Source organism: Sebastes fasciatus, chromosome 6 (genome assembly GCF_043250625.1).
Source record: "Sebastes fasciatus isolate fSebFas1 chromosome 6, fSebFas1.pri, whole genome shotgun sequence".
Classification (NCBI taxonomy): Eukaryota; Metazoa; Chordata; class Actinopteri; order Perciformes; family Sebastidae; genus Sebastes; species Sebastes fasciatus.
In genome coordinates, this window is record NC_133800.1 from 31,203,847 (window position 1) to 31,275,935 (window position 72,089).

Sequence of the window (72,089 nt, forward strand, 5' to 3'; positions counted from 1 at the left end):
AGCTGCTGGGTGGAATATAACTACATTTACTTAAGTACATAAGTATAAGTTTGAGGTACTTGTACTTTACTTGGATATATCCATTTCAAGCTACTTTCTTAAAGCTTTAGTTACTAGTGACTTTGCAGTTCTAGATTATTAATTCAAAATACGAATCAACTAATAAGTTATGATAAAGTAATTAAAATTATCTCCACCTTTACCAGCTGCAACATTAAAGTAATACACACTAATGCATCACTAATTATAATCCAGTAACATTATATAATAGTCTATATGTGATTCTAAAATGGGCCATTCTGTATAATAAGCCCTTCCATACATACGTTACTTTTTTTGGGGTACTTTAAGTATCAGAATCTATCTAGAATATATGTATATATAAATATCATATCATAAAAAAAGCCCCATTGACCAACAATAAAATCAAATGTCTATATACAAGTCAAGTGTTCTGTTTTGATGCTGATACTTTTGTATTTTTACTTAAGTAAAAGTTTGAATACAGGAATTGTACCTGAGTTCTTCTACACTGTAGTATTGCTACTTTTATGCAACTAAAAGATATGAATACTTCTTCCACCTCTGGTGATGGTTCACCTTAAATTGGAAAAGATTAAATACACTACTCAGGTCTCGATTAATAAACCACATAATAAAGTAAGGTCACTTACTCTCTATAGACCATTTCACAGTTGTAAACTTTAACATTCCTAATGGTTCCAGTTTATTTCCTTTAGCAGTGTAGGTGAATGGCATCGGCTGACAGGAAGTAAACATGGACCCAATCTGTTGCCTTGCAATGCAATTCCATTGAAACGGTCTACACTAAAAAAAATCTATAGCTGTAATCTAATGCCTGTAACTGATAACAACAATATTGTACAATCATTGTAGAGTACCCTTTTTGTCAATGTCAAGATTATTAGCTGCACTTCACTGGCTGCCTGTCAAATTTAGAATTGATTTTAAGATTTTATTAACTTTTAAAGCTCTACATGGTTTAGCACCAAGCTACCTCACTGAGTTCCTTACTCCCTACGTGCCACCTTGTAACCTGAGGTCCTCTGACATGGCTTTACTGGTTGTACCCAGGTCTAGGTTGGTGACTAAGAGAGACAGGGCCTTTGCCATCAATGCCCCCATAGACTCTGGAACAGCCTACCTCATGACCTCAGGTTAGCTAGCTCAATAACCAATTTTAAATCTCTTTTAAAAACCCATTTTTATAAAAAGGCATCGTAATACCATTGGTTACAGTGTATATACAAATAAAGATTATTATTCTTATTATTCTTATTATTCATATTATTCTTATTATTCTTATTATTCTTATTATGGCTGATTATTTTTTTTCTGCTTTTTTCACTTGTATGTAAACATTTGAAAACCCAATAATAACAGTTAAATGTATATATTGTTGTTTTATCGTCACTGGGGTGAGCATTAAAAGAGTTCTATCATTATTTTAAATCTGCTCTCCCTGGATTATGATGTACATTATAGAGATGTACAGTATGCTATAGAGAGAGTTGGCCAACAGGCTGGATACGTCATGGCGTTGTCTTGTAATAATGTTACAGCTGTGGCCTTGTGTAGGTTGAGAAAGTGAACATGGCTGTGAGGTACAATGTAGAATAACAAGGTAGGCCCAGCTAGGCGTGGGTGAAAAATCTGTTTAGTGAGAGTCAGTTGCCACCCAAACACAAACACCTGCTGAATGGAGCAGAGTCATGTCTCAACAAGGGTTTATACAACTCAAAAGAGAAATTATTTCTCACACATCACACACGCCATAGGCGCTCCTAAATAATCATTACATTTCATAAGGGATTTTAATTATTTTAAACTTTGAAGCCATTTATTTCAAAGTGAAAATTATAATTATTCTATATATTTTAATGAAACAGGTGTTTTCCCACACTGAGTCTGGTTTAATTACCCTCCTTCCTTCCCCTCTCTCTCTCTCTCTCTCTCTCCCTCTCCCACCCACTGTTGTTGACTGGCTGTGCCGGTTACGTAACACATTTATGCTTTACGCACGTGGCCACAGCAATAATAGCTGGCAATATTTGTGACGGATTAAACATTACCATCGACCCAGTGATCGTAACCTTCACACGCAAACCACCTTTTACCTCTGAGCAGTAGAATAATGGCCATGTCAGGAGGGGGAGAAATCTAGTCAAATAAATAATTATTTTTTTATTTATACCAAAATGAGTCACCAAGACGCGGATTCCTGTGCTTCCTGTACGACTCATAAACTCATAAAAATAATCCTCAATGAATGAAAGGAGACTAATGTGGAGGGAACTGAACAATGTGTTTGATTTTAATCTGAAGGAACACACAGTACTGTGTGTTTTGGTTGCTCTTGCGCAAAAAAAATGCATTAAATGGTCTTTATTTTCATTTCTATTTGACATTGACAAAAATTAACATGCAAGACAATTTAAAGCAATGATAAATATCCCTACTGTTAAAAGAAAATGTTGGAAAGATGTGTATATATTCTGAATAATCTGATTTATGGATAAATGTCTGGACATTCTTATGCGTTTTTAACCAGTTTGTTCATGCGTAATATCCCCAAACACATTAATGGTAATATTAAAGGGCCCATATTGTAAAAAGTAAGATTTTCATGTCTTTTATATTATAAAGCAGGTTTAAGTGCTTTATAAATACTGTGAAAGTATCGAAGCGCTCAATATACAGAGAAATACACACATCCTGTATTCAGAAATTGTGCGTTTGAAACAAGCCGTTAGGATTTCTGTCCATTTGTGACGTCACGAATATACAATATATTAGACCATTACACGGTTTTAAACGTAAACATTCTAAATGTGTCCAAGTTTATTCCTGGTTGCAGTGTGACAATGACATCAGCTGACAGGATGTAAACATGGACCCAAACTGTTGCCAGGCAACGCATTTCTGTTGCTATTCCGTTGCAATTCCTTTAAAATGCACTAAAACGGAGCGTTTCAGACAGAGGGTAAATACAGGTATATTCAAGCAGACAGTATGAGGAAAATACGTTTTTTTTGTAACATTACAGCATGTAAAAAGGTTCTAGTAGAACCACAAAATACAAGTATGAACCTGAAAATGAGCAAGATATGGGACCTTTAAGTGTATTTTTTCCTCTCCCCCGTACATGGTGTCACCCTGCCCTCACCAGATTGACCACTACTCCTCTCCCTCTCCCTCTCCTTCTCTCCCTCCTCTCTCTCTCTCCCCCCTCTCTCCCTCTCTCTCTCCCTCCTCTCCCTCTCTCTCTCTCCCTCCTCTCTCTCTCTCTCTCTCTCTCTCTCCCTCCTCTCTCTCTCTCTCTCTCTCTCTCTCTCTCTCTCCCCCTCTCTCTCTCTCTCCCTCCCTCTCTCACGCTATTCCCCCACTCCTCTCCTTCCACCCCTCTAGCTGTCATCCTGAGCAGCGTTGAGAGAGAGTCGACGGACGGCTCGATACCTAAACGCCCGGATGAGAGCAGCAGCAGGAGACATTCAGAGCAACATGGTCGCATGAAACCAGACCAGAGTCGAGAGGAGGACACGAGAGAGGACACGACACAGAAACACAGAACCACTGTGACTGCTGGAATCCGGGACATTTTCGACGCAGCCCACGGAGGACTCTGGTTCTGGGAAAATCCAGGCAGCGATATACTGTAGAGGCGTGGAGGCACGTTTCACTCTCTCTCTCTCTCCCTCTCTCTCTCTCTTTGGTGGTGTCCTATTTCGTCGGTAAGTACATTTTTTTCTGGCAAAAAAAACAAAAAACGCTGCCTCTGTGTGTCTTTTCCCCTCTTTTCGACGAGGGGTTTCTATGTTGTTTGGCCACTTTCTGTGCGCATTTCTTTGTGTTGAGCGTTTAAAGGAGGAGGAGGAGGAGGCCTGGTAAGTGTTCAACAACACACTAGACATGGATTCAAATCAGCTGCTGCAGCGAACACACACACGCACTGTAAACACGTGTGTTGACACTCATCGCTACAAATGTTGCGTTCCACCACCGAACGCCGAAACGTTCGAACGCTCTACATTCTGTTTCATTGTTGCAACTAAACGAGTGAATGGAAGCTGCTACACGTGTGTGTGTGTGTGTGTGTGTGTGTGTGACTCCACATCCGATACAGAACCAGTCCAGATCCTCTGTCTGGAGGTCTAGCACCGGTCTGAACCAGTAGTGGGGGCGGGGGGAACTGAGAGCACTTGGCCCCCCAGAGCACAGCTTTCAACAAGCATCTAATCACTGCGCTGTTTATCACGCGAGTTCATTTCACTCTGTTGAGCTCTGTTCCGTGCGCCGAGCACATTGGACGACAAGGCGGGTCGACAACTGGGCATGCGCACTGAGCACCGCTACTACCGCCACATTACCCAGAGAGAATAAGAAGTTGGGACCAGTTTGTTGGGATCTGGGTGACCAGATCTCAACAAACCAAATGTGGGACAAAGAGTATGTTTGTGTGGGACAATGTGGGACGCGTTACCAAAGCTGAGAGGTAGACTACAATTTAGATATAATGTCTATCTAACTTAAATAATAAACATTTCTATTCCGCCCCTTATCTTTGTAACATCTCTATGCTTTGCCTGAATGCATCCATAGATTGGAACATCTCTTATTGAGCTGCACGACATGAGCTGTGTCGCCTCATGTTGTATTCCTCCCTGTGTGAAATTGAAAAATAACTGGCAAATTTCACAAAAAGGGCTGCAAGGTGGTGCAGTGGTCAACAAGCAAGAGGGTCACCTCTTCAAACCCGGCTTGGGGTCCTTCTGTGTAGAGTTTGCATGTTCTCCCCGTGTTAGTGGGGGTTTTCTCCAGGTTCTCCGGCTTCCTCCCACATTCCAAAGACATGCAGTTTAGTTTAATTGTTGACTCTAAATTGCCCGTAGGTGTGAATGTGAGCGCTGTCTCTATGTGTCAGCTCTGTGATAGTCTGGCGACAGGGATCGGCTCCAGCCTCTGAATAGGATAATACGGATAATGAATGAATGAAATTTTACAAAAAAACTCAGAGAATCTCCATCCGCAGGCTTATAAATACGTATAAGTGATTTCACAGTCTTTGTAGAAGCTGCTCTTCCTTTTCTTTGTGGTAATTTCCATCACATTCCGTCTAAATCTGCAGAGCTTGTGACTTTGTGGTGACACTCAATCTTCTCCGTTGGGCATAGCGTAGCAAAGACGGTGAAATGTTAACCTGCACTTGACCCACGTGTGAGCAGTTTGACAGCAAACACAACACCGTGATGACAGCCTTCCCTGCTTCCTTCACAGCCATTGGATGAAAGCCAGATTTTAAAAAAGCGTCTGTCCTGCAGTGGTTTGACTTTTGAAAACTAGAGCCAATGAAAATGTGGGACATCGTCTCAATATGTGGGACAAGGGATAAAAATGCTGTGCAGTCCCTTGTAAAGTGGGACACCTGGTCCCTTTAGTTGGGACTAGTCTATCCCAAACATCTCTGAAGTGCACTTCATGCCGTTTATCGTCACATTGCTGGTGTGTCTACCTTGATATTGAACTGTGAGTGGTCTTATTGTTTCAGTAGTACAGCACATAGAAACAAACATGATCTGTTCACCTGCAGATATGTACTGTATCTGTGATGGGAAGCCAGACTATTATTGTGAGGGACAGTATGTTATTCCTGCCAGGGTGAGCCTCTTCCTTTATCACCATTAACAAGGAAAACCACAAACACTGGCACAGTCAACATAGAGGGGTGGAAAGAACAACAGGAACACACTGCTAAATAAGTACTCAGATCATTCACTAAAGTAAAAATAGATACCACACTGTAAAAAGTTCTGTATTGAAAATGTTACTGGAGTGTGTGCTCTTAAATGCACTTAAAATATCAAAGGTACTCCATGCAGAAAAATGCCCACTGTGGGTGCTACTGTTAATTATTTTGTTATTCCATTATTATTATCATAATAATGCATTAATATGTAAGAAGCATTTTACTGTTGTAGCTGGTGGAGCTAATTTAAACTACTGACTACTACTATTTACTGTTGGGTAATTTAATCTATAACAATGAATTATATTTCTTTATGTAAAATATTAATTTGTAAAGTAACTATGCTGTCAAAGGCATGTAGTGGAGTAAAAAATACAATATTACCCTCTAAAATGTAGTGGAGTAGAAGTATAAAGTAGCATAAAATGGAAGTACTCAAGTACGGTACATCAAATTTGTACTTAAAAGGTACAGTGTGTAGGATTTTGTGGCATCTAGTGGTGTGTTTGCAGATTGTAACCAACTCAGTACCACACCGCTCACTCCTCCCTTTCTAAGGCTGCGGTAATGTGAGCTGCCGAGTGCAAAACAGCGGTAACGCCGTTATATTATACACTAATGAAAACATAGTTATGAATATTATATTCAACTTCTGCTAATAGATCCCCCGACATGTTACACACTGGTACTTTAAGTACAGTACTGAAGTAAAAGTACTTAATCACATTTCACTACTGTAATGCAGACCCTACAAAATTTGCCATAGAGTAAAGAGTCAACAGTATTTATTGTATATCCATTCTTATATATATCGTCACATGTTCCCGTTATTTTGTCCACTTCATCTTATTCCAACTGGAATATGTCAAATTCAATCTTTATATAATTTTCTTTACATTTCACTCACCCCACACTAAACACATCTTATCCTACGGCCTATACAGGCAGTGGAAGTACATAGCATTCATGCAGCCAGACTGGGGTTTGTGAGTTAATGATTAATCTGCTTATTACGATAAGAAAGAGTGAGAAGAATGCCGCCGTCTGCCACTACCTCACATGCTTTTTTTCTTTTTAGTTATTTTCCCTCATAAAAGCTTTGCAGAGAGAATGTAGAGTAACATCAGTGCTTTTACACCGTGGGGGGGCTCGTAAACTGGAAGAACCACATACACTGATTGCTGTATTTTGTCTAGCCACAAAGGTTATGAGAAAGATATGAAATCGTAGTATGATAAGACAGGCTGATTAATGACTTCCCTCTTTCTACACACCTTTATGTGAACATTAGAGAGCACAGTGTGGGCTTGTGTTGACATGCTCCTATGATAAGGACCACGACGCCAGCCTCTCCCTCTCCATCCCTACATTGTTTAGAAACATACTGTACACACCCATATATGAAGAAGGAATAATGACAGTTATTTACAGCTCCTCACACGCTTCTCTTATGTTCATACCTTAGATACGCTTGTTATTTGTAGAGCTCTTGAAAGGGGAAGTTCTTGCACCCACACAGTTTAATCTGCTGTTTTGCATTTGAAGCCGCCTGATTTGCTTTCCAAGAAACATTTCAGTGAAACTTGTGTGTTGAAGAGGAGGGACTTCGCCTCTCTCTGTAGAAAGAAACGGATAGCAGCAGCAGAAACGCTGCCAGTGTGGACACCACACGCTTGAGAGCGTACCGTCATCGAGGTAGCCGTCACGTGCTGCTCATGCGTCCTGCATGTCCCGGCTGCAAGTCTCGCTGCAGTGGTGCTGACTCGTCAGACAGCTTTGGCCGAGAGGAAAAACTAATATCACCATTGTTGCCCTCCTTTTGGCTGAGCCTTAATTAAATTGTTCTATCACTACCTTGTGGAATTAAGGTGGGTTCACAGAAACATTAAGGACAGATTCAATTTATATTTTGCCTGTACTTTGACCTGCCCTTTGTGAGTGTAATCCCTCAGGGAAAAAAGAAAAAGCACTGGAGGCGGAGTGATTCACAGTAAATTGGCAGTTCCGTGGCGACAGGGTGCAGCCACAGCTTAGACCACACCGTCAATAGAGTCTCTTTTATGCTAGCCCATAAATCCCAATGCTTCATAACAGACACAGACACAGAGCAGTGTATATTTAAACAGCAGTTAAGTCAGGCAGCTTATGCTTGTGTTTTGGAAGTTGCGTGCTGGCTGTCAGTGGAGGAAGGGAGGTATGTGTACATTGTGTAATGTTTTCATGTTCAACACTGTGCTGAGAGAGCAGAGTCAGACCAGTTTTCATGGAGGTGTGCTTTTTCAGTACATGTGCAGTTTCAGTTTCTAAGAACTTCCTGCCATCCGTGACTCCACCTTTAGTTCCAGCTCAATGTTAAATTCACTTAAGGCCTCTCGCTCTGTGGCAAGAATGTCCTCCATGAGCGAGCAGGTCACACGACATTACCTCACAGCCTCCCTCTATGCAGGGTGTACCTTCTTCTTTATATGCTGTGTTTGCTTTATGAGACAAAGAGTGGGACAAGATTGATTGCAGTAGTGCTGGAAAAATGTATTCATTAATCGATATGAAAAAAAAATCAGCAACAATATAGATTTTGAATAATTGTTTAAGAAATGTAATCACACAAAAATGGCGAAATATTTACGGTTTCTGTATTTTCAAGTGTGAGGATTAGTTGCCTTTCTTTGTTTTATCTATATATAATCAGATTTACTGATATCTGTATTTTAGTGTTAGATGGATAAACTCTGTTTCTAAATAACCTCAAGCATATTCTTTTCATTCTTGCACTGTCTTGTTACTTATCATCAGATTTATCAGTCTAGCTCCATCTTTGGACTGTTTGTCAGACAGATTTTCTCTGTTTTGTTGACATTGTTCGTCATGCGAGTGGCCCTAGGAATGGCAGTGTTAGTCAGTCCATCACTTTAGTTCAGACGGAAATATCTCAACAATTATCAGATGGATTAAGATAGACATTTTGTACAGACTCGCGTGATCCCCAGAGGATGAATCCTAATGACTTCCATGATCCTCTGTCTTTTCCTCCAGCGGACTTGTGTTTGGTCTGAGGCCTCCTTTAGATTGACCTCTTAAGTTGATTGCCGTGACTCGGAGCACCTGTCTGAGTTGGTATAAATGCCAGTCAGGGGGACGGCTGTATTTCATCCTGAAGAGGGCAGAGTGCCAGAACATTGATCTTCATTAGTTTTCCCATTAGTTTTTTTTATCTCTAGCACCGCAATGAGGTTGACTTGATTTGTGGCAACTGTTGGATGGATTGCCTTGAAACTTGGTGCAGACATTCTTGTTTCCCTCAGGATGGATTGCAATAACTTACTGATCCCTTAGCTTTCCCTGTAGCGCCATCATCAGGTCACATTTTAAATTTGTCCAGTACCTACAGTACGTTTATGACCAAATACCTGCATGCTATCATGCTAAATTCAAGTGCGGCCTGCGGCAAGCTGCCATGCAATTTTTACGAAAAGCTGTCTGGGTTGTTCCCAAGTGCGGCCAAATAAAAGTTGGGAAAAGTTGAACTTTTAGCAGGGAAGTGCAGCCAGAGAGGCTCCGTAGCCAATCAGTAAACACATCCTGTGACTCCTGTGACATGTTGACCTGTGTTACAAAGTATTTCTTCCCTCCTGATTCGCATGAATACGCCACTCCGCCACAGAAAGATGTAATTATTGTAGCAAGCAGCACTTTGCAGCTGCCTGGTTTGAATTTGGCGTTAGGATTTAGCTCAAAGCACCACTGTGCCTAAGCACAGTCTCACAGAGCTGCTTGCCTGTAGACATTTAGACTAAACAATTAGCTGATTAATCAATAGATAATTGATTAGTAATTAATCAGTCGTGAAAATAATCTTTAGTTGCCCGACAGTGTAACATAAAAGCTGCTAGCTGATGGATGCATTAATGTTTTATATTATATATTTATAAGTACAGTCAGCTTTCAAAATTTAGAAGTGAATCCACATTTCCCAAGAAGACATGACCTTGAACTCGCGGACCGACATGGGACATGAGAAAAAAAGCAATGTATGGAAAATGCACAGGAGTCGGTTCTGGTTTCCATGACGGTAGGGCCCCGTGCAGGCTGGCTCCTCTGCCAGTGGGTGTGTCTGCGTCTCTCTGTGGGCGGAAAGGCAGTTGGCACCGGGGCTGGCGGTGTCACAGTCAGAGAACAGTATGTCTCTCTGATCACGGCCCACCTCGCCCTCAGAGCACAATCACGCTGTTATGTCTGAACCCTCCTTCGCCATGGCAACATCACATGATAGCACAGAACGAGTGGGAATCTTCATGCTGTGTGTGTCTGCTTGGAACAGCATTGCTTAATCCATGTTATTGCTGACAAACTAGTTAAGCATGTCATTAATCACATGGAGACGATGACGCGTCTTTTCATTTTTTTATTAAGAAATGTCAAAATGAGACACACTGGAATACACTGGACAGTAGAGATTAGGGGAGGTCGGCATGCAAGGATTGTTGTTGTTAAAGGAAACCGGGAAGAGCACACAATAAGCAAGTCAGCGATGGAGACAGTTTTTCAGATATCACAGTTCCGTGAGTCTCTTGATGATTTAATTTGAGCATTGCTTCGGGGTCAGGGCTCCATTAAAGCCTGGGAAAGTAATCCAACCCATTCCAGCTCTTAATTAGACTACTTTACAACCACTGCTCCAGTTTCGTCCCGGTATTTAACCAGATCTAAGTCTCCTGGATGCAAAATTACTCGAGGCTGCATTTATACACTTAAATATTTGTGGTTCGTACACATGTATATGTATGCAGCTGGTTTCAGGGAACTCCTGTCTCGTGGCAAGCTGACAACCGATAAAAATGCTGGAATCCCATATAGTCTGTCCTCCTGTTACCGCTGTCACGTAGCCCCGCATTCTTCTTTCACCCCAAAGTGAGCCTTAATAGCTCAAAATGCTCAGAATCTTTACCGACATGTCTTCACTGAATGTTTGCGGTATTTTTCAAGGTTTCTGCTGTCTTCTTGAGAAATATCAGCATTTACAGTTCGCATTGACTCAGTTATTTAATCACGCTGGCAGCCATAGGCTTCCCGGTACTCTTGGTTGCTTTGAAGCCCGTCACTTAAATTGGGCAGGGTGACGCATTACGAGAAAAACCTCTATTCTTTAAGTTATGGCCTTCTTAGATTCTTCCCATAACAAGGAAACTCATACCAACTTGCATGTAAACAATTAGCCATTTATTACCCTAGGTAGCGTGTGACTGCTTATGCTGGTTGCATGGTTTTTCTCTCTGACCTGTTGTGTGTTTTTGGCTGCGTTTGTGCTCTCCACTCGGGCCATGAGAGACGTTTTGTAGTGTTTCTGGTGGCCTTCTGTAAGCGGCAGGGTCCGTATCAAAGCGCTGTCACACAGAGCGTCTCTTGTTTGGGTGCTGGCCCGGTGTTAACTATGCTAATGACAGGCTTACTGCTGAACTGTGAGGCATTGTGCTTTTATTTATGGGAAGTAGAATGGACATTATTTTCCTATTCTTCTCTCTCAAGTACATTTGAACAGGAACACCCAGGGCTTGCTTGACTTTAATGAGTCATGGTTTTGCCACCGAGGCCTCGGGTCAGTTTGAGGCTTCGGAAAAAGTTTGATGGCAAAGCACTATAGGAAATATTGAGAGAAGCATGGGAAAAGTTATTCTTGGCATTTGGGCTGATCTGTCATATATTTGTGTCTGGAGGATACAAATCTGTGCTCCTCCAAAATTCTAAAAAGCTATTTTTCATTCAGGAAAGGATTGGCAATAAAACATTGACAAAAAATACTTCATATACATTTTAGGGGTGGGGAAAAAAATCAATACAGCATAGTATCACAATATTTTGCGTGGTAATATTGCATCGATACACGGACGCCAAGTATGTGATTGAAAACTGAGATGCACAGAGTGAAAACTATATCTTATTAGATAAAACAGATGTTGACAAACTGCACAATTTGCAGTTGAAAAATGTAATAAATCACATGCATATTTCAAAATGTTAAAAATCGCAATAAGATCATATCATAACTTATAATATCGTTTCGTAGGGCCTCTGGTGATTCCCACTCTTGCAGTGTGTAATGCTTCTCTCCCCGGTTGTTGCCTAAGTTTGAGTGGGAGGTTTGTTGAAAATAAGATAACGTCTTGTTTATCATGGATTTTTTTCTCTTAAGACTTCCGCTGTGCGAGAAGCTAATCTGGTAAAATGTGCACTTTCACAGAGTTTATTGGAGACAATTTAGTGATTTCAGTATGAACATAAACTTCTTATGTATACATATTTTCTCAATTAATTGTACAGACATAACCTCACAAAACAAGGCATGTGTTTTTCATGTTCTCTCCTGGGAAAAGAGGCTCAGGGGGCTCTTTTGTCCTTGTTTGTAGAAATGGTGATGTTTGAACAGGTGTGAGCTCACGTGTCCGTTTTAAACTCTCCTTGTGTGTTGAAGGGTGTGACAAGTACCGGCCATGAATGATCGACCTGGTCCACACTGTTGTGCTGGTAATGTTACCGCCTGTTTGCGTTCGATTGTACGGATGGGGCAGGGCTCCATGTAAGGATGAGCAGCTGGCTGAATGGTCACTGCACACACTCATGTGACACTGCTATTTCTAGCCAAACCATTCCTCCTCCTCCCTACTGCCTTTAGCAACAAGAGCGAGTGGTGGATATGTGACACCTCAGAAAGCAGCGAGGCTGGAAGGTCGGGGCAGTTTGTCAGAAAGAGTACTATCTGTCCAGAGAGAGCCACCTTGTGTGGGTGGGAACAAGCTATGTAGAACAATGGCATGTACTGTACGAATGTAAAGGATTCTGTTCGAGATAAGAGCGATATGAAGGTATGGAGCACATCTGTCATACCAGTTGACATGATGTCAACACATCAGGTGATAGTGTAGAATGTTTCTGGGTTGTGGCTTGGTTGCGTATTTAAAGGCACCGGGGGCGTGACGAATAAACGACACGAGAATGCAAAATACACGCCTGCAAATATTACATGTTTAGGGCTTTTATTGTGAAAGGTAAGAACAGAAGGAGTGGATCTGGTCTGCGCTGCCTTTGTCAAAGTTGAAAGGAAAAATAAAGTTCGAGGAATACCAGTTTTGTTAGTTCTTCATCATCTCCGACTCCGAAAGTGGCTATGGTGTCACGAAAAGTGCAGCTGCAGGCTACTGGTAAGCTACGCTGTGTCATCTTTCAAGTGTTTGTTGTTTTTGTTTTTTTTGGACATGCGTGACTTCGAACATTAAAATCCTTTCAATTGATTTTCAAATCAGAATTGAAATCGTGACACCCCTATTGATTACTTTGAGAAATCTAAGAAGCCTTATTGACCCCAAAACTGCTAATCGATGTGACAAGTCGAGGTGACATATTATACTTTATATGTAACATCTCCAGTGTTGACCAAACTGGTCCATAACATATTAGAAATGTAAACAATATCTCTCTTTGTTTTACTGAATGATTTGTCCAACAGTGTGACAGTTCAAATACTAATGCACTGCAAGATCATAAAGTAAAGTATGTCTTCACCTATGAGACCTTTAATTATACGGCGTTGTAGGAACACTATTGTGATCACATACTGTATGATGACTGCACTGAATCGTGTCATTACGCTTAACAAGCTGAGACTACCTAACGCAGCTTTAGAGGGCTTTTCTTTTCCTTTTTTAAAGGGGAATTAATCAGGGTGTTCAAAGTGAGTGGAGGATATGATTAGTGGTCTAATAAAGGGCTCGCCGCCCTCCTCTTTAATAATGCTAAATTGTATAATTGGTCCTCTTTAGGTCTGTGACAGTCCAAACAGAGAAATGAGCACAGTTTTGGAACGGAGTGGATGGAAAATGCACCGGCACCAAAAATACTTCAGTACTACAAGAACCCCTGGGGAAAACACTGAGAGTGGAGTGTGTGTGCAGAATAAGCAGATCCTATCTTTGGGCAAAAGAGGCTTTTCTAGGGTAATGTCAGGCCTTTAAACTGTGGGAGACAAGGATTAAATATTGTTGAAAATCTCCGCTGTGAAAAAGAACTCCTTGTGCTGAACAGGTGATGACATCTTCATAATGTTTCACACATTCCAGCTCGGTTACGGCTCCACGGTCGGTGACCCCCTCCACCTCCAGCCAGTAATGCTGAGAAGGCTTACCCAGCTTCAGTCTGAACTGTAGGCAAAAAACCTGTCAACATCATCTTTACACATACACACTCCTGTTTGTGGCTTGTGAAATATATGATCGGGTGCATTTCTTCCCCTGTTACTCAGGGCTGAAGTATTTTAATAAAACGTTACATCCAGTAAAAAGACTCCCGCTTCACTTGCAGTCAGACGATTTTAATTGTAACAATGTTTCAGCATGCAGACCTTCTAACCAGCAAATTATTTTATGTTTTTTTAAAATAACCTGACGAAGGTCTGTGTACAGAAACTTTACAATTTAAATTCTCTGTCTGCAGGTGAAGGACAGCGTGTGGGCGATTTTTTTTTGCTCAATATTGTCAACCCAAGGTCTTCTCCTACGCACCTGTTGACAAAAGTTCTGCTCTTCTACGTTTTTGTATAGAAATATGTGATTTGTAGGAGTGCAGTGAAGCTACGAAGCGAAAGTTTGAGGAGGTGAAAGAACATTTCAGGCTACAGAGTGTGTTTCTGCTCTTCCGACAGAGTGGTTTGTCTTTTTGTAACTAAATCTAGCAGGTAGCTGAGCATGGTGTAGTGACAGACAGCTGATGAACAGAGATGTCTGAATCTCTCAGTTAAACTTTCAAGCACATCATGTCCTTGTTTTAAGCCCAGCACCTTAAAGTCTCTGAAGTGAGACCTCCAGGATTTGGGAATGTGAAGCAGTGTGTCCTTGACGTTAGCTAAAGCAGCTAAAGGTGCCGTGGGTTATCAACACATTGTCTAATGTGACGCACCAGCAATTTGTAACTTATTATTACTATAAGTGTCTAAATATGCAACTTATCAACCAATATAAAGCCACTTTTGTCCTCAGCACCAAACAACTGCTTGATTTGATCTGATTTTATTAATGTATAATAAGTGGTTGCGATATCTCGGTATTGATGATAACCACGATATATATTAAAAAAGACCTCTTGATATCATGTTAATAATACACATACAATAATGTGTAATTAATCCAGCGCCTCTTAGATATAAAAATCATTTTATCTATATAGTTATGGTTATAGACTCTTTCTCCACCTCCCTATATTCGTATTTTCAGTGTAATTCATTTGCCAAAAAAGAGACAAAATGCATGATAAACAAAGTTAAAGATGAATTTGACTGATGGCACTATTATTATTGTTGTTGTTAAAATGTTCTATAGAGATTGCGATTATATTGTTATAGTGAAGTGAAAATCTGATATTGTGACCGTCCTAATGTTGAAACAGGGTAAGTTTTGTGCAGTCATATCTTGCTTGTGTGGACCACAAAGACAGGCTTGTACTGCAGTTTAATTCATAGCAAACAACAGTAATTTAAATGACAATATTGGTCTGAAAAATTGCAGTGAGATGATTTCCTCAAATGGTCATTGATGTCTATGAAGGAGGCTGAACCCACTGATGTGTTTCACCGCCGTCTGACGCTCTTACTGTTTGTTCTGCTGCAGCTTTATCTCCTCATTATCATCTTATGTGTGGCAGCGAAGAGGCAAATTGAAACTCGGAGTGGCGAAGATGCATCTAGCTGGAGACACTAAGTGATCTTCACATTCTGCTATAATGGAAATATGTTTTATACTGCGGCAATGATTGGGTCATTATAAAGACATGTCGGGGGGGGGAATATAAAATATACAAATCAAATATATTTAAAACGGTGGATTACTTTAGAGGCAGCTGTTTATCTCAGCATTTGTTCAATGAAAACAACCACAGCTTGCAGGAGGGTACAGTAAGACAAACTAAAAGAGACAGCAGTAACCTTTTGCTGTGGCAAATGCTGTACATGGCGTGTTTAGACTTTAAATGGCATTTACAGCAAACTCCATGCATTTAACATTCTAGTGGCACATTAGAAAAATCTTGTGCCCCCTCCTGGTGGGGCAAGACGGCGTCCTGGTTTGAGGCGAAGTCTCGAGGAAATGATTTATCCCAACAGGATTAGAGGTGACCCATGCAAACCCCCTCCTTCTCCCCATTTACCCTCCATCACCGGAACACCAGCAGACCACTTGTCACAATGAGTTTCCTTCAGCGTGGAGCATGCTGCGACAGCACTCAGACACAAAGGAAGTAGCACATGCTACACACAGCCTCAAACGATGCTGTAACCAAAAATATCTCTCCCTCGAGTCACTACAACAGATGTATTAAAGCTTTCTCTTTAATAGTCTGAGATGGTGGCGTTCTGTAGGCTGGCTTTTCAGTTGACGGACAAAACTAAAGAAATATTAAAAGAGAATTCATCTCACAGGTCTCCTGTTTATCAACTTTGATTACATAACAAGTACTGCATTTGTTTGAGTATTGAAGGACAAAAATATTTAGTTTTACTGGTTGTAACCTGATTTGCAAAATGAACACCTGTCTTTTAAAGCTGCAGTGGTTTAAATAAAGTTATTTTTATAAAACGGTCACTATATCCTGACAGTAGTGAGACAGGTAATCTGAAACAAATCATGTGCCTCTGTGTCCTCCGGCTCCTAATGGCATCTACAAGATTTCACAGACCGAAGGAAAACAACCAATCAGAGCTGACTTGGAGTCTGCCGTCCAGCTGCCGTCTCTGAGCAGCTGTCAATCACTCGCAAACTCCGATCAAACGTTCAAACTAGGCAGCGCTGATCAAATATGAATCAATATTCTGTTACGTTAATGTCTATTTCTCTCCTCAAATGTTTTCAGAATAATCTTGTAGTGTACTGTTTAGCTGTAAAATGAGAAAGTTTGTGACCCGGCAGCCATGTTGAGATCAGTTAAGGAAATACCAAGCACCGCCCACCAGCCGGAGCACAGCCAATAGGAACGCTCTCTCTCTGAAATGACCTGTGATTGGTCAAAGTCTCCCGTCACGGGTTAGATTTTTTAAAGCCTGAAAACAGAGCCATGAGGAGGAGCAGAAGTCTAGTTTTCTCTCAGAACACTTGAATTACAATATGCTGAAAGATTATTATGGAATTGTTGCCCAATGATTCCAAAAATATTCCGCCTACTGCAGCTTTAAGGTTGAAAAGTACAATCTGTGTGTGAGTGTGTGCAGCATGCGCTCCAAGTGTGCAACACTACTGGCAAACATGTGATAGATAACACTGGTCACAGTGTGTTCTGTGTAATTTTAGGATTAACTCATTCATGCTGCAGAAGTAGTTGTAGCAGCATGGAGCCAACTCTCCTGCCAGGGAATATTTTCACTCTGTGGACAAGTCAAGATTGTGATTTTGTTGGTGCACAGATTTGTTCTCTGTCGGGAGCCTGTCGGTAGACTCTTCAGTTTTGTATCTTCATCAATCTTTTAGGAGGAGAACTGAGCTTTTGTAGTTCTGAAATCTGTCAGATTGAATGGATCTGGCTGTTGCACAACACAATATCCTCAGTGGCTTAAAAAAAAGTTGATGTTGAATCTGGGTTCTCTGACAAATTCCCTTATGTTGCCAGAGAGGATTTAAATCTGTAAGGTTGTCACTAGTTAGTCATATATTTGTGATTCATTGCTGTACAAACATTGGAAGGACATAGCAGACATATCTTCCCTAGAGGGAATCCAACATACAGTTAATCTCCAACAGTGAAGACATGCTGTGCTGAATTCCCCAACAGCTTACTCTCTACAGTATTGTTTTCATATGGCCTCCCTATTGCATGGTATGGTAAGAGGCGAGCACACCAGAAATTGTTGTCAATTATACAGTATTGAGTGGTAAATGCGTATTGAACTGGGTCACATATTGTTCAAACTAGGGCTGTCAAGGTTAACGCGATGGCAAATTTGTTTTAATGCTACTAATTTCTATAACGTAGAGAGAGATTTACATCAGGAGATCTGACTACAAATTCAGTGCCAACTCTTTTTGATACTTTGTGATATGGACACAATTCAGGATTTACTTTCACTTTCAAGCCCTTGTAAGGGATGTTTTTTTTCTCTATCAATTGCAAACATAAAAAAAAATGTTTGATTGTTTTTTCCGGTCAGTTCATAAACTTAAAAATAAACGTCTCCCTTTGTGAGACCCCTCGATGCGATTAAGGCCTACTGCTGAAGTCGTCATGTGAAATTCCCCTGCCTGTTGTGACCGCTCCAAGTACCATTCTTGCAGCTCATATCAGCCGCGGCTAATGCTAGCAGCACATTTTCACTTAGTTTTCACCTAGAATAACAGTGGAGAGGTAATCCGCTGACTCACTGACTTGCAGGCCTAATCCGGCCAGTCTCGTGTCTTTTCTTCGCTGCGTGTTGGCGGAGGTTAAACGTATGGTTAATACAGTGTGTGTGTGTGTGTGTGTGTGTGTGTGCATAGGTATGTGTCAGTGCAGAGGCCTGGCATTCCTGCAAAGTGGTGGCAGAGCAAAGGACCCCATGTCCCCCCCCCCCACCAACGCCACTACGTGCGTACAGCAGCAGGTCTAATCAAAGCACTCCATAATGCTGTTAGCTGGGTCATGTGCTGGAAGCCTGGATTAAGAGCAGGAGGGCACAGGTCACTAGATCCAGCTTAGGAGGCCGTTCACCCTCGCTCTATTTCTCTTTCTCTTTCACTCTTCCCTTCTTTTAACCTCAAATGTGGGGACACCGCCATGCAAGGTCACAAATATCCCTCATACTATAGTTATTACTTATAGTTAGAGTGGTGCAGGGGTGACGTATTTTTGTAGGCTAACCAGGAAGTTAGCATCGCGTGGGTTCCCTCGACAAAAAGCCAGTGGGATTTTTCCACCAGGTTTTGGATTATTGCAGAAAATAAGCTCTGTGGCAAACACACGTTTATGATACTTACACGTTTTGTTCAGCAAAATAATCTCCACAAATGAACACCACTTTTATGATTGTTGAAGCGTGAATGCAATCGCCAGAAGTAAAAAGCTAACGTTAGGCTATAAACCGACTACACCACGTCGCATGAGCGTGAGTACACACAACGAGGCTGTAAAGTTTGATGAGTCGGCGTGATGACGTTTAGTAGTCTCATTTAGCCTCTTGTTAGCAACCACCTTTTTTAAGAAAAATAAAGGCTTCAGAATTCACAAGTGGGATATTTATTGATGTATTTTATATCGTAGAACAAAACCTTATTTCAGGCATCTCAATAAAAACTCATTCAAAAAGACTTCCAGACGAGGGAACCGGAAGTGCTAATATACTAACTCATTTCTGAGTTTTTGGACTCATTCTTGCACCACTCTATAGAAAAAAACATACATTTTCATTTTATACTATACTTAAATATCCACAGTTGGTTTATCAGCTTGTTTTTTTTCCTTACCTGCTGAATTACTTCCTTTTCCTGAAATATGTCCACAACAAAGACATGGTGATCCAGCAACGCAGATACTTTTAAACTCTGTTTATGTGTTTATTCTTTAACCTTTTACCACCTGCTGTTCCGCCTTTAGCACCTTAACACTATGTTGAACTTTCCCAGGCCGCTACTACATGAATATGAACATGTAACATACACTGTACATGTATAGATAGATGGATTACACTTTCAGAAAGACCTGTCTTGAAAATGAACAAAGTACAATGCACAGCAGAGCACCTGGAAATGTATTTTATATTTGTAATTAATTTAGATCTCTTTCTATCTGGGCCCTTTTCTGTTAATCAGTGTCGAAAGCCTCATTAAATCAACTTTGATTCAATATTGTAAAACAATAAAAACCTGAAAAGGAGATGATTATTTTTTATAAGCACAACTGAAACCTTAAAATGAGAGTTACAGGGACTGTGATCAATTCAAATGCAGAGCCCACTGTTCTGATTGCATGAAAGAGTCAACATTTTTACATAGATTTGATGCATATGGTGGTGTGTTCTTTATACTAAGATAGTTTTCCTAAAATTAGATTTACAAAATTGCAAAATATCGCCTTGCTTACAGTATAGCAATATATTGGATCGTAACACCTGTATCATGATACGTATCATATCGCCAGATTCTTGCGAATACACAGACCTACTTTACAGTGTTTGCACCATCTTCAGATATTTTTTTTTATTTTCCTAAATATTATTTTTGTTCTGGCTTTTTTTGCCTTTATTGGATCGGACAGAGTGCTAGACAGGAAAGGGGGAGCGGGAGGGGATGTCCAAACGCGTCTTAATTCTCAAATGGATTGCGTGATTATATGTCAGCCTTTTCAAAAAGCATTTTCTTTTCACTACAACACAAGACCGGCGTTTTGTAGATCTCCGCTGCGGAGAACACTTTCATTAAGATTTCACTGGACTGTCAGCAGCGTAGTGTAGATGGAAGTCGAAAAAACAGAGAGGACGAGATGCATTTATCCCCATTAGTGTGGCCTAAAACATCATTAGTCATGCTTGTACCTCTCTTATCTCAGAGTCTCCTGCCCTGTTTTTTCTTTCTGTGTTTTCAGCTCTCACTAATACCGGCACCCACTTTGCCCCAGTAACACATTTTAATACCACAGAGCATGCAAACAGTAGATTACCAGTCTCAGCAGTGGAGAAAGAGGTAGGTAGAGTCCAGAGCCAGGTCAACATTTCTCCGCTTCCACACCTTAAGATGAGGAGGGATCGGGTGGGGGGTGAGCAGAGGAGGAAGCACGGTGGGTGCAGGGGGCAGGCTTTGCTTATTGGGCACCGGTGCTGATTCCTGGAAGAGAACTGGAACTGTCTGGCTGAAGCTGAGTGTGGGAAGAGGAGGAGGAGGGGGGGTGAGGAAAACAGAGAGGGTCAAGGGTAAGATGACTCCTACAGTCAGGAACATGGAGGCAGAAAGAGAAGAAAGCCGGACTGCAACATCAGAAAGCCACTATTGTTGGTACGTACTGAGCCTAAGAGTGTCGGTAGTCCTGTGATGTGAAGGGGAAGCCAACAAAACAGGCCCCCCCCCTTATACTGTTGGTAATAAAGTAGTTGGCTCTGTTTTCATCTTTGAGGCACATTTTAATTTGGTCAATTAGGATCCCCGTTGTGAGCGTGGTTTATTCTCAGAGGTGACTAATAGTTTCTGCCGGCCTAAAAGCTAAAAGCTTTATTCTGGGCTCTGCATCCTTTGTGTTGCTGCTATTTTAGCCTCGGTGGTTTTTATACATTGTGTGTGTGCTCAGCTGGACCTTTTTGGAGAATCATTTCAAATCCCCTCTGTCGAAATCATATGAATTTTCATGCCTTTTTTAGATGTTCAGTCAGTAATAATATCTGTTTTCATTCTTCTATTCCTCTCATTGTATCGCTGTAAATCCGTGTCCTTTTATAGTCCCTTCTTATAAACAAACACAGTGTAAGGACGGCACAGCGTCGTGACATAAAACATTTGTACAGGCAGACACTCGGAACAGGGAGGAGTCGCTTCTGTCACTTTGCCATTTCAGGGTGAGGGAGTCAAACCCGTGCTCAGTCTCCGCTGAAACCAGAGAGAGCTGACCTTAAAAGAGTATTTAAACTTAAGGCTTACTCAACACTGGAAGCCAGAGGGGGGGCTCGATTGTTTGCTGTTGTAACGCGTCCTGCTTCAGTGTTGCTAAAGGCTCAGATACTTCTAGTCTATGGAGTGTGGCTCTGACATTTCTCTGATTTTTGTCATCCTTTGAAATTGGATTGGAGAAGGTAGCTCGCCATCCGCCATATTAATCCACAGAAGAAGACGATCGAGTGTTTTCTGTGACTTCATACACAGCCTTGTAGATCGGCGGTGCTTAAATCGATGTAGGTTGTTAACTCTGAGTGATTTATTACTATTGGCCGTTGTTAATCTTTGTCGTCGGCGGTCGGAGAGTGCCGATGACATGAAACCATTCATCAATCTATTTCATTATCAACAGTGCACTCATATTCTGAGATGTTCTTCGTGAATTTGAATTTACATGAAAGCATTAGTTCTTATCATATACTTACAATATTTAATTCAGTTTTTCCAAACATAAATGTATAAGTCAGGGCTGTCAAAGTTAACGCCATAATAACACGTTAACGCAAATCTGTTTCAACGCCACTAATTTCCTTTTTTTAACGCAACTTGCGATTTTTAGGTTGAAATGGGTTTTGAAGCTGGAGTGAAGATAATGACATCATATGAAACTAGAAAACCTCAGGAATCCATTGGTACCAACCACGTCATACTAGTTTAGTAGCTAGTATCAACCTTACACTAAATTTTGGTGAGGAAAAACTGGCATGGCCATTTTCTAGATATGTGAATGAAAATGTGTTCTATGGGTACCCACGAGTCTCCCCTTTACAGACATGCCCACTTTATGATAATCACATGCAGTTTGGGGCAAGTTATAGTCAAGTCAGCACACTGACACACTGACAGCTGTTGATGGGCTGCAGTTTGCCATGTTATGATTTGAGCATATTTCTTATGGTAAATGCAGTACCTGTGAGGGTTTCTGGACAATATCTGTCATTGTTTTGTGTTTTTAATTGATTTCCAATAATAAATATATACATACATTTGCATAAAGCAGCATATTTTCCCACTTCCATGTTGATAAGAGGATTAAATACTTGACAAATCTACCTTTAAGATACATTTTGAAAGAAATGTGTGATTCATTTGTGATTAATCACGATTAAATATTTCAATTGATTGACAGCCATAATAGGTACACATTTGACACCCAAAGTTATTAGTTTTTTAGATTATTTCTTTGGTATATTGCCTTTATTTGATAGTGACAGTGATAGTTATGAAACGGGGAGAGAGAGAGGGGGGGGATGACATGCAGCAAAGGTCCGTGGGTCGCCGCTGTTGTAAGGACTCAGCCTCGGTACATGGGGTGCCCGCTCCACCAGGTGAGCTACCGGGGCGCCCCAACACCCAAAATTACATTTGAAATAGGCACCACATGCTGTCAGTCCTTGTGTCAAACCTAAATATACTATGAAGGGAAAATAAATATTCATAAAGCCTGAAGTTAAGCGGCGATTTTGTTTCAGATAGGGGATTGTGCCCTGAGATATTTCTGCCTTGGGACTTAAGTGATGTGGAGCAGACAGCAGGAAGGATGATAACTCATCTCTATCTGGACAAATCAGCCAAAAAAAGTGCAGTGGAAACTAGTGATTTAGCTGCAGGCCCACATTAGTATTTGACGGATTGCCTGTGTGCTTGTAATGGCCGTCAGAAGCAATCGGAAGGATTACCACAGTTACTTGCTTCTTGACAACCTGACTTAGTGCTGCAATGCAGACCCACGGCGGTGGAGAGAAAATAGAATGAGTGAGAGGATTTATGGAAATGTGTGTGTGTGTGTGTGTGAGAGGACTCTTTGAAGACGGCGTTGAGAGCGACATGCTCTTCGCAGTCATGCACGCTGTTGTTGTCATTCTTAAGCGACCCCCCTCCTGCTCGTGGAGGCTGACTGATCTCAACACTGTACAGAGAGTGTGTGCACGTATGTGTGTGTTTTGGTTCTAGGAGACGGCGCCTCCCCGCTGCGAAGCAGAGAGTCGGAGGCAGCAGGTGCAGCTGACGCAGATAGGCTTTTTAGCAGGCAGGGCCAGTTGGGGGACAGAAAGGGAGAGAATGAGTGAGAGACGATAGAGCACAAAGCCACAGGAACTCAAACAAACACAAGATCAGACCTCTGAGCAGCGCTGGACAAACATATCTATCGGCCCTATTCTAGTCCGTACACGGTATGTGAGAACGAAGGGAACAGGACCTGAGCTGCAGAGTGGCACCTGACATTGCATTCAACATTAGCTTCAACGGTGGACGTGAGTAATGTTTTTATGATTTAAACAGAACAAAGAACGACTTGAGGAATTTGTGTGAGGCAAGTTTGTGGTTGAGCCAAACCGTGGTACATTTTTCAGGGATGCACCGATCCGACTTTTTCAGTCCCAGTCTCGATAGCGATACCTGGTCTTTGGGTATCGGCTGATACCGAGAACCGATCTGATACCAGTGTTTAATTAATAAGCTGTATGCCTCACTGTGTGGAAGTGACTATTCTTTTATGTTCAAGACAACATCAGGCTTGACTTAAACATTGCTTTCCTAACTTTGTAAAGCAAAAAATGTAACCAATAAATACATAGATATACATTTATTTAATTGTTCTTTATTATCCAAATGATAAATCATACAGCAGCAACTTGGTGGAAAATCTTCTAAATTACCAGGAATTGCAATTCAAGTGTAAACCTCTTTAATGCAGCAACACATTGGTTAAAACTAAAACAGGAATTAAAACTACAATGAATAATGTATATAGTATATAAACTTATAAAAATTGAGTAGAATGGATCGGCCCCATTGCACAGCAGAGATTTATATCTTTAATTCTATTTTTATTGTATTTTTTATTTCTTTTATCCAGTTTAAAGTAGTATATACTGTAGTTTGTGTGAGTGATGCACGTTTTTGTGATGTAAATTCCTTCTGTAACACCTCAATTACCCTTTGGGGATCAGTAAAGTCTATCCATCTATCCATATCGATATCTCATCCAGCTATTTGAATCGGTATCGGCCTGATATCCCATCCAGTATCGGTGCTTCCCTAACATTTTTCCAAAGTTTGAAAAACATTTATAGAGATGCCAAGTCCAGAGTATTGTGCTGCAATCATATTTTAAAACAAAAACCTGCCAGAAAGCTTCAACTCATCTGCTTCTCTTGCCGTCTCTCTCATAGACTACTTCGCTAGAAAGGCCTGTTAATGTTGGTCTGTGGGATCTTTCTTGCCATGCGTCTCGTAGCAGACGTGGCTCTGCTCTGAGCCTGCGGTGAATCTGCTCCGCACTCGACGAGCCGCTGTCTCTGCTCGCCGAACCCACAGTCGCATAAAGACATACTGTTCCTCAGCGTGTCTTTGAAAGGGACAATTGTGGCAGCGAGAGAAAAGGCAGAGAAAGTGATGGGTGGATCGCAGCCAAATGACAGTGTTGAGATAGTGTGTGCTGTCTTGTGTGACGGGCCTCTGTGTTACCAAGAAAAATGGCCCAAAGTGGCTCAGTGGCTCATTCCATCAGATGCTGTAACAAGATGATTGTGTAACTCACACTGTAGCTTTCCTCAGTCAGTATTTAGGTGCCAAAATGTGCATATTTTACTGACCGGCGTAACCAAGGGAATGCTGCTGCTCTGAATGCCCTTGATCCGTCGGCATGCTTTTCTCCGGCTGAACAACAGCGCTTCAGCTCCTCTCCCCCTTCACTTGGTTATTCTCCTCCGCCGTCATTGGCTGCCTCCTCTCCATCTGTCCATCCTCTCTGCTCACAGACAGCCAGTCAGCGGCACGCCTCGGCCTCTCCGACATCCGTCATTGGCTGGTGTGTGCTGTGAATGCGGATGCTTTCCTTTAAGAGGCCGTCTAGACTCAGCTGGCTGCGCTGCTCTCTCGCTCTCTCTTGTTAGCTCCCTCCTTCTCTCTCCTGCAACACCACCACAACCTGCTGATTTCCTTTCTCTCTCCCTCTCCTCCTGTCATCAGCTGTTCTCCTCCACTCTCTCCTCATTATTTGATTTCATGTCATATCACATGCTCACCTCCCGGTTTTCATTCTTTCTCAGCCTACCGTTTCTCTGTGTTTCTCTCCCCAATACTGTCTTTGACATTCATTCATCTCCACCACTTTCTCACCCTCCACTGATGTGAGGAGACATGAAGGTGAGTGGAGTTGATTTCCAGGCCTACTAGCCTGTCTGTTGTTTTTTTTAACTTTATAAGGCATCAGGTAGACGTGAGCATCCTGTGTCCTTGGGATTCACAGACTGCAGTTGCGTATGCTTCAGGTGTGACAATTAGCCGGTGCCGGTTGTGATGCTGCTGTGAGTCATCATCTGACGCCGCATGTATGTTTCTCTCTCTGGTCCTTTCAGCCTAGAGATGAAGGGGGTTAGCTGATGAGAGGAGGAATCAGTGCGTGGATGATAGTGCAGCCGCGTGTCAATGCAGGCTGTAGCTCGTGACACAGTGTTTTGCACCAGCTGTGGCTGTGGTGCAGTGGCATCTCAGGCAGATTAATGAGCCAGCACTGCGTGCAGCGACGGCAGCAAACTGTTAGAGAAGTGATCACCGTGAGTAGTTTCTCTTCCAGAGGTCAGTGTTGTAACAGGGATGTGCAATGTTAATATTCTCCACATCTATTGTACAACTTCCCTCTTTAAAATCTTGGCTGTGTCCTCTAGACATCCTGATTAAATATTCCAGCATAGATTAACTTGAAGACCTAATTTAGTCTTGTTTTCCCCGTGTTGTGTGTCTCATTATGTGTGTACTGTTTTGCCACCTGACACCCACAGGAAGAAAATGTGTCTGAGCATGTTCCCTCTGAGAGTACGTCGCTTTCAAGTGTTTTTTTATTTCATTTCGGGGATCTTTTTTAAAAGGGACTGCAGTTTATTTCAAGCTGAGTATGAGATGGTAATCGTACTGCACTTACAGCATATGCTTTTCTATTTTAGTGAACAAATCGCTTTGCCACACCAAGACGCTGGCCTGCCCATTGGGAGCCATTTCGGGTTCAGTGACCGAAAGAACGGGAAATAGGACCGGACAACAATTAGTGGACAACCTGCTCTACCTCCTGAGCAACAGCCACCAGAGAGTAAAGATTGTTTTCTATAAACCGTTTCAGAAATAGGCAAAATTAGAAAAATCTCATAAAGCTGATTGCAGTAAAACGTGGTGGGAATAATGGCATATGAAGTATTCATAAAGACAGTTACGCAGTATATGCTTCTAAAAAGGAAAAATTCACCCTAAATATTCTAAATTTAATTAAATCAATCTCCCATCTTCTGGAGTCCCTGGAGATGTTTCCAAAAGTGGAAGCTTAATTTTAACAACACCAAAACAACATCATAATAAGTTGTCAATTAAAATATTGTCATAAATGTCTGAAATTACCCGGCCAGTATAATCCAAAGTAGTTGATTTGTTGATTAATAGGTCATTTTGGTCTTAGTCAACTAAGATTTCTTTAGTCGATTACTCATTTTTTATGTTTTTTAATGTGGATATCTCGCTGTGTACATGCACATAGCGAGCAATCCACATTAGAAGAGGCAGAATTACTGATTTCTCCACCATTAAGAGTCCCAGTAGACCATCATGCAATGCATTCACAAGACGTACTTTAATGTTAAATAAACTCTTACTTTATTGCTACTGCTTCTTTCACCTGCATGTATAAATCACAGCTTAATTTAAAAATGTCTGGGGCTGCCTCTCTTACTCGATTAGTCGGCTAATCTGTCTTTTTGGTGGTTTTAGTCGTAGTTGTAGAGAAACTCCGTTTTACATATCTGTCGATTAAATCAACTCATCGATAAGTCGACAAAATCGTAGGAGTTTTCAGCGAAGAATTTCTTTGGTCGAGGACAGCATTTATCCAAGGTTTCAAGTTCAACTTTCTTTATTTTCATCAGATGCACAGCAATTACAACAAAGCGTCGTTTACAACAAAAATCTTAGATCTTCAAAAGCGAAATTTAAAGTAAAAGCTAATAAATAATCTAAGGCATAAAAAAGTGCAAATTTCCACACTAAAATAGATATGTTTCTTACATGAAGTAAAATCATGGATATCCCCCTGGTGTCATGAAGTTAATATCAAAGTGTGAACAACAGCAATCAACAGCCGTTAACCTCGGACAGCTCCCTCGTCCCCGGTGGTCTCAGGTTCAGCACCTTGGACAGCGGTCGGGACACACTTTGTGCAAAAACACGTTATAAAAGATTTACCTGAGCTGAAAATGGAAGCTGTAAGTTGCTGTAGACTGATGTATTGATCGTTTAAACCCTTTATTATAGCTCAACATTATCTGGTTAACTCACAATAATCTTGTTTTGAACATCCTCCAGATAGATAAAGTCAAATCTAACCTTGAAAATGAAAGAAATGTGTGCAGGGCTCTCTGACACATTATCAGTATTTTAATTCCATAGTGGCCTTTTTAACAAACTCCATTTTGTTGTGTATTAGAAGTGATAATTAACTATGAAATTCCTTTTGTGCGGTTGTGAAAGTGGTCTTGAAATATGTCTAAATGATAACAAAACATCAACTTCCCCAACTATTCAAGACATACTTTGTCCCCCAGTGAATGAGCTGTCTGCACATCATGTTATTGAGTAGAAAAGTCATTCCACCCGTCTGGTAAAGTAACCACTGCTGCCAGTTTTTCAAATTAAATTCAGTATTTTACTGTTTTCTCCTGTTTATTTGTCCGCATCCCAATGAGCAGCACAACAGCAGCATAATCATGCAGTGCATTCTCACCCAGGTAAAAAGATAACCTTCACACAGGTTGCATAACAATTTTATGCAACTCATTTTATAAATGAATTTCCCTCTTTTATAACGTTTTACTTTCAAAAGCCTTAAACCCTCAGAAGATTCAAGGTCCGATGAATCATTCATCGGAGCAGCGTGAACGCTCCCAAGTCACACAGCCGGAGATGGTGATGAGGACTCCTCTAACATACTGAAGATCACATAGCCAATCTATTAGCAACAAATCCATTTCACATGAGCGCCGTTGAGCTCGCATCACATACTGTTGTCTCTGAATGTCGGCTGTATGTACAAATCGATGTATGTAGCAGGTCACGGCAGGATTTGCTATTCAAGGTCATATCCTTCATCATCTGTGAGAATCGAGGAGCAGACATTTCGATGTGTTTTCAAAATCTCGCAGCTGAGCTAACACACCAGATGTTGAGAGCAGCAGACAGGTGTTTGTTTTGGAAGCGTGGTGCACTTTTGACGACAGTTTGGAGGATTCCTCACGGAGGAACCAGCTTTTCGCTGACAACGTCTCACAGCTTGGATATGAATACAACCTGCTTGTGTCTATATCTGGCTGGTTGTCTGGATGATGTCCATAGGTTGGTGTGGGTGTTCTGCAGATGACAGGGATGTCCGTCTCTGCAGTCACCACATTCGGAGGAGGAGCTGCTGCTCACACCCTGAGGCGTAGTTGTGTGTCATAAGAGAGCAGAGGTCAAAACAGAAGTTTGTGCAGTTCATTATTTATGTTCCATTTTGTAACGTGAACACAAGTTTACCTTTATAGTCCAGCTTTGTTGTCCTTGTGCCTAGCTGTTATTCATATTTGTGTAAGTACATTGAGAGAAACGTAAAATAAACGGAGTAAAATTCCCTGTATGAGCCCTCATACTTGGCAAATACATCTGATTCTGAAGTTTACATTATATCCGTTTGTTTGCATGGGTTTCCTGCAGCTGCTTTGTTTTTTTATTATCCCAGAAAACATATGAGTTAAAGGAATAGTTGGACATCTTGGGGAAATGTTCACTTTGCTGCCCAGAGTTAGATGAGAAGACGGATACCACTCCTCACACCTGTACGGTAAATAGAACTGTTTAGCTTATCTGAGCTTTGGACAAAGCCAGGCTAGCTGTTTCCCCCTGTTTCCAGCCATCATGCTAAGCTAAGCTAACCAGTAAAAGTGTGACGATACATCGATCTGGATCATTATATCGATTCATTGATCAACAATCCAATATGAAGACATCGATAGATATCATCAACTTTATGATACGCCTTTATTTTGAAATTCTTAACTGATAAAAAAAACATTGTTTTTATTAAAAAGAATCATTTAAATATCTGGAAGAGCTCAATAATAACATTTTCATCAAATCATGACTTAGTTGCTTTTTGTGAGTTAAGATAAATGTAACCAATTGTGTTAAATGGACATATGATATTGTCTCATATCGATCACAGGCCCCTGAATCGGATCAAAATTGCATCGTGGCAGACTTTGTGATATCAGCAAATATCATATTGTTGTCCAAAGAATAAATATGATATCATATTGTGATGAAACTTGTGATTCACACCCCTACTAACCAGCTGCTGGCTGTAGTTTCACATTTACCGTGCAGACATGAGAGTGGTATCAATCTGCTCATTTCACATCTGCCAAAATATCCACATATTACTTTCTATATATATGAATATTGCCCTTGAGGAGGCACTGCAGTTGTCCCCTGGTGGGCTGCACTGTGGATGCCGACTGCTTCTATAACCGTAAAGATGGATTTAATGCAGAGAAAATGTACCGACAGGCTTTGAGATAAGTTTAGCTTAATTATCATATTCTTCTAAATTTGGAGGTTCTTGAGGGACATAAGCTTTTATAGAATCATATCAAGAACCCTATTAATTTCCCCTACAAAGAGGAAACTATTAAAGTGAAAATTTCACAGATTATTGGGGTGAATGTCGACATGAACTATAAACGATTGGTCTCTGGGTCCTCAGGCAGTTATTTTAGTTTCACTTTATACACTGACTATATCCTGTAACGCTGACTGTTGAAGCTTGAGCACATTGTTTTTTTATTATTCCCCTTCGACTAGTTGACTTTTTACATTCTTATAGGACTGAAGAACAGTTTGAATCTCCTCTGTAGCACAACAGCAGACTATAAGAGTACTCCAAAGGTTACCACTACACTACTTCACCCTGGAGAAAATATTTTTTATGTGCACCACTGGGAGTGTCGGCATTTGAGCTCGCTGGGGTTCATGTGTTACGGCATGACGAGGTCTTCGGAACGGACCGAGCGTCAGCCGCAGCTGTCATGTTGAGTTTCCATGTTTAGAAAGTTGAAGACGTGATTAAAAAGGCCTGGTATATGAGTACACGCCCACACTCCAGTTACTCATCTTTCCTCCTCCTCACTCTTGAACGATGTACTCTCTCTGTGTTTGACCGTTTCCTCTGTGGAGTCTCTGGTTGTGCTCGGTGGAGGGTCATGTTTGACTGAGTGGTTCTCTTGTGGTGGAGGTGTTCCCCCGGATTAAACATTTACACAGCGTCTTGTGTTAGTCCTTCAAAGTCTGTCAACACATTGACTGTAAACTTTATATAGCACCTCTCTAAAGTGTTAAATAGTTGAAGTGGGAATCACCAGAGGCCCCACGATACTTAAAGCTGCAGTAGGCAGAATGTTTAGGTTTTCTGCACCTCCTCATGGCTCTGTTTTCAGGCTTTAAAAAATCGAGTACATGACGGGAGACTTTGGCCAATCACAGGTCATTTCAAAGAGAGCGTTCCTATTGGCTGTTCATTCAACAGAGGCAGCTGTCAATCTCTCGCAAACTCCGAGCAAATGGTCAAACTAGTAACTGCAATAAGATTGCAATAAGATATGCTATGCAATATTACGATTTATTACCTTTTTTCAACTACAAATTATGCAATTTTTCAACATCTGTTGTATCTAATAAGATACAGTTTTAACTCTGTTCATCTCAGTTTTCATCCACATATCTTGAGGTCAGAGGTCAGGGACCCCTTTGGAGCGTTATTTAGCGCTCTTCCCGACAAACTAACATGACATACCAAGGTATCCATCAATTCCTTAGGTCTTCTAGTTTCATATGATACCAGTATCTTTACTCTAGCTTTAGGACTGATACCGCTACAACCTCTGAAAGACAGAATAGCATCTGGGAAGAGGTTAATAGTTTATATAATAAAAGATCAATACTTGACGTCTGTGTATCGATACAATATTGCGACGCAAAATATCGCCATACTATGATGCACCGATTTTTTCCCCCACCCTTAAAAGGACAATTCAAATCATATTATGAATCGAGGTGTAAAAAATAATTAGGGTAAGTCTCAATAACCTTTAAATGCCTTCATATTGGTGCAGACGTAACACAACAGCGTATTAATGTTTCTTATAACTTGTCTACTTGTAAGGGCCGACTAAACGTGCCACGAAGCACTTTAGGAATCGATTGAATTGAATTTTAGAGCGTCAGATAGAGATCTTACCTCGGGTTTTATTATTGTGTTTGTTCATGAATTATTAACTTAGTTAAGCTTTTTGTGGCAATTGTCTTGATGGACATGAGTTCATGACTTGAGTTTATGGCCCTGGAGTGTCACTGGTCTGTGTGAAGACTGTGAATCTTTAAATCCAGGCGGGGCCACTGACCCTTCGCTCTGATCCTGCGCTCTGATCTCTCTCTGGAGGGAAGCAGCTGAAAAGAGAATTACCCCTCGGGGATCAGTGAAGTATCACACATTTTTACCCCGTCCTTTTCAGATTTGGCGAGCTCCCTTTCCCTCGATATATATATAAAAAGGAACTATCCTGGGATCTGTTGAGGAAAATGAAACAATATTTTGAACTATAAACAACAGATCAAGCTACTAGATCCTGATTTTAGGGAGTTCTTGCACAGACCTGATGAAGAGACAAATTATTATCATATTTTTCTGTGTGTGTTGTGGTTCAACACAGGATAAAGGATAAAGTAGTACGTGACCTCAACTGTTCCAGATGGAGCTTTTGGTCGGGAGGAGGGAGCCATAACTTGCCGCAGGATATTTAGAAAGGAGCGGGCTGTCCCCACGCGATGAGGAGCGCACAGCTCGGTTCATGCCGAGGGAATGTGCTGGTCCGGCCCGCAAGCTGTTTACATTTAATGCTCCCCCCATTAACAATTGGCTTAACCATAGAAGGAAATGCGCTGCCATTAACCCCCTATGAAATGACTTTGATTATGTGGCATAGACAAAAGAAAAAGAGCAGAAGGAACCCAGACCAGAAGTCATTTGTGGTGTGGAGGTTTCTCAGGGACCACCAGAGGCTTCAGTGTTGGTGGCCTCATCATCATGTTTCTAAAGCATGTTGTCATTGTTAGGATGTACATGAGCCTGGTGGAACTTTACTGGGACGTGGGAAGCCGTTTTGCTCGTTGTTCTAGTGGATCTGATGTGATCGACTTTCTATCAGATGGACTCAGCAAGTGCAGAGCCCGGCACTCTTATTACAACAGAGTAGAGCTGATTAATCGATAGTTGTTTGGTCTATATTATGGTGAAAATAGTCAATCAGTGTTTCCCAAAGCCCAAGATGACGTCCTCTGTCTTGTTTTCTCCACAACTCAAAGATATTCAGTTTACTGTCATAGAGGAGTAAAGAAATCAGAAAATATTCATATTTAAGAAGCTGGAATCAGAGAATTTAGACTTTCTTTCTTCTTAAAAAAATACTCTTATTTTGGTATGGCTACAACTTATGATTATTTGATTTATCTATTAATCGTTTCATCAACAAAAAGTCAGAAAATAGTAAAATAAAATCCCTGTTATGGCCAAAGATGTCATCAAATGTCATTGTCATTGGTTTTGTCAAACCACATTCAAAATATTTGGTAGTTTTTCTTTAAAAAAATGACTTAAACGATTATTCGATTTGCTCCAATTTGATTTTCTGTAGCTAAACTAATCGGTTCAGCTCTGTATTTTAGTATTCTCAATTGCGATCCGTTTATTTGAATTGTCTTATACAGATATATACATATAACATTGGGCAAGGACATATGATACAAGATAGCAAGTTGTAGCAAAGTCTTGAAGCCCAAAGACAAAAAAGGGACAAAAAAAATAATATATATATTATTATTTTTCTTTCTTTATTAATATATATTTTTCTTTTCTATTTTTTATATATTTTTTATGTTTTGTTTTTTATTTGTATTTTAGTATCCTCAAATCATCATTTGAAACCACTGAGTCATTCACCGGAGAATCCTGCTTATTGTCAGACTGGACTTAATAGTAAACAGTCACATCTGAAATAACTCTCTTGCCATCCCTTTATTTTTCCTGGCTACCTCTGAATGAGCCCATATCCCAGCTGTTAAGGTTGTTGTTGTTGTCCACAAGCAGCCAGCGTCCTAATTTCCATATAAATGAGATCTATAGAGATCTTCATAGAGGTGATTGAAGCCTTAAAAGTACGAGGCTATAAAGTTTTTATTTTTTGAAAAGATATAAGAGAATACAGAGAAGTTACATTTCCTCTACTAAACTATCACTTTACTTACTTTCCCCAAAAGTGCAGTTTTGTGAACTGTTCCTCATGCAGCAATAAAACATCACAGCTGATGTTCTTACTGCATTGCAGTCTTAACTTAAACCCATGCACTGAGTCTTTTTTTATTTGGTACTGCAGCAAAGCCTTTGATTTTATTTGAACTTGTTCTCCAAAGCTTGTTACAAAACTGGTGTGTACTGTACCTTTGCCTGTCACCTGAGCACCGCAGCAGTTGTGCTGAGGTCTGAAAGAGCAAAGATTAGAAGGCTAATGCAATTTGCTGTGCAAATATCCACCCGGCTGTCAGTGAAACCGTCTCTGGGTTCACGTTTCTATTCGGATATTGTGACATAAAACATTTAATATCCTTGGTAATTCTTCCTGTTATCAGTTTTGGCATCTCTGTGTCCGACGTGATAGTGATGAGATATTCTGGTGGTCTAATATAGAAACTCAGTAAATTATATATTCCTGTCAAAGGCTATCTGGATGTGTGGCAAAGGGAAAACCTGTGAAACAGAAGCAGGTTTGGCAGCGCCGTGTTGTGTTGGGGATAAAGTGTTAACAGCGTGCTCTAGCATTGCTCACATCTCGATCTCACTCTGGATGCTGTGGTCTTTTTATAGTCCCGGCGCTAACAGCAGGCCTCTGATTTGATTTCTTTGAAGTGCAGACTGTGATGTCCGATTGTGGCTATCTGAGATGTCCTCAGTTTCCCCCCCCGGAGTGCACTGCTCCCCGTTTCATCAAGTTCTGCATCGTCACCATCCATCCTGCATCCTTTAGTTTTTTGTTTTTTGGGGGGGGGGTGTCTTCATAAAGCTCTCCTCCTCCTCCTCTCTCTCGGTCCCTCCCCTCTTTTGTTTTAGGTTTTCTGAAGAAGTCCCAGCGAGGTTGTTGTCAGATGGTAGCTGCTGTTTAAAAAGAGTAATCATGACTTATGACACTAATCTGTTTCTGTGTCTCCTCTCTCTTGTTTCTGCGGCAGGTGAAGGATCGTGCAGACAGGCCGTCTCACACTAAGCTATGGAATGCCTCCTGCTCCCACCATCACTAGTCTCCAATCTTTGGACTGAGCTCCACACGCTTAGTTAGCGGCTGTACTTCTCCCCTCGAACTCTTTATAACCAGGGGACGAAGAAAAGGAGTGGACTTACCTCAAGTCCTCCGCTAAAAGCGCACAGAGCACTTCTTTTTTTAAAAAAAAAAGAATATTTAAGCTATTATTTTTTATTTTTTCTCCACTTGGATTTGTTTCCGGTGAAATCATATCAAGATGGATCTGGAACCGTATCTGTGGATGGTGATCCTCGGCTTCATCATTGCCTTCATACTTGCCTTTTCGGTCGGCGCCAACGATGTGGCCAATTCTTTCGGCACGGCGGTGGGGTCCGGCGTGGTCACGCTGAAGCAGGCCTGCATCCTGGCGTCTATCTTTGAGACGCTGGGCTCCATGCTGCTGGGGGCCAAAGTGGGCGAGACGATTCGGAAGGGCATCATTGACGTCAACCTGTACAACGAAACGGTGCCCGTGCTCATGGCGGGAGAGGTCAGCGCCATGGTCGGTAAGTTGGACTATCCATCCATTATCTGTAACCGTTTATCACCCTGGACAGGTCGGCAGATTATCACAGAGCTGACACATAGAGACAGACAACCATTCACGCTCACATTCACTCCTACAGGCAATTTAGAGTCAACCATTAACCTGCATGTCTTTGGACTGTGGGAGGAAACCGGAGAACCCGGGGAAAACCCACGCTAACACGGAGAGAACATGCAAACTCCACACGCCAACAGCCCCTAAGTTGGTCTATATTTTACAAATTTTATTAGTGGATCAACAAAAGTTTTACCAGCAACTAGTTTGACTGTAGATTAATCATTTCAGTCACTTTAAAAAGCAAAAATGCCTGAAAAAAATCTCTAATTTCAGCTTCACAGTTGTGAGGATTTGCTGCTTTTCTTTGTCATATATGATAGTAAACTGAATATCTGTGAGTTTTGGACAAAACCAGTCATTTAAAGATCCCACCTTGGGCTCTGGGAAATCATAGCAGCCATTTATCACAATTTTACAACATTTTATAGACAAAACAATTAGCCTGTCAATCAAAATAAACAGCAGGCAGATTAATCAATAATGTAAATAAACGGTGGTTGCGGCTTCAATCCACTGAGTCATGTAGTTGCTGCTTATGTCTCACTCTCGACCTGCTGCTGAAGTGTTTCTGCTTCTTTGCTGCATCATGAAGTGAAACATACTGGTGAGAAAAGGTTTCAGATGCAATAATAATAATTAGGTTTTGTTTTATAACCTTCAAGAAAGAATTGTCATTGTGATTCTAATAAAGAATAAATACATCGTTGATTGACATTAATTAGCAAATTATTGTCATTTTTTCAAGGAAAGATTAGCTGTTTAAAGGTTTTTAGATGTGAGGATATGCTGAGTTTCTCTATTTTGTCACTGTAAACTGTAAATCTTTGGGTTTTTGGACTGTTGGTAGGAAAAAACAAGACATTTAATTAAGACTCTTTGGGCTCCATAATGAATTACCAACAGATTAATCTGATAATCAAAAATAATCATTAGTTGCAGCCTTAAAACATATCAAGGGAAACCTCTGTGATTACTTCTGTGAAGAGGTGAACATCGTGGGAGTGTAATATCCCTCTAGGTATGCTTGATGTTGTTTGGGGAAATTGGTTACATGGATCGATGGATATTAGGATGGCAATAAACAAATGACTAAAAATGCCCGTGGTGGCCTCTCCTTACTGCTCGTTTTGTCTGAACAACAGTCCATAGATATTCAGTTTACAATGACATAAAACAGAGAAGCTGGAACCAGTGAAAGTTTGGCATCTTTACTTTATAAATGACTAATACGAATAATCGAATATCCAAATAGTTGCATATTCATTTTCTGATGATCCACTAGGGCTGCACGATTTTGAAAAAATATCTAATTGCGATTATTTTGACTGATATTACAATATCATTTGCGATATTAGAGGGAATGATTTATACATCATTATTCTCATTTTCACTGAGAAACATATTAAAATGATTACAGTATGATTTTTGTGGGATATGTACCAAACTGATGTTTTCTTAAGTCTGTAGAATATGATATGTAGGCCAGCACATCTCTGCAGCATTACAATATTTAATTTAAAATGGTATTTTGACACACATTTCTCCTTTAATAAATATTGCGATTTGGATCAAATTTAGATTAATTGTGCAGCCCTATGATTACCATGTATTTCTATATCTAATTTATTGTATTTCAGTTATTGTGGAGCAGACTCTGCCATTACTGTACCTCTGCTATGCACATTAATATCGTTATTTGAACATCTGTTGGTTGTTTTGTGTAAAAAGAGACAACTGTAAACAAAATTATGTCACAGAAGTCAGATTGTTTCATATCTGAGGGCAGAATATATAGCATGTCAGACTACATGTAACATTAACACATTCTCCTATAAGACTACTGATACTGATGAATCTAGATACAGACGTTACAAACAGCTCTGCGCTGCAGTGATCAGAGTCGATGCTGCAGTCGCACCAACGTTTGACGTTTTCCCGAAATAAAAAAGCTTCTGTGTTCATCTAACCTGTTTTTCTTTTTGCTCACAAACCCAAACTAAACTGCTAAATAACACATCTGCCCTTGTTTTCAAAACCACTTTTCATTATTGGATTTATGAGAGATGTCATGAAATTAGTTTTTGTCCTTGCAAAGCACCCTCCAGACAAAGAGAAAATCTATCCGTCTGTTTTCAGATAAACTTTACGATGGGAAGTTTTTCTGATGTTAATCAACGTTGCAGCATTTCAACGTTTCCAGAGAAAAGGCTCAACCATTGTCCTCACATTAACACACATTTACAGAGAAGCATTAGCAGGAACACTAGCTTTACACGTCAACATTAGATTACAGAACAGGAAACAATGGGAGCTACCGCTGAGACAATGCCACTTTAATGGCAGAGTGACTGCTGGGAAACGCTGGGTAAATAAGGCGACATTATGCACAGGGGATTCCCGTGTCGCTGAAAGTTCAGGTGTGACCGGCCGGTTACAAGAGAATGTTGAGGAAACCGTTTTCTTAACCTCAAACAGGAAGCCTTATTCACCGCCGTATTGTTTATACAGAAGTTTAAACTTCTTGATTTGCTTCTAATAAACCCAGCGGGCTCACAGTAACGGCACAATACAGTATGTCAGTGTCTAATTTAGAGCCTGACAAAGAGACTCTGAGGTCCTTTTATTATTCAAATAATAGACGCTGAGAATAAATTGACCTGTGGGAACAGATTGTGTTACAGTAACAGCCCATATGGGATTCTTGTCTTGATAAATCAATAATGTCTTGATAAATGAACCATTATTCTTCATGGTGTTTGTCATCATGAGCGCCTGTTTACAGATTCATTTCAGCAGCAGGCTTTCTCAAAATATGCCTTCATCGACGAGGTATAACCCCCCGTTATGAGCACAGCAATTTTAGATTCAAGATCTTTTAATAATGATGTTTATAGTATACATATGCGTGTATAACTAAAGCAATAATTTGGTTTGCGACATGCTGTCCTAATCTAGTTTTTAAAAAGTCTTCAATCCAGTGAACGATCAGTAGAGCAATCTCACTATGATGCAATTCATTTATGTTTAATTAAATGTGGAAGATGTCTGAGATTTGTGTCTCTTGTTTCGATCACAGGGTCAGCTGTCTGGCAGCTGATCGCCTCCTTCCTCAAGCTGCCCATCTCCGGGACTCACTGCATCGTGGGCGCCACCATCGGCTTCTCCATGGTGGCCATCGGCACCAAGGGCGTACAGTGGATGCAGCTCGTCAAGATCGGTAATAGCCGGGGGCCGTTTGAGACCCGTTTACAATGTTTACTGTGTATCCTCACGCCTGCATATGTATATCTAACGTGTACACATACATACCATGCACAAAAGCACCACTTTAAATCTTGTGTTTACCACAGATGTGCTCATAAGGTTCTTGGAAATAAGTCATTCAGCATCAAAAAAGCATAAAAAACGACTGATCAACCACAGAAATCTTTGTCTACTCAGACCAAAATGAGTTATTAGTGGACTAAGTGGGCGAGCGCTAGAAATATTACCATCGCAAAGTGACAGAATATAAACTAAATATCGCCACACTTGAGATATTTCCACTACAGCTACAGTGGAGTTTGATTTCAGAACGTTTTTTAAGCTCTGCAGCACATTAACAGTTAATCATCAGTTTGTTTTCAGCAAGGAATGACTCCCTCGACCATTTTACACAGCGAGTAATCAATATTAGAAGAGGCAGAGTTACCGATTTCACCACCATTAAGAGTCCCAATAGACCGGCATGCAATGCATTCACAACACCTACTTTTTAAGTGAAATAAACACTCACTTTATCTCAGCTAGAGGAAGAAACTCTGGCTGTTGCTTCCTTCAGCTGCATGTATAAACCACAGCTTCATTCAAATGTGTCAACAGCTATCCCCCTCTTAGTCAATTAGCTGACTAATCTGTCATTTTGGTCTCATTTTGGTCTCATTTTGGTTGTTTTACATGCTGAATGACTTATTTCTAAGACACTGCTGAGCACATCTCTGGTAAACACAAGATTCAAAGTGGCGCTTTTGTGTGATTCTTGGTGGAGAAGCTCAGTTTTTGCAGTACTGTTGATAAAATCAACTGAAACTCGTTTGAATGTTAAGTGTGATTTATGCTTGCCGCATCTGCGAGGGGTCGTGAGTGTCCGCACGGCCAAAGTGACGTCACATCATCAGACACGGCCGTTTGCAGGGGTTCCGTGCGTCACGTTTTTGCCTGTTCGAGGCTGCACTCCCTTTTGGGGGAAAGAAACTCGCTGTCAGGAGAGAAAATGATGAAAAGCTGATGTGTAGCAGGTTAACCGAGGCTTTCACTCTGAGATTTGAGGCACATACATAATTAAATATCAGTGTGGTAAATCACTAAATGATGCTGGTTACAGTGAGCTTGAGTGTGAGGCTGCTGCAGTAATACAGTCATACATTAACGTTAGAACAGCATCAGACTGTCGTCTCCAACTAAATCTCAGCCGATAGATCAAACAGTTGGTTATTAACATGTTGGTTATTTACAGACAACACTCAGCCTGACATGATTCAATCAAACATGTAGAGATGTCTAGATAAGCAATATCCGGCCACTGTGTTGGACGGGGGAAGACTGAAGGGACATGGCGGCGATCAACCTTCATTTATTAAAGTATCGCCAACGCTCCGGTTCAGACAAGACCACAAAATAATTATTAGACGTGTATAAAACAAACATTTGTATAACAAGAGATGAATGCATACGAATCCAAACACACGTCACATTGCATTGAAGTCTCCCCAAAAGGGGGCACGGCCTTGACTTTTTGCGAAGTACGCGTATGTGCCGATCTGATGTTTGTCTGTTCCTTAACAGTTTAGAGTCATTCTGGTAAATGTAGGATCTTACTGAGGTAAATGAAAAACAGAAGATGAGGCATGTTGGGAACAAAAAGACACTTGTGACACTCAATCATCGCTGCCTGACGATACCGTATCAACGGGTGACTGTAGTCTTATCTGATGATGTTTTCTCCTCCCTCTCCAGTGTCATCGTGGTTCATCTCCCCGCTGCTCTCTGGACTCATGTCTGGACTCCTCTTCTTGCTCATCAGACGCTTCATCCTCAACAAGGTTGGCTCATATTATTATACTGTTGCTTTTTTTGGTTCACTGACATTTCCAACCTACTAAACATGTAGGTTGCAAGCCTTTAAATCAGGCCACTGGAATACTGACTATGAATAACAATGTTCTCTGACTGTCCATGAAGTGCCGGGTTAGAGTGAGTCACCGTTGCACGAGTTTAAAAAGCATCTAGACACAGACGTACACGTGTACACACAAACCTGTCCAAAGACCTTTAGCACAGATAAAGAATCCATTTGATTTGGCAACACCCGCAGATCTGCTGTTACGTAACAGTCAATCTCTGGCAGACCAGGAAGAGAAAAGTGTTGCAGATCATCCCGAGGTCACGACTGCAGGATCATGTATGAATGAGTCACAGGACGATCTGTTGCTGCAGAGCTGGGTTGAAAACTCATCTCTGTCTCTGCAGGCTATTTGCATCAATATTTAATGCTTCAATTATATTTATACCGCGTCCAGATTTGTTACTATTCAAGACGATGGTTTAGTTTGTAGACGTGAGACGTGAGATTTAAAACCTCGGTAGGTCAGTCGGTCAAGTTGCATCATCAGACTCCTCGTAATAGTAAACCACACACATTGTGCAAGAGTGAAGTGTTTTACTTCATTGCCTGCTTTCACTATTTCAACACCTCTGAATTGACCTGAGCTGAACTTCTGACCTTAAAATGAAGTTGTGGTTTTATTAGATGTCAGAAATATGTAACATACTGTATGTTTAACATTACAACACATACAATAAACACTGATCAGTGATCAGAAACATGTTTACCTTTCTATTTTATTTTAATTTTATTTACCTTTCTGAATTTCGCATTTAGCACTTTTAAGTACATCTTGCATTTTTATATTTAAAGCCAGCAGCTTTTGTTGCTCAGAGTGCCGTATAGTTAGTGAGAAGTCAATAGTTCATCGTCCTCCTCAGGGACACTTTGACATGATGTAGAGCTGCCAATCATGGCAGGTTGTTCATCCCAGAGGAGAGAAGCAAGAGCAGATTTAACAGATATTCAGATTAGAAAGTTTAAAAGAGATACAGCTTAAGTAGGACTGCATGATATACAGTATGTAATCGACATTAATATCAGTACAATTATTCCCCAACACTGATGGTAATAGAATATATAGAAGTAATGATTATTTTCATTATTGATTAATCTGCTGAATCTTTTTTGGATTTATTGATTTGTCTAAAATAATAATGAGAAAGGCATGTTTTGATTTCTTCAAATTCTTTGTTTTATCTGATCAGCAGTCTAAAACCCAAAGTTATTCAGTTCAGCATCATATATGAAAACAAAACAAATCATCACATTTGAGAAGCTGATGTATTGGTGTTTTTAATTAAAAAAAATTACTGAAACTATTATACTAACTATCAGCTGCATCAATATATGTACAGTATATGACAATATGGTAGGTGTATAAAACAAATCACATGTAAAATAATTACATTGTTGGTCCTCTGTTATGCATTACATCCGACAAAACTCTTCATACGTATAAAACCAAAACAATATCATCGTTTTGATTTTTAATAGAGTGCTACAGAAATCCTCAAACCTGGAAATGAGGTAGCATTTTAGCACTTCTGGTTCCCTCGTCTGGAAATCAATGTTTTTTTAACACAAGCTTAAGAGATTTTAATGTTTTGTTCTACGACATAAAATACATCAATAAATACCCCAAAATCGTCAATTTTAAAGCCTTTATGTGTCTTTAAAAAGGCGGTTGCTAAAAAGTGGCTTAATGAGACTATTAAATGTCATCACGCCGACTCGTCCGCCTTTACAGCCTCGTTGATTATACTCACGCTAAAGCGACTGTGCTTTTTTACTTCTGGCGATTCCATTCACGTTTTTTAAAATCATAAAAGTGATGTTCATTTGTGAAGATTATCTTTCTGAACAAAACGTGTAAGTATCATAAACAAGTGTTTTCCACAGAGCTTATTTTCTGCAATAATCCATAATTTTATAAAACAACGACCCAATATCGCATCATATCACCATAAAATTAAACTAAAAGTTGAAAATAAAGTTTTTAAACAATATTATAAGACTTATTGCTCAAGCTGAGCTCTTTCATCATCATATCAGAAACTGTACTAAAAACCCATCTGTGTGTTTTGCTGTGTAGGACGACTCCGTCCCCAATGGCCTGCGAGCGCTGCCCCTCTTCTACGCCACCACTATTGGGATCAACACCTTCTCCATCTTGTACACCGGAGCTCCATGTAAGTGCTGAACGGCAGTTGTTCCTAATAGAGAAACTACCGTCTCTCTTTATTCAGTCTGACGCCGACATACCATCAAATTATCATCTTAGTCTTAACGGGTGAGAGCGCCAGTGTTGTGTTCGTGCTCAAAATTCCTTTTGAAGGTGTGACGACAGTAGATTAAAAGTAGATTACTTTGAAACTACTTGTCAAGATGTTCTTTTCTTATACCCGTGTGTGTTCATTAATTGCAGTGCTCGGGTTGGAGATGCTACCGGTGTGGGCCATCTTCCTCATCGCTTTAGCCGAGTCGTTGCTCGTTGCAGCTCTGGTCTGGTTTTGCGTCTGTCCCTGGATGAAGAGGAAAATAGCAAGTAGGTATCTGTGTGTGTGTGTGCGTGTGTGTGTGCGTGTGTGTGTGTGTGTGGGTGTGTATCCAGTCTTTCTCACGCCATGTGAAAGCCCAGCACCCTGACCCGGGCCTGACAACAGAACCTCCGCTTGCTCACACTCTGTGCTCTGACACCAACACGGGGGATGCCAGCGGATGTGTTTGCTCGTTGGCCTCTGCCAGAGCCTCTAAAGCCACCAGAGAAACCCGGTGAACTCTGCGTAGAGCTCCAGTTGCTTTCCTTTAGACTCTCTGGCTGTTTTTAGGCGTAGAGCTACTTGGCCCAAATGCAAAGGGGGTTAAGATCACAGCCTGCAGTGTAGAAAGCTTTCAGATCAAGGTTAGGAATTGTTTCCCTAATGGGAGAATCAGCCCGCAGCAGAGCAGACAACGCTTTAAAACACATGACACGTTGAATAAAACAGTGGAAAGAGCAGTAGGTGGAATATCAGAGAGGATGGTGGACATAAGCAACGCAGCCTGTCTGTTAAATTTAACTTAATGTCATGCAGGATAAATAAGAACTTCTGTTTATTGCAACAACACTAAGCTACAAACTCTTAGTCTGAGATGCCAGTAATATTTCGAAATTCGTAGACATGATAAATGCAGATATGAAAATAACAATGAAGGACAATATGAAACAGTTTTGTTACATAAATTGGGTATCACTGTAAAGCTGAGACTCTTGTGGATCCAATGAGCCCAACTGTATTCATGTATGATGATGTTAGTCCCCATAGTAGTCATTCATTGTAGTGAGACCATTTTTTTAAAAACTTGACCTGACTGTATAAAATGACCTGTGGTGACCTCTAGGATAATCACAGCCTCATGAAACTTTACAGCCACAAACTAGAGACCTAGAGCATTCAGAGGATGGATGGTTTTCCTAGGTATATTGACAATAAGGGGGTTTCTGAGCAGTTTACAGAACAGAAGTGCTCGACATCCAATTGCCGAAAAATGCAATTCTTGCAGAAATCTCCAAAATGTCAAAAGTTTTTGATACCAAATCACATCATGGACTTTTTCTATGGTGTTCCACAAGGTCTTGGTGTCTTAAAGTGGTATTTTGGAGGGACTATTGATCATTTGTATCAATTAAATTTAGCACCAAATTGGCGTAACAAATAGTATCAACCCAAAAATTGTTACTTATGACATATGAGACATAATAGAGCATGGGAATGGCCATCATATACTTCTATCATAATGTTCTAAGACCTTATACACTTTCACAATTTTTTTTAATTACTTATTTTGGGATTTCTGATTTCTGACTAGAACAACTTGACACAGCTGCATCTCAAATTAATCTCCAGGTTCCCAGCTTTCAGATGATGTACACCACTTCTGTGTGACATCTACTGCTGACCTGCTATCTCCCCCTAAAGACCCTCTGTACCCCCCTAAAAAAGACAAAAACGGGTCTATGAAAAAGTTGGGGGGAGTGGAAGAGGTTAAACAATAGAAAGTGCTTTTATTGAAGCAATAACTTCCACATTGAGGCTTAAAATAGAATTCATTGTTTCCTCAAACTTTCCTTCAACCCTGCACACGACACACGAGTGCGGCCGACTTGACCTGCTACTCGACGTGTCGTGACCTCTGAATGCCGGTGAGGATTATAGGTGATATTATCGTTCCTAATCTGGAAGTTGCTGCTTCCGTTAAAGTGAAACAGGCGGTGGCTGAGTTTATGTGTTTGTACTGGGGGGTGTTTTGGAGACGTTGGGGGGCATCAGGTCTGTCAGCACTAGGATTAGTTTGGATCAGCTGATGGCTGTTCTTGTGTTTGAGGAATGTTGCTGCATAGTTTTCTCTCTTTCTGACCTGAAACCAGGTTTTTCTAGATGATTATTATTGATATTAATGCAGAGTAACAATACAGTTTCAACAAAAACATGCATGGACAAATTATATCGATGTGGATGCCAAATTAGTGATTCACTTGAGAAACTCTTGAACTGATTTTTTAAAACCTCAGTCTATCTAATCTTACAGTAAATGATCACTCAGACACAAAATCCGTTTACAAGTCCTTGTAACTTCTGTGTTAGGATTGTTAGGGAGGGTTCGATATTTTGTCTTTCCAGGAGGCTCTCTTAACTTAAACCCTCCATCTCTTAATTTCCTCCAGGTCGTCTAAAGAAAGAGCAGGCTCTGTCCAGGATCTCCGATGAGAGTCTGGACAAGATACCTGAAGAGGAGGAGGAGAGCCCCGTCTTTAAGGAGCTACCGGGGGCCAAGGGCACAGATGAGGCTGTGCTGCCGCTCACCGGGGGCATCAGTGAACGGAGCACCCGCGACTCCAGCGGAGAGCTCACCAACCTGGCTAACGGAGGCAGCATCCTGCCAAATGGCAGGGCCTACGGTAAAACTGCAATATTATTATGATATATATAATTATAGACACCATTGATTTGCAGCCCTGTCTCCTAAAAATTACATTCCCATAAAACTTACTACAACTGCATTCTCAATTACGTTTGGAGGGAAAGAAACTGTCAATGTGCTGCTACTGAATACTACTTAACTCTTGTGCATCTACACCCACGTCTTCATCATCTTCTCTCCTTCAGGCCGGACCCACTCGATGACCAACGGCTGCCTCAAGTCGCCCATCTCTAACGGCAGCTTCAGCTTCGACGGTCACATGCGCAGCGACGGCCAGGTGTACCACACGGTGCACAAGGACTCGGGTCTGTATAAAGACCTGCTTCACAAAATCCACCTGGGCCGCCTGGACGACGGCGACCGCTCCACCTCCAACGCCGGCCAGCCGGACAACAACTACCGCCTGCTGCGGCGCAACAACAGCTACACCTGCTACACGGCGGCGATATGCGGCATGCCCGTGCAGCCGCTCATTCGCTCGGAGTCACGCGACGACAGCGAAAAGCTGGTGGGAGAGGGAAGCGGCGGCAGGAGCAACAGCGTGTCCTACACCAAGAAGAGGGTGCGCTACGACAGCTACTCGTCGTACTGTAACGCCGTGGCGGAGGCTGAGATTGAGGCAGAGGAGGGCGGGGTGGAGATGAAGCTGGCCACGGAGCTGGAGGGGATGGATGAAGACGGAGCTCCTGCTCCGATGCCTCTGGACGACTTGGCGGAGGAGGATCACGAGGAGAAGGATAAGCCGGAGGTGTTCCAGCTTTTCCACTTCCTGCAGATCCTCACCGCCTGCTTCGGCTCCTTCGCCCACGGAGGCAACGATGTCAGGTGCTGCCTCCTGCTGCTCACGGGAAATACAACATCCCATATAGACGAAATTACAAATCCCTTCTACCTGATCATATATTTTGGTATTCCTGAAGTGTTTTGCCGTGTTGCATCATTTTGTCCTTGTGCTGTTCAGTCTACCGGAAATACTAGAGGAGCTGCCTGAGGTTATAATCTATTTCCTCACCTTCGCAGTAACGCCATCGGGCCCCTGGTGGCGCTGTGGATGATCTACGACCAGGGCGGCGTGATGCAGGACGCCGCCACTCCCATCTGGCTGCTGTTATACGGCGGCATAGGCATCTGCGCCGGCCTGTGGGTGTGGGGCCGCCGCGTCATCCAGACCATGGGGAAAGACCTGACTCCCATCACCCCCTCAAGGTGAGAAAGCCTCCGCATGGGAGAGCGGGCAGAGAGGTGTGTGTGTCTGTGTCTATTCATGGAAATGTGTGAGAAAGAAAGAATTGGATAAGAGAGAGAGAGAGAGGTGAACTTCCAAAAAGCCTCGACATGCTGACACACACAAGTCCATCTGGTGCAAGAGCGTCCTCGGTAAGTGTTTATGTGCACACACACGATCTCTTTATTAAGGCTGTTAAATGTTATTGAACAAGGAATTGCAATTCAACTGACATTCATAAACACGATGCTGGCAGTGACATGCATAAACCGAAGGCAGCACGATCACGTCTAGAGCGCCTGCTCTGTTGCCTCGAGTGCTCCCTGTTTACAGGTACAGTAAACTCGTCTGACTAATGAAGGGCGTTTGTCTAGTGCGTTCACTGATTAACTGCTCTCTACTTCCCAGACAGAGCCACCGCCTCAGGCAAAACGCATTTTTTACTACACAGACAACCTGCAAGAACAAAGTTGTTCTTGGGTTTTCTATGTCGGTTGCATCTGTAAAAGCTTTTATGTGAATTATATATATTTGAATATGTTTTATTAGTGATTAGGTACAATACAAAAGTGAAATGATATTTTCTGTCTTTTTTTTAAAGAGGACCTATTATGCTTTTGTGCTTTTCCCTTTCCTTTAGTGCGTTATATAGTTTTTTGTGCATGTAAAAGGTCAGCAAAGTTACAAAGTCCACACCAAAGGGAGTAATGCCATTAATGCCAGGGACACACTATACAAGCATCAAGCTGATTTTGAGCCCGATTTCCCCCCCCCTACTGACGATGGTCAGCAAAGCCCGGATTTTTGGATGGTTCTAAATATTATCTTTCCAGATGTTCCTGTAGTGTGAAGTCTGTTAAGAGTGCGTTTTAAATCCCCCGATCGGCTCAGAAGTCCATCCTGGCCGCACCGATTTCAAATTGTAAATATTAAACATGTTCAATATTTACGATTTTGATATCCTGTTGTGTGTGGGGAACCCCGAGGACAGACGATGACGCAGTCACGTGGGAAAGAACGATAGCCAATAGAGAACCACGCTGACTGAAGAAGGAAGGACAACCACCGCCGTCATGGTGGCGTAATGCAAAACGTGAAGCATGAAGTAGTAGTAAGATGGAGCTCAGAAATGGAGGACCAACTTGTTGATTTGATACAAGTGTTTATTTAACGTGTCTCCATGACTTCATCCATCCATCCTTCGTGAATTTTCAGTACAAAGTAGTACAAAAATTCAAATTGCTAACATCCTGCCCGTCGTTCGCCATGTTTGTTTACACTAAAGTCCCGTTTGATCGCGAGGGATTTTGTGAGATTTCAGTTTTATTTGAGTCTGAACTCTCGCTGTTAGTGTGTTAGTGCCAAATCGTTGCTCTCCACACACTATAGGAACAAAGCCAGAGAAACACTGCTCCTGAACTGCCTGAAACGCCTCGTTGAAGTCCCACCTTTTCTTCTGTAACGTGGTGATGTCACCAAGTAACATTTGTGTTATACCTGCTTAGCGGCTAGTTTGGCACGCCGTCAAACAAAGCTAGTTAGAGCGAAGTCCAAAGAGTTTGGTTTCAGACAGAGGGTGAAACGAGGCTCTGCAGCACAGCCGGTATGAGAAAAATAAAGCGTTTTTTTTTATATTAAAGCATGTAAACCCAAAATACAAATATGCACCTGAAAAGAAGCATAATAGGTCCTCTTCAAAATATGTTTTCCCTCAGAGATGTATAAAATATTTGATGTTAAATATATCATGATCTCTGAACAACATAATTATGATATTGATAGTAATCACACAGTCGTGCTCCTCCAACTTTAACTAATTCATTACAGCTTTGTGTAGAGAAATACTGTATTAATATTCTCTGTAGTAGCCCTTTGCATAGAGAATGAAGTAGCAATGATACACACTCTATTTTTCTTCAGCCCTTTGACCATATTACATAATAACTCTGAATAAATAAGTGGTGTTTTGGACCACAACAACATAAAGCCCGAGGGCACACTCTGTCCCACAACCTAAGCAGTGGACATCACGCATCCTTTACTGCTGCTGCTCCTCTGTCCTTGAGATCTCTCTCTCTCTCTCTCTCTCTCTCTCTCTCTCTCTCTCTCTCTCTCTCTCTCTCTCTCTCTCTCGCTCTCGCTGTCCCCTCGTCTTCCCACGCATTAGCTGAAGAGTGTGTGTATGTGTGTACCTCAAGGTTGTTTGCGTGTCAGCTGAAGAAAGCTGGGCTCTATGCCTGCAGGTCTTTCTGCGGTGAATGTACTGTATGTGTGCACATGCATGCATGCATGCATATTAAGGTCTAATTGTTCCAGCAAGTTTTGGGAGTGTGTGTGTGTGTGTGTGTGTGCGCGCGCTCGGTTGCCTGGCAGGAACATCACACAGGGTAAGAGGAAGTTGTTTGGCATTCTGGATGAAGAGAAGTAGAGCAGGAAGGGTGAGGGAGGGGCGAAGCCACAGTGGGAACTCTGGCCTCTCTTCTCCAACCGCAGGGAGGGACGCCAGTCTGACTCCGTCTCTTCCACTTTTCTTTATCCCCCCTCTGTCCTCCTCCTTTTTCTTCATGTTCCTTCCTACCCTCTCCTGTAAATCTCTTATTTTTGCGGCTGTTCTTCTTCTTCTCCTTGCCCTCCTTTTCTTCATTCCTTCCCACTCTCGTCTCCTCGCTGCATCTTTATGTCTTGTTTTTTTTATCGCCGTCTCACCTCTAAATCTTTCTCTCTCACTCTTTTCCCTAAAATCCCCGCGATTGTTCTCAAACTCATTATTTCTCCGTCTTTCTCCATTCCTCCTTCCCCTTGGCCCCTCTCTCTTGCTGTGTGCCTCCTTTTCTTTCTTCCTTAATCACCCTCTTTCCATCACCAGCTTAGTCTTTTGCCAGGACTCAAAGACAGATTTGCTCTGGTTCACTGTTCTAAAGGCTCTCTGTCCCCCAGTGTCTGTTTCCATGCATCAATCTGACAAAGACGCTTGTTTGGGGGCAAGGACAGGAAAGTGTGTCTTTGTGGGTGAAGTTGTGTGTCTGTAGTCTGTGGCTGAGCTTATATTGTAGACGGCACAGTGGACACTTGAACAGCACAGTTCAACACAGCAGTTTTTAAACTTGAAATATGGATTTTCATCATTGTGGGCAGCTCTCCTGTTGAACCACCACGGGGACGGACTGCTGCAGAACTAACTGTCCTCTCTGAGTCTCTTTGAGATGAGCTCATCCTGTGTGACACACTTATATAATTGGCCCGCTGCACAAATGTTCAAAGTTGCCGTTAGAGGTGAAGTGATGCTGTCTGCAAACCTGTAACGGACTGGGATGGTGATGAAATGTGACCCGTCTTCAGAAAGACTTTTTCCTCTGCCATTCCCGATGAACTGGCCTATTTCACAGAAGATATTTTGACTTGTCTCAGTCATAGACTGTATATAACAAGTGGATGTAGTTACAGTGACGTCACCCACTGGTTTGTGAACTGCCGTTTTGAAGCCTCGAGTTCAGCATGTTGTCGGTCACCATGTTGGTTTTTGGCAACTATAAGTGACACAAGAGGGTGGAGCTAAGTACAACCGAACACTGAATACGTTTAAGGCGACCAAAAAGGTTATAATTAACTTTCATAAATTGAAATCACACTGGGAAAGGGTTAAAGTTGTAAGACGAAAACACAGACAACTCCCAGGCCGGACAACGCCGTGGTAGCGACCTGTCAATCACAAAGTAGCCCCGCCCTAAAGCATCCCCTGCTTCATGGTCTATTTGACTCTAAATGGGACCATCATTTACTAAATGAACATCATGCTGTATTGAAGAAGACTTGAATCTAGCGGTTGAGACCATAAACTCATGTTTACAATGTTTACTGAGGTAATAAATCAAGTGAGAAGCAGACTCATTTTCTCATAGACTTCCATACAATCAGACTTCTTTTTGCAACCAGAGGAGAGAATTAGAAAGAATACAAGTTTAAGGCATTTCAGCCTTTTTTTTTGGCTCAGCTAGACAGCATTCGGTAGAGAGCCAACAGGAAATGATTAGAGAGAGAGAATGGCAATGACATGCAAGAAAAGGTCCCCGACCAGACTTGAACCGGGTACGTTGCAATTGCCTGGTCAGCGTCTGAAACCTCCCCCCCCTCCTAGCTCACAAGGACATCACACACCAGTCTTAATTATCTTTGCACACGCAGCGAGGACGAACGGCCGTTTACAGACGGGTTCAAGTGATGTTCAAGATCGACTCAAATCCAATCATTAGAACGCTGCTGTGAAAGTTATTGACCCTTGCTGTTCAGTTCAATTTGAACAGTGTCTGTCAGCAGAACCTCTCCTCAGTGTTGCTGAGAGTTTTATTTGCTGCTGTTTTTGTGCCTCCACGCCGGCGTCAGCCACGGCCGGAAGCATTATGTCTTCAGGTTGTCCGTCTGTCCGGTCCATTCTCGTGAACGTGATATCTCAGGGACGCCTGGAGGGAATTTCACAAGCATCCACTTGGACTCGAGGATGAACTGATTTACATTTTCAGTTGTCAAAGGTCACTGTGACCTCACAAGACACATTTTTGGCAATTCTAGTTTATTAAGGAAGTAACTTCAATGAAAGAAGCGCCAGCTAATGATTCAGTTTCAAGTTGCTTTCTCACTCATCTTGTTTCTCTCTCGCTCTGTTTTTTAATTCCAATCTGTAGTTTTCCATCCAAAGCGAGTGGCCAAATGTTTCTTTGTGTGATAGCCGGGATGAGGGAGAGGGAGTAGATGTTTTTTTAAAATGATGTTCTCTTCCAGTGCACCCACTGGTCTGGTGTCAAAGTGTGAATTATGTTTTGGAAACGGGACATGGCTTCAGATGACACACTCACACAGCACTCTGTCTGTGCAGCACATGCAACCACACTCTTTACGAGCTACCTACCAACACTTAGGACCTGATAGAAATGCCGTCTTTGTTGTGTGTGTTTCAGAGAGCGATAAGAGTGTGATTGCTATATATTGTTGTGTGTGTTGAGCGTACATTTAAAGAGCTGTTCCATTATGGTTTTACTATGAATGTGGGCCGTGCCGTCAGCAGCACCTCCCAGACATTACAATGAAGGATGTCTCTTTGTTCCCCCCTCCTCTCCCCTCCCTCCTCCTCCACAGTGGATTCACTATTGAACTGGCTTCTGCACTCACAGTCGTGTTTGCTTCCAATATCGGCATCCCTGTCAGTACCACGCACTGCAAGGTATGACTGAGCGGCCCTCCAGCCGGCCTCTCAACCCCCCCTCCTTCCCTCCCTCCAGGCACCTCCATGGGGACGGGGAGCTCACACTGCCTCCCAGGGCTCCGGGTTGGAAACACACACACCAACCAGTCTTGCAATCAGATCATTTCTGTGGACTTTCCACGTTTTTTTATGACCATATTTATGCCAGACAATCTCTTTCCTGGTGTTTGCAAGGATGTCCTGATAAAACGAATTTCATCAGTTCATTGAAGTTTCATTAAAAGACAATCAAAACAATTGGGTCCCGTTGCAGACGGCCCCGGGCAGCAGTGTGCAGCCCCTCTCCCCTCTTTCTTTACAGGAACATCGGATCCAGGCTGGACGACGTGGCGCCCTCCTCCCCATCAACATGACGTCTCATCCTCTTGTTTCATTTCCACCAACTCTCTCACATTTTGCCCTCTCAGCATCGGCATGGTTTGGTGTGTGGGTCCCCACCTCCTGTGCTTGACTCCCCACCCGACCCCCGACCCCACCTGCCACACTTGTTTTCCCCTTTCTTACCTCTCCCTCTCCTCTCCTCTCCATCTTTCTGTGTCTCTCCACTCATCTGTCTTTACAGCGGATTTTGCATTGAAGTAATGAGTGCGCTATCAGTGCTTGTTGCATCAAATGTGGGCATCCCAATAAGCTCCACCCACTGCAAGGTATTGGTGTCATTGGTAGCGAAGCCACTTCATCGCTTCACCTGTAGCTGTCAATCACCACAGCCAATCACAACTCCCTGAAGTTGATGTTTTGATTTCTCCTGCAGTCTTCCTCCGGCAGCAAAACCTCCAAGTTTACCTTTAAAATGTGTTGAATTTGCTTATTAGATATAGAGCAGCAGATCACAAGTATAGTATAGCTATTAAACTTTTATTAATTAGATCAGAAGGATCACATTTTTCTGTAGTTTTATCGGTACAAAAAGCGATTTCTAAAAACATCTTTGCCATTTTACGGGGCGTTAAATGTCGGACTCTATTGGCTCTGAGCAGTTGCCAGGCAACCGGTGGACACTCGAGGAAGTTAAGCGTTCACATGCCGCGTTTTTTGCGCCCTCAAATCCATTGTTGTCAATGTAGACACACGGCAGGCGCGCTCTAATGCGGGAGCGCGCCCGCCAGCGCGTCGCTCTTCCGACACGCGAGCACCCCCAAGTGCCTATTATTTTTGGGCGCGATAGCTGCACTTTGAGATAAAAAATAGTTCAACTTTTGGAACGCTGCAGCGGTCGAGGAGGAGCAATAAACAATCACAGCCTGCAGATATCTTTTCTTTCTTCCGTAAATATCAGTCTGCGGTAAATATCTGTACCACAGATTATTTTACCTGCTTCACCCATTCCGTCCAAGAGCGTCACGACATCCGGTTGAAGGTCAGCCAAACTGACACATACAAGTCGAACAGTAGAGCTACTGTGAGGGATTTATGGTGCTGGAAATCCATTTCTTTGTTTTGACTGAGTTTAGTTTATTCAGTGAGGCTTTTACTGCCAAATTACCGCAACTTCATCATCATTGTCATCTTAGCGTGCAGGTTTTGGTTGCTTAGTAACAGCAGGCGCAGCAGGAGCACAACCTCCCAAGCACATTGGATAAAAGGATGAAAGCAGTATGGCTGGCGTTTTTTTCACACGTGTTTTTAGACGCTACATGTGAACGGCCAAGAAATAGTGCGGCACATAACCCTCGTAAAATGCCGCGTTGCACTTTTTACACTTCAGTTTCTATACGGATTAAACAAACGAGATACAACATGTTAATTAGTGGGTTTGATTTTGTTGGACTGAGCCAGGCTAGCTGTTTCCTCTTGTTTCCAGTCTTTATGCTAAGCTAAGCTAACTCACTTCTGGCTCATATTTAACAGACAGATATGAAAATGGTCTAATCTTTTTCTTGTTACTCCGCCAGAAAGCAAATAAGCGTATTACCTCCAAACTGGTAGCCTGTATTTGGGGAGAAAGTTCAATGTAACACATGTATTCTATTGTTAAATTATGTGATAACATAATAGCTGCATCTGTGAAAACATCAAAGTAACATGAGACTTCATGATTTAGATAAATACTCCAAAATTGTCTGCTGAAGGGAAACTGCACAAGACTCAAAACTGGTATTTAATTTACTGATGATCAGTTTATCTCAACATAATCATCCATACCTTTATGTTCACTTCTCACCTCCACATCCCCTCATCTCCCCCCTAAAACCTTGGTTAATTCCCTTCTTTGCCTAAATGCTTAATCCACTGATGGTTAGAGGTGTATTATTATTATTATTATTATTATTATTATCATGGTGTTGATTTGATTTACTGATTGTGTCGAGGAGATGCACAGACGTTGTTGGACGAAATCTGTATTTTTAAAGATATTAGTGAACTTGTTATACAGTTTCTTAATTTAAGGATTGTTAAAGGTGACGCTGACGTATTCAGAAAGTAGCCAACAACATCTGTAAACATCTCCCAGAGAGAAAATGAGCAGTGATGAGCATCCGTTCGGTTTTGATGAAACTGAATTGATGCCCAGCCCTGGTGAGATTATGTGCAGTGACTCGTCCTCAGCAGCACAAACACTGAGGTCACGCTGAGTTCGGGTTTCGCCGCTGCATGTCTTAAATACAATTGGCTGTAAACAAACATCGTGACCGCGACGTTTAGATATTGTTCCACACAGGCTTTTAGAATAATGCTAATTATCCAAATGAAGGAGAAACTTTCTGAGAAGACGGCCTACGACGTTTCCTTCCCTCCCTGAAGATATTTTTGTGTCGTCTAGTCTGTAACTTTGAGTACGGCCGACCTATCGACCACAAACACCGCTGCTCTCCGTTGACCTTCCGCATTTAGTCGAGAGTGTGACAGAAGGCGTCTCATGTTTCTCTGGCCGTATAAGAGCAGGCCCAGTTTAACTCCCGCCTACCTGCAGCGTCGCAAACAAGTCACTGCTCATACGTCACTCCAACAAACTGAGATGTGTTCATGTGTCTTCTCCAAAATGAATTCTTACCCAGTACTATCCTGATTTGATTACTTGAATAAAGGTGAGAAAAAGGTTCATTTGTGGACGTCTGACATGAGCAGAATTAATTAAGTTAGCTGAGAAAACATCTGATTTTTGAATTGCTCATCTCAGACGTCCACATCCTGAAATTGAATTTAGGTAGTAGTAACTTTTATAATCTGCTTGCTCTGACTAACACAAACATTTTGGACCGAGTTGTTCTTGAAGAGCTGAAGGCTGATTACAGGCTTTTCTGTTTGGATGTTAATGTGTCGTATCACCCTGAGTGGTTCACTTACCTGTGGATCTTTTTGGTCTGCTACTAAGTACATTTGCTCAAGTACTAACAGTAAGTTAACCAAATGTTTAAAACCGTTTAAAACTGCAACCATAACTCGGGAGAATGTACGATTCCCTGGAAATGTAATTGAGAATGCACTTTAGTTGTATTCAAATGTAATTTTGTAGGAGACAGAGTTGCTGAAAAAGAGTACTATGAGTACTTTAACTTTTGATACTTTAAGTACATTTGCTGATAACACTTATGTACTTTTTTTACTTTAAGTGCGTTAAATAACCTCGATGGCAAAGCCAGAGGCCACAAACATGATGGCAAATTCACTCATCAGCTGTCAAGTCCATTAGAGCTAGATGGATAAATAATGGCTAAACATATAGTATATGTAAGAAGTAGGTGAAGAAGAATAAAGATGCCTGTAAAAACAAGCTGACATGATGTGAACAGATCAGCATGAGAGAAGCCTGAGCAGCCTGCAGCTCTTCACAGTGTCTCTGACTTTGTGTACTTTAAACATTTAGTTCTGTGCTGCTGCTGATTGTTTTTCTTTCTGGCTGCGGCCTCTAGGTGGGCTCCGTCGTGGCCGTGGGTTGGATCCGCTCCAAGAAAGCCGTGGACTGGCACCTCTTCAGGAACATCTTCCTGGCGTGGTTCGTCACGGTGCCCGTGGCCGGCCTGTTCAGCGCCGCCGTCATGGCCCTGTTCGTCTACGGCATCCTGCCCTACGTCTGAGGGCGACCCGGCCCGGGACGGAGAGCAGAGGAGGGAGAGAGAGAGATGGAAACATAGCTCGAGTGTCATAAAGGAGGAAATGAAGAGAGGGAAAGGGCAAGAGGAGGAAGCTACAGATGGACTTGGTTGTACTGTGGATGTGAGGAGGGTTGGTTCATATGCTGCCTGGCTCCGTAGTCCAGAGATCTGTTTTTTGTTTTGTTTTTACTCCTCATTTGAGTTTCCGATCGATTTTTATTTATTCTCTTCTTTTGGGTGCATAAGAAAGTGTGTAACCAACGTGTTCCATTCAATCTGCTGTACATATGACAATAATAGGGAGAATTCCAGTAACAAGAATTATGGTTGTTGGAAAAAACAACTGTCTCTTCATTAAAAAAAAGAAATGAGTTTGAAAAATATAAAAAAAAGACAGCACACGACTGAAAAATAATCGGTTAATTCTGCACACCTAAACTAGATCGTTCTGCCGGCAGGTAGCGTAGTCGGTCAAGTGCTCATTATTATTATTATTGTTCCAAAATGCCAGAAAAAACCCCTGTACATATAGTTGTATTGGATTGAGTGTGATTTGTTGTATCGCAGCTTGCTTTAAAGTTTAAAAAACAAAAAGACTAAAAGATGTGCGTGTGGTAAACCAACCCATCCATCATCTCACTGTTAACTAGCCAGGTACAACTAGGGCCAAACGGAAAGGACGCCTCAGAGAGCGGTAGAGGGGTGGAGCGGTGGTGGAGGTGGAGGTGGTGGTGGGACGACTGTCACTCTGCTTCTTTATTTTCCACATGATACCACAGAAACCTGATTTGCTAAAGAGTTGATTTTTGTCAAGAGCTCCTGTATGTTTTTAGAGATGGATCTCATATTTTTTAATGATGTAATATACTGTAATTTGTACTGTAAATAATGTCCTTAAAGAGTTTGGGGATGGGGGGATCATGGTTTGTTTTTAACTTAGTAAGGAGATGTCATGATGTCATCTTATACAGGCTGCTGTTTTTCCGGAGGTTTGCATAAGTATCTTGATTGGAAAACAGTATTTAAATTAACGAACAGAGAAAAACTGGAGATATTTCATTCCTTCTGATTTTATCGTATCAGTAAATTCAACAGTATTGGCAGAAAGAGGAATCTTTAGGTGGATTTCAGATGGCGATACTCGAGAGATTTAAAGTAGAGGTGCTGCAGAGGCCAAAACACTACAACCTAACGAGGCAAAAAACATCAAATGTTCACATATCCTCATCCGTATGCCTTTTGTTTTCACATATAGAGCTCAGCTACTGGAGTCGTTTCCTCATATTGACGGCTCCCTGCCAATGACGGACCTCTACACTGTCCATTTTTCGGGTCGTTTTCACATCACCCGCCCCTGTTCTCCGCCGGTCAGATTACACGTCTTAGTCCAGGGTTTGATCTGTTTCTGTAGCCCTGAACCTCGGTCTCACACCGCTGGTCAGCCTTGTCGCGTCAAGACGGCGATTTATGTGTCATATCAAAACACACGTTGTATTATAACTCAGCCAGTTTAATGCAGAGGTGGAAAAGATTCAGCCACACGTGTAGCTCCTCAAAAACGGGCTGGTTGTTGTTTGAAGTGTAGTAGTCTATCGATCACCTGTGTTTCAATTCTAAGTGCTAAAGGTCAGGTAGATATCATAGGGGGTAAAGTTTCGAGCTGAATCGAAGCCGCTCATGTCACGAAAATATCACGAGACGTTCGTCTTCGGATCAAATGGTATCAGGGGGGGATAGTACTGATCATCACCAGCTTTTTAACCAGGTCACCTGACCTGTAGATGAACAAAGCTTTTTTTATTTGAACAAACTCGATGCCAGGTGTTCTTTTATTTTCTGTTCTTCTTGTGGTGTGTTTCCTAATTTTTGTTTATTTCTCATGAACAAATCTATGCTTAAGTAGCCACTTGCCTTGTAACATTGTGTTTTACTTTGTGCAGATACAGTAAAAATAATTAAGTACTGTGGTGTTTACATCGTAACCATATTGTAGAATATTTGAAAAAAAAAAACTGTTGCCTAATGATGCCAATGAAAGACAAACTATTAACCATGAATTTTTAAGTGCAAGTAAAAAAAAAATAACCTGAAGTGTCTAGAGAGAGAGAAAGAGAGCGAGAGTGCGCGCGATGACTCGTTTTTTTGTTGTTGTAGTAGTCGTGCTAATCATGATCCCTGTCACTTTAGCTACTACAACGCGTTGACACTACATGTATGGGTGCAATTCAGTAATGAAGAGAATGACTAGAGAAATTTCATCCAGACTATATATTTTTCTACCATATCTGAGTTTTAACCTGGGTGAGCTTCCAGACACTGCGGAGGACACACTGCGGGGTCGACGGGAAACAAAACAGGGACGAAGTTGTTCTAAGAGAAACGGTCTTATTACACGAGCGTCCTCGCCTCGCCCGGAGTCATGTGCCACGCTTCCTCTAAAAGCCCAGTGTGTTCCTTCTAACATGTAGATTGACGTGTCGGTTGCCAATAGATCAGATTTTTAAATTTACCATTTTTATTTTTGAATTTTAGATGAAAACACTTTGTAATTTTGTTTCCCAACTGCTTTTTGATCAATGAGCTGTGAGAGAGTCCTGCTGAAACCGGGACGACCGCTCACCGGAGGCGAAAATCTAGAAAGCAAAATTAGTTGTAGTCGAGAAACTTCAAATCTTATAACTGGACTATGAGGACATTTGTTCCCTTGTTTTGGCAGGTAACCACTCTTGAAGCTCATACCCTTTCACTCTTCCATGGTGTGTGTGTGTTACATATAGGGGGGGGGGCTGCACAGAGCTGGTGGGTTCAAAAAATGTACTTTGTACTCTTGTACATTTTAACCCATTTGTGCCCGCAACTGTGTTATCTGGACTTGTATAAGCACAACATTTAAAATTTTCAATCAAGTATTTGGTATCTATGAACTCATAACAAGTTGAATATCATATGCTGTTTTAAAAAATATTTCATGTGGAAAACATTTGTTCAAAAATCCTGACGTTGACCTTTAATAAATGTGTGATTTGTCATGTGATCTAAAAATGTCAAAGGTGCACTGTTAGATACTTGCCCAAAGTAAATTGCCCAAGGCTTTTCAATAATCAGAACAAATGTGGTATTTTTCCTTATCATACTAAATATATTCTTTGGGCACAAATGGGTTAATAAGGAAATCTCATGATGCACAAGAGGTCTGGGCTTGTAGAAGATCCGATTTTCCCCCAAAGCGAGCCAATGTAACTGCTAACTTCCCTAAGAAATGCACATTTTAGCATCTTCTCAATGTATTTTGCCATAGAGTTTTATCTGTCTTCAGAAAAGCTAAAAGCTGCTTATTTTCTAAAATAAAAAGGCCTGTAACACTATATACTTTTATTTTGTTAGCATGTACTGTAACGACATGAGCTACCAAGTGCACAGTTAAAACCTTGTTGTTGAATGCTAACTAAATAATATTTATTCATTCATGTTTAAATTAATAGCATGTTCACATGCTACTGTCTAGAACAGTGTTTCCTAATCTTTTTTACATGGTAAATAACAGGCTTGTTGTTTCCCTCTCCACAGTCAAACAAACAGAATGAATGCTAGCCTTTCATATTAGATTCAATGTTATATGTAGGCTACAATTATCAGAACAATACGAACATTCAGGCTCCAACATGTGACTCAAAGTTGTACTGCAGATATAAATGTTAAAAGACTACGGAAGAAATTCTGCAAATCTATTTGGTGACCCTTATAAAATCTCCTGTGACCCGACCCAGTCTTTGTGAATCACTGGTCTAGAACAGTAGTAGAAACCCATCTAACTTCCATATTTCTGCTGATGAAAACCACTCTATGGCAAATGATCTAGTCTGGCTGCAGCTGGTGGATGTTTGTCGCTCTTGTGTTGAGTTCAGTAAACAATGAAATGAGGCTGAATCCACTTCCCTCATGTTGGATTATGAGGTTTACTGGACTGAGGTCAGCCAGCGTGCTTCAGACATCTGGTTCGTGCTGTATCACCGTTGCTCTGCGGGCCGCCTCCCTTTTTGTAACTCACACTGTCATTTCTTTTTGTTTTTCCATGCATTCTCAGTCCTGGTAGGCCAAAAGGGATGCACTGCTCTAGATAGGGAGGGAAAGTGAGAATCGTCTTCTGGTGACGGCGTTAAAACATATCTGATGATAGTAACGGCTCAAACTCTCGTGTCAAATATTTAACCAAAATTATTATTTATATGTTAAAGACCCTGAAAACTTCAAATATTACGTATTTCTTTATAACATAGTTAAAACTTGAACGGTTGAACAGCTTGATCAGACATCAGCAAACAATCCAACAATTTACAGATGTTTTTCCAACAGAGCCCCGCCCACTTCAAACCAGTGTGACGGGCACTAAAACACAAATATCTCTTATGTGAAATAATTAGGGCTGTCAATCGAATAAAATATTTAATTATGATTAATCACACATTGTTATCTGTTCAAAATGTACCTTAAAGGGAGATTTGTCGAGTATTTAATACTCTTATCAACATTGGAGTGGACAAATATGCTGCTTTATGCAAATGTATGTATATATTTATTATTGGAAATCAATTAACAACACAAAGTAATGACAAATATTCTCCAGTCTGTAAAGGGGAGACTCGTGGGTACCCATAGAATCCATTTTCATTCACATATCTTGAGGTCAGAGGTCATGGAACCCCTTTGAAAATGGCCATGCCAGTTTTTCCTCGCCAAAATTTAGCGTAAGTTTGGAGCGTTATTTATCCTCCTTTGCGACAAGCTAGTATGACATGGTTGGTACCAATGGATTCCTTAGGTTTCATATGATACCAGTATCTTCACTCTAGCTTTAAAACTGAGCTGCTACAACCTAAAAATCGCAAATTGCGTTAATGCGTGAAAGAAATTAGTGGCTTTAAAACAAATTTGCGTTAATTTGTTAGCTTAACTTTGACAGCCCAAGAAATAACCAAAACTGTTCTAACTTTGGCAGAAAGTCGCTCAAAGTAAGACACTGATTGAGAAAATACGTTTTCAGGGCCTTTAAATGAGTCATTGAGTCTAATTATCTTACAAATTACAGATAAAACTGAATCTTTATTGATGTATTTTTATTTATTTTATATCCTGAAAGCCAATACTTCCCCTGATTATGCAGGTAAAACTCGCGATAATCTATTTTCCAAAAACTTGGTTAGGTATGAACGCAGCCACTAGATGGCGGAGTCCGCCACTTTCCCTCCCCGTAGAGAGGGACAGCATTTTCGACCCGTCCGTTTTCAGCTGATCGGTATCAATCGACGAGTGTTGTAATTGCCATTGAGGGAGTCACTGTGCTTCTACTGCATTATAACTGTTTAGTGACCTCTTCGTAGAGAAACAGAAGGTGCCATTTCTTCCTCCCTGAATGTGCAACGCCAGCTGTCTCTTGTGAAGGTGCAACTACATCGCTGTCACTCTGTGCTCGTGTAGCTCCATCTGCCCCGGTGTAATAGCGCCCTCTCCTGTTTGTATGCAACTAGCACCACCTCCCGGAGGTGGAGGGGCATCAGTTCAGACCTTCATCTGGATGTGGCGTGCTGTCTCTAGTTTTCTGGTCTGTTGTGTAATAGAATGTGCTCCTTGGCTGGCCTGCAGGCTTTACAGCTCTTGTTGTCTTTTTACTGTTTACTGCTATTTAACTGTCCGGTCCTTCAAAAGTTACAAAAAAATAAAATAAAAGAAATGAATAAAAAATCAAAAGAAACTGTAGCCTGCTTCTACAAAAAAATCTTAAAGCTCTTCTGATTTGCATATATCGTACTGTAATGTTTTATTTAAGATTTTAGTGAAAGAAAATGTCTGCATTTAAACTAAATTATGGGAATTAAAATTACAAAGAATACCTAAATCTCACTGAGTTGTGTGTCTTATTTTTGGAAAGATGTGAATGAGTTCAAGATGTGAGGCTTACTGCAAACTGGGAACTGCTTTTTTCTATCCTTTTATTGCTTTATTATATCTTTCAAAACACTGTGCAAAGTGCATGTGATTATCATAAAGTGGGCATGTCTGTAAAGGGGAGACTCGTGGGTACCCATAGAACCCATTTACATTCACATACCTTGAGGTCAGAGGTCAAGGGACCCCTTTGAAAATGGCCATGCCAGTTTTTCTTCGCCAAAATTTAGCGCAAGTTTGGAGCGTTATTTAACCTTTTTCTGGATAAGCTAGTATGACATGGTTGGTACCGATGGATTCCTTAAATTTTGTAGTTTCATATGATGCCAGTATCTTCAACTGAGCTAGCACCAAACCCAACTTTCCTAAAAATTGCAAGTTGCGTTAAAGAAATTAGCGGCGACACTTTGACAGCCCTAATAATTTAGCTTTTTATCATTGTATATATTGTATGTCCTCATGTCTTATCAGATATATGGGATGACAAAGGAATATGTGTGCAATGATTTGTGTATGCCAAACAATTTTCCAGGAACTATAGTATTTTTTGTTTGTTTTAATCTTTGTCTAAGACAGGTTTTTCAAACTTATGGGGAACATTTCCCTATTTAAAGGCTACATGGCAGATTTATTAAGGCAGCGATGCTAGTTAGATGGTAAAGTAAGTAAAATACGTACTTGAAGTGCCCTGGTGTTGCACTGTTTTTGGGACAGTTAGCTATAATAAAGCAATACCTTGTTGCCCCTAGAGCTGCAACGATTAATCCATTAGTTGTCAACTATAAAATTAATCGCCAACTATTTTGATAATCTATTAATCGATTTGAGTAATTTATTAAGGAAAAAAAAGCCTCTGATTCCAGCTTCTTAAATGCAAATATTTTCTGGTTTCTTTACTCCTCTTTGACAGTAAACTGAATATCTTTGAGTTGTCATCTTGGGCTTTGGGAAACACTGATCGACCTTTTTCACAATTTTCTGACATTTTAAAGACCAAACAACTAATCCATTAATCAAGAAAATAATCTACAGATTAATCGACAATGAAAATAAGCACTAGATGCAGCCCTAGTTGCCCCAAATAATTATTAACTTATGATTGAACATATATTTATTTCCTATCCTATTCTTAATAATATGGTGAAATACTCCTTTACTTTAACAAGAACATGAATTAATGACAATAATTACTTATTTTTTACAATTGTGAGGCAGTCTTATGTTTGAAATATTTTCTTTTACTTGCTTTAAACCTCTATGCATTCTGGTTTTGTAACTATATATGTGTGGTATATTGTTGTGACCTAAAACATGTAGTGTTGTGGTTGTGTCTCTGCTCATTTCCCCCCACTTTGCATTCATTTGGTTTCCTACAGCAACCGACCTCTTTAAAGACTGAATGACTGTGCCAGATCTTTTCAGGCTGCTGTTATTTAGGGTTTTTTGAGCTCAGATAATAATTCAGTGACTTGGCACGGATTGCACTTTTAAGTTCCCATGCAGCACTGTGGCTGTCTGTGCTGGCTTTAATTTAAGAAGTCTCTACAGTAACGCTGGAAAAGAATGCTGCTCTGATGCTGGCACATACAGCAAGTGACACCGTTTACGTTCAATGGGATAATGGCTTCCCTTTCGTGTTGGTTAAATCAGTGACCGACGAGAAATGGAAACCATAACCTCCCTGCAGTCACGGGGGGTCTCAGAAGCAGAGGCATTGTTCATGCTGTGTGAAAGGTATTTGTTCATCTTGACTTCTTTATTTGTGGTTCTTGTGTTCATCTTAATTGAAGACAGAAAAGCTCCTCAGCTGTGAGAAATCATTCGGGATCAGGCTGGAAGTCCTTTTAAACCCAGCTTGAGGTTTATAGTGACTTTTTAAGTGTAATTTGTGGTATGTAGCAAATGTAATTATATCATCTCTTCTGTTTTTGAGTGACATTCAAATACAAGGACTGTTTTTTTTTCTCATGCATGTTGCTGAAAGCAGGTTTATTAATCTGTCCAGATGCCTTTTTGGCAAAATACTATGTAAATCCTGAAAATCAAATCTATAGATTTATATGTCTATCAAAACCCCTGAAATTTCAGCATGTTTTAAATTAAATAGCATATTTTTTCTGCTGCTACTATACAAATAAATACAAATTTATGTCTTTTGTTTACATTAATTCATCGGAGTACCTTTAGTTCCCCGTCTACATGGGTGAAGAGCTTGTTGTTTAAAATATAGAATATTGTTTTAAGCATAGAAATAAAATATCCATCCAGTATCTGTAACTGCTTTTCCTGTTCAGGGTCATGGGGAGAAATAAAATAGAAAATCCTATATTCTATTTCTATGGCTTTAAGTGAATGCTGGGTATTTTTTTTACAGTTTTTTACTATATAGGCTAAATATTTTTTTTATATACACTTTTTTACAATGTTTGAATAAATCTAAAAGTAATAGGCCTAGTAGTGTGCCACTGTTTTCTTGGCATACAAAGATAATATTGTTTAAAGGGGACATATCGTGCTCATTTTCAGGTTCATACTTGTATTTTGGGTTTCTACTAGAACATGTTTACATACTTTAATGTTTAAAAAAAACTTTATTTTCCTCATACTGTCTGCTTGAATATACCTGTATTCACCCTCTGTCTGAAACGCTACGTTTAAGTGCATTTCAAAGGAATTGCAACAGAATTGAGTTGCTAGGCAACAGCTTGAGTCCATGTTTACTTCCTGTCAGCTGATGTCATTCACATAGACTGCAAAAGGAAATAAACTGGGGACACATTTAGATTGTGTTTACGTTCAAAACTTTGAAACAGTCTAAATATTGTAGATTTGTGACATCACAAATGGACAGAAATCCTAAAGGCTCGTTTCAAAAGCTCAGTTTCTGAATACGGGCTGTGTGTATTTCTCTGTGGATTAAGCGTTTCGATACTTTCACAGTATTTATATAGAACTTAAACCTGCATTATAATATAAAAGCCATGAAAATGTCACTTTTTACAATATGGGACCTTTAATGTGGGCTGGCAAAACCTGTTCATAATGACCTACCAGTAGCTCATCCTGTCAGACTAATCTGATGAACATCTATGTAGTTTAGTAGAGTAGCTTATTCTGTCAGGTAGGAAATAAGTAAACATGGACCCAAACTGTTGCCTGGCAACGCAATTCCGTTGAAATGAGCTAAAACGGAGCGTTTCAGACAGAGGGTAAATACAGGTACATTCAGACAGACAGTATGAGGTAAATAAAGTTTTTTTTTTTAACATTACAGCATGTAAACATGTTCTAGTAGAAACACAAAATACAAGTAAGAACCTGACAATGAGCAGGATATGGGACCTTTAATGTGGACTGGCAATACCTGCTCATAATGTACCAGTAGTTCATCCTGTCAGACTGGTCTGATGAACATCTATAAATGTAGTAAAGTAGAGTAGATCATTGTCAGGTAGGAAATATCTATCAGAATGACATATTACCTCTAAATATAGGTAAAATGATGTGTGTGTCCTCTGGATTATTTGTTTTAGCGTCTGAAACGCACTGCGCATGCGCACATCGTGTTGGTAGTGAGAGGTAGCTCTATTTGTCACAACACCTGCCTACCTAATGGGCCACAACCAGCAATGTGGGGGGGAGGGATAAATGTGTGGAGAAAAAAAATACCTGTCGGCCGCGGCCCACTAGATGTTGTAACATCCCATCTGATTAAAGGTTAAACAGTCCCAATATTGTCAATAATAGGCTACCTCAACTCATACTGTAAACACATGCAGGTGCGCCGACCCGTCGCCACCTCCCCCACCACCTTCAAATGGTTCCGTCCATCTTTTAACGTCAGTCAGCGGGAAATATCAAATGAAATCAAAACAGAGCGGAACTGAAAGAAAAGGTCAAATTAAATGCATAATAAAGGGCTAAAAGAGCGAAAAGGTGGAGCGGAAAAGGCCAGAAAGAAAAAGAAGAAGAATATATAGAAGCTGATGCGGTAAAATGTTTAAAAAATAACGCATTTATTAGTCAAAACGGACGGTGTTACTGCCGTTGATGATGATAAATCATGATAGCTGTAGGTGTAACAGTGATAAGAGTCCGACCGGCAACATACCTGTTCCAGGTGAAGAGGAGGAGGAAGAGGAGGAAAGAGTGATGGAACAGACTGATGAGGAGCAGCAGGCTGATTCCAGCAGATCCAGTGGAGAACAGGGTCAAGAGGAGACCACTTCCGAGGACAGGTGAGACCACTACCAAAGAGTATAGAAGCAAAGTGATGAAAGTCTGCTTTTCTGACAACAACCACTAGATGGCGCTGCCGCCGTTTTGGACTGAAAACACCTCTGAGTGTGTGTGGCTATGGGTGTATAAAGAGACGTCTGTAAATCAGAGTATAATTGTTTTTTAGCTAAATCAACTTCCCAGTACAAACACTAAAAGGGACTGTTTGTAAGAATCAGAAATGCTTGTTGACAGCGACAGCTGTGGCCGTTAAGTCAACGAAAGTCGGCGTCCTGTTGCTCGTGCTTGTGCTCGCTCTGCATAGACATGAACGAGCATCGCTCAAAACAGTGAGGCGACACACGTCAGCTAAAACCACAATATCATTCTATATTTCACCTGCTTGGCAGTAATGTTAGCTGACCAGATGAAGGTCTCTCCATGAATCAATGCTGATCCTAGTGTTGGCTTTTCCTGCTTCAGCCTCCCGACCGCGACCGGAGGGAGACACCGGAGTTTTGGTCGGGGACGATAACGTTTCTCGCTGCGGAGCCCCGTCACTTCACAAGACATGGACAACCTCTGCTGGTCTGGAGGAGCTGCAGCATTTGTTTCTGCACAAACGTCCACTGTTTATTCACTAGATATTCTCAGAGCTAAACTAACTCTTCTGCAGTGTGGAGTGTGCGCACATGCACGTGATAGTGGAGCGAAATAGCGAGAACGAGCGCGGCGTGTGAGTGAAGGCAGGCAGACAGGCAGAGGAGCAGAGGAGGAGACACTCCGGCCCTTGAGACCAAAGCTACGGTCTCCCCCGCGTCTTCCGACCGCGGCCAACACTGTTTTGCAAGACGGGCTTCACTAGATAGAACTTTGCGGTTTTGGTGCTTCCGTGTAGTTTGTGTTGGAGTCTGAGTCTGAACAGCGTAACCATACGCGAGCGTTGGCGTTGATTATGTGTATGAAACAAGAGTTTAGTTGGGTGGTGTTAGAGGATGTGGGTGAAACTCCAGATTCATAAAACAATTTGTATAAGGGCAAGTAACAATTCACTTGGAAAAAAAATATGAATGTTGAACCGTGCATATTTTGCATCTTTTTCTCAATTAGGCTCTCCTAAACCTACAACTACCTAAGAAGAGTTTCTTCTCTTACTTACAGATAAGGAACTTTGTATAAAAGACATTCAATTAATTTCGAAATAAGCCTATAAATAAAAATGAATTTAGACTGTAGAGGATTGATATCCCAGATTCATGAGATCATTAACAACATCTCCACTGAAAATCTTGGAGCAGGCCTATTCCTCCTAACAGATGACCAGTGGGACTCTTGATACACACATCGTCTGCTAAACATGGCTTAATACAGCTGAAAGTGGTACACAGGGTTCATTTTACTAATGCTAGATTGGCAAAGATTTATCCGATCACTGATCCGCTACGCCCTCGATGTAGTGGCCAGCCAGCATATGTTTCTGGCAGTGTCCGAATCTCTCCACCTTCTGGATAAGTATCTTTAAAGCTTTTGGTGAGATGTTTGAAATCCAATTTGACCCTGACTCAGCCTCTGCCCTCTTTCTCACTTTACAGCTAAACAGTACTCTACAAAATGTTTCTGAAAACATTTGAGGTGAGAAATAGGCAAGGTTTGAGGACATAGCAGGAAAGCTCCATCAGTCTATTTTGATGCTTTTTTATGCACTCCAACACCTTATTTACATTCAAAGTACAACAAATTCCCCATTGTGAATTCATTTATTTTTTATTGTGAATTAGAAAATGTTCAGCGGGCCACCCGGCACCATATCACAGGCCGTTAGTTGAGTATCTCAGCTCTACAGGGACCTAAAGCCTTCTGTCATCCTTCATTTCAGTCCCCCTGTACTTAATTTAGTCATTTAATCATGTTAATCTGATGTTGCACCGTGAACGAGGACATGCATCAGGAGATGATGACAAGACTAATTGAGACTGAACTTGACCTGTAAGATAGGTGTTTATTTTTTTTACCATATGCTGTACATGCTCACCAAGAAGTTAGCAACTGAGAAAAAAATAAATATTTAAAGTAAAAACACAAACCAGAGAGCAGGATTGGGTTAGTTAATTTCCATCCAAAACATTTTTATTGTCCTCCAAACTGAAAGGTTTACCCTGTGATTTGGCTTGTTCGCTGAGCCAAAAAACGTACATTGCATTTTTTCAGGTAGCAGTGGAGGCATACAAAGATCTTTTTTTTGACAGAGAAATTAATGGAAAGAGCAATACAGGATTCTCTCCTTCAAGTCACATGATGAGTAATCTTTGCATTCATGAGTAATGGAGAGAAGATTAATTTCAGATCACGGGAAGCTTGAGAAGGTAGCGTCTGGTCTTCCATAAAAGAGAGAGAGGGGGAAAACAAAAAAAACAACCGTGTGAAGACCAGGTCGTGTTTCTTCCATGTTAGAAAAGGCCTGAAAATGGTCACACCGAAGAGATTGTGTCATCTCTGTTTGCCTCTGAGTTGTGTAACGCCTTTATGTAGAGCATCTGTAGTGTACACAAATGGACACTGGATATGCAATTCAAAACCAAAGTGCCCACAGTCGATATAAAGCAAGGTCACATGACCCAAAACAGGTGATGTCACACAAAGGGGAGGGGGACATGAAGGTAACCAAACACGGCCATCAGTCTGTTTGTGTGTGTGGAGCAGAAATGCCAGAGGTGTGGCACTCAGCACCGTTAATTTACAGTTACTCAGGTGTCTGAACAAAAAGAGAAAGACCTCCCCGTATGGTGACTGTGCAGTTAAAAATGGGCACATGGTGATTTAAGCTCATGCTTAAGTTGTGGTAAACCATCCAAGCACTTCTTTAATTAATAACTATAAATACACAGCAGCGATTTTACCGGAGAGGTTTCTGTCTGCGTCCTCTCCCTGGGTGAGTGTGTGACGTGTTCGTCTCTTAAAAACAGCTAACTACGCTTTCTGCTAGAGGAAACACGGGTTATGTGGAATTGATTATCAACTTTCATATAGATTTTTCTATAATATATTTATATAGTTATTTTTCTCTCTCTCACGCACCCACCACGCTTGCTTGCTTTCACATTCTCTCGTCTCACTACTTTTATTCAATGTACACAACGTAATAAACATGGGGGTTGAGTGGGGAGCGACAGAGCTGAAATGACAATCACTGAGAAAAAAATAATAATAAAACAAAGCCAAAAAGAACTGCAGTCTTTTTTGTCATCCATTGGCAGTTGGACCGACTCCGCAGTCAGCCGCGTACAATGGTGGTTCGAGGGGAGGGAGTGGCCGTGTCATCAAAGGGGCGGTGCGGGAGGCTCTTTCTTCGTTGGTGCTGTTTTAGTCGTCGTTTTCGTCGTCTTGGTAGCCGGGGTCATCTCCTTGAGGTTGAGGTTCTCCAGCGCCACGTCCAAGGTCATGACCTCAACACAGCCCATGGCCTCGAAGTCAGCGAAATTCCGCAACAGGCCGTGACAGTCGTCCTCGTCGTCGTCGGAGGAGGCCGAGGCGTCCTCGTCGGGCAGCAGCGTGGACAGCAGCAGTTCCGTCACAAACAGGCTCCTGTCGGCCCATTGGGCCTCGCACGCCTGCCGCTCGGCCTCCGACAGCCGCGGTTCGCTCAGCCTGAGGGACAAGAGATTGAACAGTATTGAGACAAAGGTGAGAGGAGTAGTGCTGCAACTAATGATTATTATCATTGTCAATTAATTTGTAGATTATTTTCTCGATTAGTTGTTTGGTCTATAAAATGTCAGAAAATGGTGAAAACTGTTTCCTAAAGCCCAAGCTGATGTCCTTAAATGTCTTGTTTTGTCCACAATTCAAAGATATTCAGTTTAATGTCACAGAGGAGTAAAGAAACCAGAAAATATTCACATTTAAGAAGTTGGAATCAGAAAATTTTGACTATTTTTTTCTTGATAAATTACTCAAACTGATTAATCGATTATCAAAATAGTTGGTGATTAATTTAATAGTTGACAACTAATCTATTAATTGATGCAGCTCTAGAGGGGAGCATGGAACAGTTGATAATAAGGAGGATGGATGGATAACAAATCCGGTGACAGTAGAGAATAAAAAAAGATCATAAAAATACTCAGTGAAGGTCAAACATCGAAGGCAATTTAAAGTAAAGACATTTAGAGCAGATGCAGGAAATAAGAGTCCCACCTGCTGAGTAGAAACTGGGAGCTATGTGCAGTATGCTGTGTGTTGGACTCAGGTGGACCCGGGTTAGGACTGGGGTTGGTATTGTGGTTGGCGCTGGAGTTAGGGTTCCCGGCTGAATTGGTATTGAGGATTGCATTGGCTCGGCCGCCTCCCCGGGTGGCGTTTCGGGCCGTCTCCAACTGCTGACGCGCCGCTTGGGCCTGCTGGCGCTCCAGCTGGAGTTGCATCTGAAGCTGTTGGAGCTGCGAGGCCGAGGGGCCCGAGCTGAGCTGTCCGCCCGCCGAACGCCGCACCCCTGACAACTGGGACAGAAGCTCTGGAGGACCAAGATGGAAAGGACAAGGGCTTAATGTCAGAAAATTATGATTGCAACAACGAGCAAAGACTTGGGCTGTGTCCGAAGTCATTTACTCATTCACTGCTCCCTACTCACTATCCAGGGAGTTCTATGTAGAGGACTATATAGTGAGCTCATCGGCAAAATGAAAAGACACTTTCGGACCCTACTCTGGTCATTTTCTCTGTGCCATTATGTCATTGCTGTCGCACAATTAAAACGTGCCAGATCAATGTCTGCTGGTAGACCATCCATAATAAATACCGGCATGTAGTTTTGTGATAAATGCATACAGTATGTAAGGTACTTTGTTGAGTTGTCTCTTCTTCACAGCAAAGGAGTGAATTTGTGTTTCCCTAGGTAAGCAGTGATGCAGCGTATACGTCTACGGCTTTTATTGTGAAAGGTAAGAACTAACAGCCGCTGTGAATGTGGAGGCAATAAACGTATTTTCCCAAATTAATAAAGTACTTTGTGGCCCGTTTGTGTGGTGATGCGCTGCCTCCTAATAACATCCACTAGAAAATGGCGAACTTACTATATATAGTCCACCATACAGTGAGTAGTGAGTGATTTCGGACACAGCCTTGATCAAATCAGTCCTGTGCTACTAAGCTGCACCATTAACTCTGGTTAGTGTTGAAAAACAGTCTCATCAGACAGCCTGTACATCAGTTTACCAGACAGTAAGATCTCATGTGCAAACTGTTGATAGTTCAAAATCAAAATACAACATTTTTAAGAATTTGTTTTGTCAATTTAACGTAAGATGTAAATATGTAAAATTGGTCTCATTGTTTATCCCTAAAAACTACCATTAACGAGCTATACTGTCACAGAACAACAATCTAGAAGGACCGCTGTGCAGCCTCTGATCCACAAGCAAACGTACAGCACTGTAACTCAAAGGACCCACACATGTTCAGTATGATAAGACCCTCTGCAGTGATGCTTTTAGGGCTAAAACTGGACCAGTCGGGTAAACATCCCAGCAGGTATAGCGGGTCATTACTGAGGAGGCTATTTGTGAGGCGGACTGAACAGGGACCCTCGTTATGGCACAGCTGGAGCTGACATGGCGAATGCCAAGCACTGAACCGGATTAAAATTGGGAACAGGATAAACAAGGAATTGCCACAGCAACAACTCTGCCCACACATCACTGTTTTATCCAGACTACCTTTAAGACCAAGCCTGTATAATATCTCTGCAACTGCAGGTAATTTATCTGCATGTGTGAGACACTATTTATATAAGACTAAGTACTGAGCACCAATGTATTGTGTGTCAGACCTCCTGCAGTTGTGGCTGTGTGATACTGAATTTAATAGTTTTCAGTA

At 41.4% G+C, this 72,089-nt stretch overlaps 2 protein-coding genes across 5 annotated transcripts in view; one reads left to right on the forward strand and one right to left on the reverse strand.

Annotated features, from left to right (window-relative positions):
• The first annotated feature begins 3,382 nt into the window (after nucleotides 1–3,382).
• On the forward strand, nucleotides 3,383–57,397 carry slc20a2 (solute carrier family 20 member 2). 4 transcript variants are annotated; one of them, XM_074639222.1, is made up of 11 exons: nucleotides 3,383–3,752; nucleotides 34,756–35,332; nucleotides 38,507–38,647; nucleotides 40,426–40,511; nucleotides 42,669–42,765; nucleotides 43,002–43,121; nucleotides 45,282–45,515; nucleotides 45,724–46,363; nucleotides 46,559–46,744; nucleotides 52,583–52,667; nucleotides 55,875–57,397. In XM_074639222.1, the coding sequence occupies exons 2-11, from the start codon at nucleotides 35,044–35,046 to the stop codon at nucleotides 56,037–56,039; spliced, it is 2,043 nt and encodes a 680-aa protein (XP_074495323.1). In that variant the 5' UTR covers nucleotides 3,383–3,752; nucleotides 34,756–35,043; the 3' UTR covers nucleotides 56,040–57,397. The 4 variants fall into 4 exon arrangements, with proteins under 4 accessions (XP_074495323.1, XP_074495320.1, XP_074495322.1 ...); XM_074639219.1 differs by lacking the exon at nucleotides 52,583–52,667 and adding an exon at nucleotides 51,894–51,978 and having other exon boundaries at nucleotides 3,385–3,752; XM_074639221.1 differs by lacking the exons at nucleotides 3,383–3,752; nucleotides 52,583–52,667 and adding exons at nucleotides 23,410–23,657; nucleotides 51,894–51,978.
• Nucleotides 57,398–68,323: 10,926 nt separating this feature from the next.
• LOC141769797 (E3 ubiquitin-protein ligase KCMF1-like) overlaps nucleotides 68,324–72,089 on the reverse strand; it is a 15,152-nt gene continuing 11,386 nt past the window's right edge. Inside the window, exons 6-7 of the mRNA XM_074639225.1 lie at nucleotides 70,413–70,728; nucleotides 68,324–69,863 (exon numbers count right to left, since the gene is read on the reverse strand). Coding sequence (XP_074495326.1) covers nucleotides 69,536–69,863; nucleotides 70,413–70,728 — 644 coding nt within the window. The 3' untranslated portion in view covers nucleotides 68,324–69,535. The remainder of the gene's footprint in view (nucleotides 69,864–70,412; nucleotides 70,729–72,089) is intronic.

What these genes read in the sequence shown, in the direction of transcription:
- slc20a2 (XM_074639222.1), top strand. Translation starts at nt 35,044, where the DNA reads ATGGATCTGGAACCGTATCTGTGGATGGTGATCCTCGGCTTCATCATT. An exon ending in AGAGGTCAGCGCCATGGTCG is followed by an intron (nt 35,333 to 38,506) that starts GTAAGTTGGACT and finishes TTTCGATCACAG; the next exon opens with GGTCAGCTGTCTGGCAGCTG. An exon ending in TAAGCTCCACCCACTGCAAG is followed by an intron (nt 52,668 to 55,874) that starts GTATTGGTGTCA and finishes TGCGGCCTCTAG; the next exon opens with GTGGGCTCCGTCGTGGCCGT.